The sequence below is a fragment of the Gastrolobium bilobum genome, unplaced genomic scaffold (genome assembly GCF_033153095.1).
Source record: "Gastrolobium bilobum isolate Gb01-03AN ecotype WA unplaced genomic scaffold, APGP_CSIRO_Gbil_v1 utg3866, whole genome shotgun sequence".
Taxonomy (NCBI): Eukaryota; Viridiplantae; Streptophyta; class Magnoliopsida; order Fabales; family Fabaceae; genus Gastrolobium; species Gastrolobium bilobum.
Genome location: NW_026895681.1, coordinates 15,094 through 87,182, shown reverse-complemented (window position 1 = coordinate 87,182; position 72,089 = coordinate 15,094). Strand labels below are relative to the sequence as shown.

General features: G+C 36.4%; 2 protein-coding genes across 3 annotated transcripts; one reads left to right on the top strand and one right to left on the bottom strand.

Moving 5' to 3' along the window:
• The first annotated feature begins 37,205 nt into the window (after positions 1-37,205).
• Positions 37,206-42,342, top strand: LOC133289398 (mitochondrial phosphate carrier protein 3, mitochondrial-like). The gene is made up of 6 exons (XM_061487320.1): positions 37,206-37,584; positions 39,766-40,127; positions 40,261-40,304; positions 41,396-41,610; positions 41,729-41,853; positions 41,953-42,342. The coding sequence occupies exons 1-6, from the start codon at positions 37,315-37,317 to the stop codon at positions 42,008-42,010; spliced, it is 1,074 nt and encodes a 357-aa protein (XP_061343304.1). The 5' UTR covers positions 37,206-37,314; the 3' UTR covers positions 42,011-42,342.
• Positions 42,343-50,087: 7,745 nt separating this feature from the next.
• On the bottom strand, positions 50,088-66,274 carry LOC133289330 (V-type proton ATPase subunit C-like). 2 transcript variants are annotated; one of them, XM_061487249.1, is made up of 12 exons: positions 66,259-66,274; positions 66,022-66,157; positions 65,846-65,914; positions 65,544-65,671; positions 65,348-65,447; positions 53,525-53,592; positions 53,289-53,430; positions 52,957-53,073; positions 52,630-52,755; positions 52,250-52,333; positions 52,069-52,148; positions 50,088-50,564 (listed from the first exon to the last, which is right to left on the bottom strand). In XM_061487249.1, exons 2-12 carry the CDS (start codon positions 66,133-66,135, stop codon positions 50,462-50,464), a joined length of 1,131 nt encoding a protein of 376 aa, XP_061343233.1. In that variant the 5' UTR covers positions 66,136-66,157; positions 66,259-66,274; the 3' UTR covers positions 50,088-50,461. The 2 variants fall into 2 exon arrangements, with proteins under 2 accessions (XP_061343233.1, XP_061343239.1); XM_061487255.1 differs by lacking the exon at positions 66,259-66,274 and having other exon boundaries at positions 66,022-66,170.
• Between the last annotated feature and the right edge of the window lie 5,815 nt (positions 66,275-72,089).

Genomic DNA, 72,089 nt, shown 5'->3' with positions numbered 1-72,089 from the left:
ACTTGTGTTTTGATTATGTGTCATGTACTTTTAGAGTCTTAGGATGTATGAAGTTGTGTTTATTGAGCCTTATCTCTCTAGATTGCATTTAGAAACATAAACTCATGTAAACAAGTCTCGTATACGTGGAACACAGTTATATTGATGCTAGAAATATGCATTCATTGATGAGTATCCAATTTACTATGTATTAAGGGTTAATATGAGCATGAAATAGATTTGAAAGTAATTAAAAGTTATGAGAATTATAATTAAATTGTTATTTTATTTTTAATAATATTCTCATAAGATTTCTTATATTTTGCAGTAAATTTGGACTCAATAATGAGATAAATTGGAGAGATCAAGTAGAGTTGCTTTAGATTTCTGAATCATTCAAGATCTTATCAAATCTTCTTTTAAATATTTTTAAGGAAAGTTTTCCATTAAATAAAAAAAAGGAAGATTTGAAGGATTGGATCAAGGATATGATTAGAGATTCTAGTGAAGATTCCATTGAAGATATTATGGAAAATTAAAAGATATGGTTTCATCCCTATAAAAGGCATATCTTGGAAACACAAAAGACAATTCGACAGAGACAAAGAGCAAGGAAGGTGCGCACAAAGACTAGGATTCAGAGGCTAGAGGCGGTGAAGAACTAAAGGAGGATCGAAGCGGAAACGTGGAGATTCATCAATCTTCATCCAGGAATTTAGTTTAATTTTATTTTAATTTTCTTTTAATATTTTGTTAAAGTCAGACATGAATATGTATGGCTAATTTTCTTAGTAGTTAGGGATATGGATCCAACGTGAATCCTTGTTTTGATTTAATTCTTTTCATTAATAAACTGTCTCAAATTATTTGTGTTTACCTTGAATTGCATGTTTAAATTCTTGTATGATCTGGCCAATTATATAGGGATAAAGAGGGTTAGGGTTCACAATAGACATATTGGGATGTTGATCTAGACAGGGGTAGAACACCGATTCTTGCATGATCTAGACATAGACTTGTAGGAATTGCAAACTTTTATAATTCATCGCGCTTAAGGCTTAATCTAAAAGGGATTTCTAAGACATTAGGATTCTAGTTGGGTTAAAGGGTTAAAGAACTAAGACATTAGGATTTAACCAATTAAATTTTAGATGATGAATTGTTTGAAATAATTGAGATAGGATATTATTGAATTGTAATTAAACCAATTAAGGGAGAGCGGAGGTGAAGTAAACCTAACTGCATTTTTATTCTTGATTTTAAAACTCAATTTTTATTTCAAATTAGCTTTTTAATTAATTTCTTTTACTGTCAACTTTATTTGATTTTTAATTAAATATTGGTTACCTGGTAAATTACTTTTAAATTGTCTAACTTAGATAAAAATGGCAAAACTATTGCTTGAATTTAGTGTTAGGAATGTGGCTTCCATACTCAAGATGGGGGATGAATTGAGTATTACAAAATTTTTGCAAAACCCCCTTCTAGTTTCTAAATAATCATTTTAAGTAAACTTTGATATGTGGAAAGCTAATCAATACATTCAGACAATCCATAATATATAATATATCACAATTATAGAATTTATACTAGCACATACAAGATATCAAAGAAGCAATTAAAGTGATAGAAATAAAGAGTTTAGAGTTTAGAGAATTGCTAACACAATATATCCTGGTTCGGTCATCACCACTTGTGACCTACGTCCAGACTGAAGCCGCTCGATCAACTCTTTCACTAATTGTCAAGCTTCACGGGTGCTTGACAAACCTTTACAATCTTTCAAGATTTCGGGTTCTTGGATACCTTTCAATCTCCAAGTTTACGGGTACTTGGTAACCTTACAATTCACTCCAAATTTACTTAGGTATTTGGCTACCTCTCAAATAATGGGTCTCACAATCCTTTCAACTCAAGAATACAAGGGAAACATTAGGAAATGAATATACACTCTCAAAGTGTGGATATACAACTTGAAGCACTATAGGTATATGGACTTTCAAGATATGAGCTTAAATATATTTAATCTTTGAAAGATATGAAAGAATATGCAAATGATAGTGTAGAGAATCTCAAATCATCCTTAAGATGTGTAGGAATAGTGATCAATACTTTTTTAGGGTCATAAGAAATGTATTAATAGTGTTTCCATTGAAAACTAGTCGTTTATAGCCGTTTTATGCATTCTGTCGAGTAAGTATTCGAATACTTCATTTATAGCCGTTTATAGCCGTTATAGGCCTTCTTCCAAGTAAGTATTCGAATACTTTTCGTGTGGCATTCGAATACTTAATCAGGTATTCGAATACTGCATCAGGTATTTGAATACTTTATTGACAACAAAAACAATATTTCGTATTTTGGGCATAACTTGAGTTATACTTGTCGGATTGATGTGATCTTGGTCTCGTTGGAAAGACAAAAAAAAGATATACAACTTTTATGAAGAACACAAGATCCAAATCCATCATCTTAGATACGAAAAATTGTATGGAAGGTAGAAGAAAAATTAAGCAACAAATTTTAAGTTCAATTGTGTTCTAGCTTGCTTCCAACCATTTTTTGTGAAAGATCTTGACTTGATAAATATGTTTTGAAGTTATAAAATATGTTAAGGATCTTTTCCATGGATTTTTCAAATTTCTTTCAAGTATATAAAGATTATGATTATGCAATTTGAAAAATACTTTTACTTTGAGAAAAACTTTGAGCTCATGCAATGCAATCTACCATATACCCTCACATATATTCTAAGTCCTAAAGATATATTCTATATATGATTTTAGACTTAGCTATATGTCTTGTGTCTTGGATCTTTTCTTGAACTTGATGCTTTGACTTGTTGGATATGACAATGTCTGACACGTTGTTGATTTTGATCATTTTTCACCATGGTTATGATATTGTGCTTCTCTTAGATGTTGTCCATGGTTAGTTGTCTTTGATCTTGGTGTTTCTCTTATAATTATTACTTGTTGCTCTTGATCCAATAATCTTGCCACTTTGATATGACATCACTCTTCTTGTGTCGCTACATCATACATCTTCAATATCCACATATGGTTGATATTTTTTCTCTTGATCAAAGCTCTTCTCTTTTTTGTTGTTGTCATTTTGTTATCATCAAAACATACCTTATATCTACATTTAGTCCTCGTGAGAACGATACTCTTACTTAGGGTACGCATGACAACCTTCCCGGAATCAATTTTTTTTTTAATTTCTGTTCCCGGGAACAGAATTGGATAGAAAACTCGTTTGGTAAAATCGGTTTATTTTTTTGTTCACGAGATGAACCTGATTAATTTTTGTGTTGGGGAACAGAAAAAAGAATCAGAAAATTTTTGCTTTTTTGTTCCCAGGCACAAAATGAGAAACATTTATCTCTCTTAATCACTCTACATCTCTACCATCATCACCACCACCACCACCATCATCCTAACATGTCCATCTCCACCATCGTCGTTACCGCTATCGTACCACTAGTGTTGTTGTGACCACCCCCATCACCATGATGTCACTGCCACCATCACCACCACCTCCACCCAGCACTACCACCATGCCCCCATCACCACCACAACTACCACCGCTGCAACTACCACCACTATCACTGTCATCGTCACCACCACCACCAGCCCCACCACCATCATCGCAACCACTGCCGCCACCGCCACATCGCCATCACCACGCCATTGCCACTGCCACTATTACCACCACCGCTACCGTCACCACTAATGTCACAACCACCACTATCTTTGCTACAGCCACCACCGACACCGTCACCGCTGATGTTCACCGGCAAGTGTACCGATCACACAAGTAATATAATGAATGAGTAGAGTATCGTCTCCACAGGGATTGTAAACCAAGTACCACAATAACCAGTCCCCTTAAGTTGGAAAATTCGGTTCTTAAAGATACATGTCTACATTGATTACCCCTCACAAAGATAAATAACATTCACTCAACACTCAGTGTTTTAGGGTATCGTGAGCACTCATTCCAACACAGCTATAACACCACCATAAGCTTGATCATATTCTCAAAATTCTCAAAAATGAAGAATCAAACACATGCACCAATTGATCAAAAGGTCTTCACAGGTTGTATCTTGGCCGGGTTAAAGGGTAGGAATATATGGATAGTAGCTCAAACAACAATGAGATTGAAAAACTGATACTTTTACAATTTAGCACATTCAACTCAATGGTCTTGCTCCACTAACATTCCCACAGAATTTCGGGAATTAATTCCTTTCAGCCACACCTTTTATGCATAAGTAAATAATTTTTTTAATTAATTAATTAATTTTTTTTGTTAAAATATACATCCCCTTATCACTTAACCTTTGTTAGCTTACCTCAATTTCTTTATTTATTTCCAACACATCAGTAATTCAATCTCAAACAGGTAAGTCACATGGATATAAGCTAAGCCATCAATTAGGCCAATAGGTCATTTATCAACAAAATATGCTCAGGCTCAAAGGGGTAGCAATTGAAATTTTTCATACCGGTGGGTTATTTTGGCCATAGGTTAACAAGAACAAAATGCCTTAATCATCTCAACCAATGCATGCATCACAGAGAAACAAATCAAGTTCTAGAGTGTTACAACAATGAAGTCTCTCAACAAGAAAATTCAGTGTTTAAGCTCAAACCTCACAGCTATGGTATCAATATAGACTCATGAAAATTAACCTTAAACATTATCAGAATTTCACAACATCAGTTCAGACAAACGATCAATCATGTAATCCAATTATACCTATGCAATGTCATGCCAGAATGTCATACAGACATACTTCCTAAGATTTAATCAAGCAAGTTAACTGGGTAAGCACATTTAAACCTGAGAATTGCTTCAGAAATATATTTCCAATTTTTTTTTTGTTTTTTTTTATAAGAGCAACACAAAATAGCTAACTAAAAAATAGACTGTAAAGAGTTTAGAATATCTCCCGTGATAGAAAGAATTTTCGTTCCAGAGTGCTTTACCAAAGCCTACCATTCCCAGATTTAAAGAATTGTTGTCCCCAGCAATATTTAAACCCAAAGATTAACGAAATATCTGCACCATGGAACAAATAGCAATATATAGAATAAACTATAATCCGAACAATAAAAACATCAGAGTGAATGGAACATAAACAAACCCACAAGATATTCTAAGTGACCTTAACATCAACCTAAAATTCACCAGTGAAAAACAACAAAAGACAAAAGTAAACTAAAAATATATACAATAAATCTCCGACAGCAAGGAGATATAATCAATCCTCCATGTCATCTCCCTCAGCAGCATGGGATGACTCAGCAAACGGAGGAACTGGTGGTTTCCTGGGCCTCCGCAGAAACAAACTGGAAATCATCAAAAGATGCAAAAGCAGAAGTCTTAGCCCTTTTTGGTATCACCAGTTTTTTTCTTAGACTTTCCAGCTTGTGAACCCTGAAAACTAGAAAAATTTCCCAATGCACAGAATATGACAATAGGGCAACTAGATCACAAGTAATCAAGCCAGAAGTATATAGTAAACCACCATTCCCAGATTTGATTCCAACTTTATCTCAAAAATGAAATAGAACAAAGCAACATTTGGAATCAAATTCAGAAAACAATATGTCAATGCATCTTAGCATACAACTCAGCATTTTAATCCAGATAGTCAACATAGCAAGATGTTCAAAGGAAACAAATAAATAACTAGAAAATAAAATAATAATAAAAAATATAAACTCTACATTGGGTTGCCTCCCAATGAGCGCTTGTTTAACGTCACGAGCCTGACGGTTACCTCTTTCAAGTATTGTTTTCTTTGAGAATTAGTTCATTTTTTCGAAGAAGAGAGGCGTCATTGCGGTCCACACACATCCTCCAAACAGTAATAATTCTTGTCGGAATTAGTTCATTTTTTTCGTTGTGGACCGCAGTGACGCCTCTCTTCTTCGAAACAATATTCACTGAACTTACCCAACCAGTATCTGAAATCGAGTAGATTATGCCAGCATCAAGAAGTTTCACCATTTCCTTTCTCACCACCTCCTTCAATATAGGATTAAGCCTCCTTTGAGGTTGCCTCACTGGTTTGACATCATCCTCCATGAGAATTTTGTGGGTACAAAAAAGAAGGATCTATACCCTTCAAATCAGAAATGGACCACGCTATGGCGGTCTTATGTTCCCTCAGCACTTTTATCAACCTCCCTTCCTGCTCAGATGACAACCCCTTATTAATGATAACAGGGTAAGTCTCCTCATCACCCAAGAAGATGTATTTAAGAGTTTCAGGCAACTCCTTTAACTCTACTTTTGGGGCATCATTTTCTTTGTCAGAATCCTTCTTCTCAAGAACCTCAAACAAAACACCCTTTTTTCCCTCAAAAGGAACAATTTCACGTGCCTCAAGTTCTTCATCAAGCTCCTGACTAGAAGATTTCTCTTCTTTTACCACTTCTTCTAAAACATCAAGTCTGAAACAATCACCTTTGTCAGAAGATTGTCCAATAGAATCAAAGACATTGATGGTGATGGTCTCATCATTCATCCTTAACTTGAGCTTCCCTTGTTCAACATCAATCATAGCCCGAGCAGTAGCCAAGTAAGGTATACCTAACAAAAGAGGCATTTCAGTTTCCTCTTCCATGTCCAACACCACAAAATCTGCTGGAAATATGAATTTGTACACTTTCACAAGGACATCTTCAATAATACCACTAGGCCTCCTCAAAGATCTATCAGCAAGTTGCAAGGAAACCTTAGTAGGCTTAAGCTTAGAGATCCCCAATGATTTACACACAGACAAGGGCATCAAATTTATACTCGCCCCAAGATCACACAAAGCTTTGCCAACATTAGTGTTACCAATAGCAATTAGAATATTGAAGCTCCCTGGATCATGACATTTAGGAGGAAACTTCTTCTGTATTATTGCACTACACTCTTAAGTGAGTTTCATAGTCTGGCATTCTTGCAGCTTATGTTTCCTAGACAATAGATCCTTCATGAACTTGGCATAATTTGGCATGCTAGCCAAGGCTTCAGCAAAAGGGATATTTATATGCAACTTTTTGAAATTATCAAGAAACCTTCCATACTGTTGCTTCTGAGCATCTTGCTTGAATCTTTCAGGATAAGGTGCCATAGCTCTCACATAACTAGGACTCATCTTATGCTTCTTCTTAACAATCACATCCTGTTCTTTCTCCTTTTCTTTTTCTTTTTCAACTGGCTTTACCACTTCAACAGGTTTTTCAATTTCTTTTTGAGGCTCACCTGCCTCATCAAGCTTCTCTTCAACCTCAGGAGATGGAAGCACTTTACCACTTCTGGTCATTATAGCCTTGCAATACTCCTTGGGATTCACAATAGTGTCACTAGGAAATGTTCCTGGAAGTCGCTCAGAAACTTGCTTGGACAATTGACCAATTTGGACCTCCAGGTTCTTGATAGAAGCATCTTGATTCTTGTTGTGTGCTCTAGCTTCATTGATAAAAGCATTTGTTGTCAGAATGTGGTCATTCGTTGTCTTAGAAAGCTGTATCATAGCTTTCTCTAGCTCAGAAGGCTCCTTTTGTGGAGTAGGAGGAGGTTGCAGATAGTTGTTGGAACTATAGTCAAGACCACCTCCTTGACCTCTCCTCTGAAAATTACTTTCAGAAGGAAAATTCTGATTTCTTGAAAAAATTTGTTGGGGCTTCTGTTCATACCAAACCCCATTCACTTGCAACTGCTGTGGATTATCACCCATTAGAATAGGGCACTCATTAGACTCATGAGCTTCCTTATAATATTCACAAACCACAGGAGTTGATTGAACCTTGGACACTTGAAGTTTCTCAAACTTTTCATTCAAGCTGTCAAACTTTTTGGACAACAACTTTTGTTCAGCAAGCATAGCATCATTGCTCTCCAGCTTTATCACTCCTCTTTTTATTTGAGCTGGTACGCTCTCATTCTCATTTCTGGCTAGTTTCTTTATCAAGTCAAGAGCTTGCTCAGATGTACTCTGCCGAATAGAACCTCCAGCTGCACTATTAATCACCAACCTTGTTTCAGGAGAGATGCCATTAAAGAATATTGCCACCTTTCTATCATCATCTTGATAACACATATTCTGTTACACTTGTTTATTACTCTTGGGTGGTACTTTTATGATTTATTTGAATTAAATAGAGGTCTTTTGGGTCAAATCAGAATTCTAGATTTTAATTGGGTTTAATTGATTTTCGTCATAATTTTTCAGATTTACACTACTTTCGTATTTTGACCATATCTCACTCTACAGATGTCTGATTGACTCCGTTCTTGTTGCGTTTTTCAGATAATAGATAGCTCTACAATCTCTATTTCTGCTACTGAAGCCCAGTTCAGACGAGAATATGGTAGAAACCTGAGCCCAAGATGGACGTGTTTTGGTGGAAATTTATTTCGAAAATCAATTAAACCCAATTAAAATCTAGAATTCTGATCTGACCCAAAAGACCTTTATTTAATTCAAATAAACCATAAAAATACCACCCAAGAGTAATAAACAAGTGTAACAAAATATGTGTTATCACATCTCCCTCATATCGCGGGCATTTTCTGATAAGTTCCTGGAATCTATTCTAGGTTGCACACAACGATTCTCCTTCAAGCTGGCGGAAGTTGGTGATCTCATTCACCAGCTGGTTGAACTTCTCCATAGAAAATAACTCGGAAAAGAACTTTGTTGACAAGTCTTCCCATGTCATGATACTATTAGCTGGCTGCCTTTCTATCCATCTGAGAGCCCTTCCCTTAACAACAAAAGGGAATAATCGAAGCCTGATAGCATCGGCAGACACTCCATTGTTCTTAGTAGTATCACAGATCATCAGAAATTGATCTATGAACTCATGAGGGTCTTCATCCTCAGCACCAGAAAACTGAGCCCTTTCCACCAAAGTAATTAAAGATGGCTTCAACTCAAAATTATTTGCCTCCATCGTCGGCCTAAGTATACTTGAATTTGGCCTATTGAACACCGGAGTCAGAATGGTGTCCAACAATCTTGGAGGTGGGTTATTTGCATTGTGGCCTCTGCCACCAGCATTGTTGTTTTTCGCCATCTCTTGTATTGGTTGTACAGGTATGCTCTTGAATTCTTCCTAAATTATCTGCTTGGCAACTTTCCTCAGTCTCCTCTCAGTCCTTGCAATTTCAGGATCAATCACAAAGTCTTTAGGAGCAATTCTACCTCGCATAAAACTCAAAAAAAAAAAAATTATTAGTAGCACCTGCACAACACAGAACAAGATAGAACAAGATAAGATAAGAAATAAAAATAAAAATAAAAATCCAATCTCAAAGATCAACGATTATTAATAATATTAGAATTAACAATCCCCGGCAACGGCGCCAAAAACTTGATGCTCACCGGCAAGTGTACCGATCGCACAAGTAATATAATGAATGAGTAGAGTATCGTCTCCACAGGGATTGTAAACCTAGTACCACAATAACCAGTCCCCTTAAGTTGGAAAATTTGGTTGTTTAGGAAAATAGTGAATTGATGGTAAAATAAAGACAAATATTTAAAATATAGAATTTTCAATTTAATAAGCAATGGTAAAAATAAATTGGATTTTTTAGAGAATAATAAAAAGCATTGCAGCTAAGGTACACGCACCATATGATCCCCACTTTAAACTTTGGATTGATTGTCAACGGTCATTCAATTTAATAACTCAGACAAATTATCATCTAAAAATAATTAGTTAAATCCCAATCCCTTGGCAATCTAACCCTTTAATCCAATTGGAACCCTAATTCCTTAGCAATCCCGCATGAAATTAAGCATTAATCACGATAAATCAAACGACTGCAACTCGCACAAGTCTATCCCTAGAGCATGCATAAATTGTTACCTTACCCTCTTTCAGAATAGAAAACCTCAATATTCCTATTGCGAGCCCTAATTCCCAAATTATTATCTCCTATTAGGTTGATCAAGTCTTCCAAAATAATAAACAATACGCACAGGGTAAAAATAAAATATATTAAAATAAACGAGCAAATATAATTCAATCCATCGCAAAAAGGGTTCACATAGGGTTTGTGACTGTAACTACAATAAAAGAAGTTAGCCAGCCATAGACATGGCTGACATAAAATTATAAAAGATAAAGATGAAAGAATGTAATTACAAAGAGAAGCTAAGAACAATCCTCTGCTCTTCTCCTCCTTCTGGAATTCTTGTTTTTCTCCGTTGTTAAAAAGTGTCCTCAATAAACCCTCACAACGTTCTTTTTATAATCCTGGTTCGCTTCTTCCAAAATTGTCCTTTCAGAACACGGTGATTTTTCTCGCAAACTGGCGCGGGATCGCGCCACTATGGCGTGGAATCGCGCCACTTCTCTGGAACGTAGGCCTGTAACCTAGCTAGCGCAGGATCGCGCCAGAATGCGCCACTTCTCTGGTAAGTGGCCCAGGTCTCCACGGTGCAGCTCAGAACCCACGCCCGTGTAGATTCGCGCCAACAGTCTTTTGAAATTTCATTTTCTCTTTCTTTCTCCTTATATAAACACAACAAATAGGTGAGAAATATCATTGAAATGGAAAAGTCTACATAATAAGCAAATATGTAACTAAACTGCTCTTTTATGACTCAATCCTTATCATTTTTAGCTTGGAAAACTACATATGCCAGATGCACATCAGCCGCCGCCACCAACCACCATCATGCCACCTCTACCATTGTTGCCCCCACAATGCCACCAACCACCATCCCCACCACCTTTGTCGCAGCTACTGCCGTCACCTCCACCACCACAACGCCACCGCTACCATCACTGCCACTATCACCAACCACCACTATCATTGCTGCAGCCACCACCGACACCGCCGTCGCCACCAACCACCACCACCACCATCGTCGCAGCAACTACCGTCACCACCACCACCATCGCCACCATTACACCACCACCGCCACCATCACCATCACAACCACTTTCACCTACCACCACCTCCACCGCCGCAACCACTGCCATTGCCACCTACCACCACCTCCACCTCCACCACCGCAGCCACTGCCACCACTACCACCATCTCCATGATGCCATCACAACCACCACCACCATGCCACTGCTACCATTGTCGCCGCCACCAATGCCACCAACCACTATCCCCATCACCATTATCGCAGCCACTGTCGTCACCTCCACCACCACCATCTCCACCACTATCGTCGCCGCCGCCACCATTACCACCACCGCAGCCACTGTCGTCACAACCACCACCACTATCATCACCACGTCACTGCCACCACCGCCGCTATACCGCCGTCGCCGCCACCACCACCACCATGCCACCCCCCGCCGCCACCACCACCACACCATATGGAAAGGAAAGTGATTATCCAAAAAAAAATTATATTTAATAGGAATTATTTTTTATTATATTATTTATTGTGTTATCAAATGCAATTCTCATTCTCAGAATAAAAATAGAACATGTTATCAAACCCATTTTTTTTTTCTCAAAAACTGTTCCAAGGAACAGAAATAGAAAAGAATTTAGAGTAAATACCCTTTTTGGTCCTTAACAAATTTCACGATGCCCGTTTTAGTCCCTAGCAAATAAAAAGGCCCATCGGGGTCCCTAAAAAATTCAAAATGGATCCATTTTAGTCCTTTTGAGGACTAATATGGATCTTTTTTGAATTTGTGAGGGACCACGTATCAACTAAATGGGTCCATTTTGAATTTCTTAGGGACCACGATGAGCCTTTTTATTTGTTAGAGACTAAAACGGACATGATGAAATTTGCTGAGGACCAAAAATAATATTTACTCAAAGAATTATTTCTTTTCAGAAACAGTGCTAAGGAATATAATGGTTGTCATGCACACCCTTAATCACTTTATTATTTGTACGATCGGTATACTTGCCGTGTTCGCAACATTCATATGTGAGAAGTGAGAAAGAATCAATTAGAAGTAATTTGGATCAAATTCGGAATAGTTTTTGGGTTGTTGTCATCAAATATCTGGATATGGATATTGTATTTCCGGATATAGCATATCCGGATATCAAAACCCAAAATATCCGGATACATAGTCTCACATATCCGGATATTTGTCGAGGGTCACATGATTATTTTTAAAATCCGAATCAAATCTTTTTGTATCTTCTATAAACCGACTTGGGTTGCTATGTAATCATGTTTTAGCGTTCAGAAACATAAGACAGTGTATTATTACATGCATTAGAGTTAGAATCACCCAACATCAAGGATTATGCTTAATTTTGATATCTAGAGAGAGAGAAAGCTCTTTATTCTTCTTCTTCTAATTTTATGTGTAATTCTAGACGTAGGGAGGCACTCTACATGTTCTAGTATAGATTGAGTGATTGGTTTTTGTTCAATTGGAGTGATCCTAGGGTTTAGGTTAAGAGGGATCAAAGGGTTGGTCATAGTTTTTGTAAAATTCCAATTGTGATTTGATTTTTGGTATAAGTGGAGTGATCCTAAGGGTTTAGGTTAAGCATGATCGAGGAGAACGTAGGTCTTGTAAAATTTCTCTTGTAAAATGATTTCTTCAAGTACCGGTTTAAAGCTTGATGATAGTGAAACGATTGGCCTCAGTCTAGATATAGCTCTCACTGGTTGGAGAATGAACCAGGATATATCTTAGTGTTATCTTCTCTTTTCCCTTACCTTTTATTTTTCGTTGCATATAACTCTCTCTGATTCATTGTTCATGATATTATGAATATGTTTTTAGGGTTTGAGAACTTTTGTTAATTGTTTTAAATCTCTCTTGTATGTGTTTTTGAAAAAGGGTTTTGATTTACTTTATGTAAAGCGAAAAAGTTAAAATACAATTCACCCTCTCTTGTGTTATTGTTTAGCCATTCTTTCTTTACATATTTGACACTTCTAGCCTTCAAGCACACTTGTACTTACAAAACAAATCAATTCAATGAACTTTTGGTACCCATATATTTTTGGGTCATTATTGTTTAGCCTTAGGCAACCTTGAAATGTGTGAAAAATGCAAGAATAATGTGCCTTTAACAACCTATATTTGCTTGTATTCTTTAATATTTCTACTAAATTTGCAATGATTTTCTTTGAGTTTTTTTCTTCCAAAATAGTTACATTTTACAAATGGAATTTTAGACATATAAGTATAGTATACATATGGGTTTTTTTTAACATAATCATGATGCATATACTTCCAATAGCCTATACCATAGGTGTTATGTGAAAGTCTTTATCTACCAAACATCACATTCAAATTTTCCATAGTACATATAAATTTTTCTAAGTCATTTTTCAACCTTTTAAATTCATCTTTTAACTTTGCACAATTAGTTACAAGATCTAGAAGAGGATGAAACACCATTATTTCTACATAAGCATACAACACAAGTAACATCAGCATAAATTAATTTCTAGGTCTCATTTTTATTCTTTATGTCAGCTACTTCATTGCTAAGAGATGCAATTTGCTTAACTAGATTTTCATTATGCTTCCTAATAGTCCTCATTTTCTTAGCACATTCCATGGCTTCATTATTTATCTCACTAAATGCCAATTTCAATTCATTATAAGAAGGACAATAAAATGAGGCAGTAGAATCTACCTTGGTTTCTTCACTTTCTTCATTGGCCATTAATCATAGGTTAATTTCTTCTTCACTAGATGAAGAGCTTCCACTTGAAGAATCTTTATCTCATGCCATGTACGCTCTTCCCCCTTTTTTCTTGTTTTTAACTTACTTATTGTCACATTTTAGCTTGCATTAAAGGTTAGAACGATCACTTATAGTGTCTTTGCTTGTCACATTCAAAACAAGTAATTAAAGTGTTAGAATTTGAATTTTTACCTTTGTTTTTACCTTGGGCAATAGTTATCTTTGTCTTTTGAAGGTTTTTCTTCTTGAAATATTTGTCATACTTCTTTATAAAAAAAAAGATATTTCATCCATATCCATATCCTCTTTATCGGATTCATCATTTTGTTGATCATTAGAGGTTGTGGTCTTAAGAGCTACTCCTTTCATCTTCTTTTTGGTTTGGTTTCTCATAGTATGTCTCTTTATTTCAAACTCATATTATGGAAGCTTTCCAAATAAGGTCGCAATTGACAAAGTGGATAGGTCTTTTGACTCATAGATGGTCGGAACCTTAGCATCCCACTCTTTTGTCATGCACCTCTAATTTTTGTTCCCAAGTTGCCCATAATTGTAGTGAATTCCAAGAGAATTCATCCTTGTTATTATCTGAGTGAACAATTTTTTTTGATCATATACGCTCTCTTCATCAAGCATCTCAAAAGTGTCAAACTCCCTTGTGAGAACACTTTGCTTTGACCTCTTGACTTTATTGGTTCCTTCATGTGTAATCTCTAAAACCTTCCATATTTACTTGGCGATTTTACATGATGCAATTCTGAAATATTCATCTTTTCTATGTGTATTGGTGATGAGGTTATTGATCTTAGCATTCCATTAAGCTTCCTTAAGCTCCAAGTCGTTGTAGTCTTTTTGAGCACAGTGTAATTATTGTCATCTATGATGGTGGGAAACCCATAGCCTTTCTCCACACTATTCCATATTCTCAAGTCAATACATTCCAAGAAGATTTGCATGTGAGACTTCCAATTTAGATAATCGGTTCCATTAAACAAAGATGAGTTATTGGTTAAGGCTCCTTCTTGAGACAATTCGTTGTTAAAAAAAATCATTGGTTTTAGGATCTTTCTCTAATTGTTTAAACCTACAAAATAGAGTAACTAGGCTATGAGGCCAATTGTTAAACAAAGAATGCATTAAACCTACAAGAGGGGGTGAATTATGGTAACTTGTTTCTCAAGAAACCTTTGTCCCTTAACCCAAATTACAACAAATCAATAGGATTTGAAAAATAACATATTCTAAATCTTATATACCCTTAAAACATAATTGAATCAGATTCTAAAATGGAACTATAACAAAATCAAAAACAAAAAAAATATAAAAGTTTAAGGGTTAGAAAATCAAACACCTCAATTTGTCATGGTTCACCCTTAAATCACCCAAAGGCTACATTCAAACTATCGTTGCACATTCACTAACCTCAAATCTTCCAATCGATGTCTGAAAAATGGAATCACAATGAACTTTTACAAGAATCTTAACAAATTGTAGTCACTCCCTCAACCTGTACACCTATAGGATCTCTCCAATCACTCAAGTCAACTTCTAGTGACAAGCCAATCCAAAATAGATATAAAAAAATAACTTTTTCTCAAACCAATAAAAACAAAAAATAAGAAAAAAATGAAGAGCGAAGAATTAAGGAGCCTTATCTCTCATGTATGCAAAATAGCCTATAAATTGGTTATCAATGTCAATTATGTGCAATTTGATGTAAACTATGTAATTCATGCTTAGAAACCCTCAATATAAGTTAATATAGGAGCCCAATGGTTATAATAGCCGTTTTATATTAGTTGTAGATCAAATTACCTCTCTTTTAGCTTTCTATTACATGTTACTTGAATAAATATCCGGCATATACTCAAGTAACTATTCTTGAGAATTTACTTGAGTAAATGACTTGAGTTACGTGAGTAAGTCTTGTACTCGGGTAACTGTTTCTGAGTTACTAAAGTAACACCAGAATAGAAGTTCCTATTTATACAATTTTTTATCCAACTCAACTCCTAATGGTTTCTAATGACTTCTCACACATGAATGAATATGTGTAGCCTCTATATAACATAGTTTCTTGTGTGTGTGTGAGTGTGTGATCAAGTATGCATGATTGGACAACTTAGATTCCTTGAATGCATGTATTAGTGAAGCAAGTATGTATTCCTTGTGAAAGAGCTCAATAAGTTTCATTCCCTTGGTTTTCATACCTACTATAACATTTCAAACTAGTTGAGGTTCTGACTTGGCTTCACTTCCTTGTAGTTAAAGCTTTAGCCTTATTAGGACTTGTAATCACTTGGAACTTTTACTTCAGGGTTGACTTTTCATTTTTGACTTCTTTCTTGCATTTTGCATGTTGCATTAGTCTTCTAACTTTATTTGAAACTTGTAGCCATGCTTTTCTCATTATTCTTGCATGTTGAGCTTGCTTGTGCTTTGTTATCATCAAAATTAAGATCTTTTATAAATTCAAGCCTTTAGGGTTGAACAATGTACATATGAACGACATGCGCAAGAATGAAGAGTCAAAAGGCACGGGTAATTTTGTACTTCCACGGAGGACAATTAAGTGACACAAAGCGTCTGCGCTACAAGATAGCAAGTGACATGAAATGTCTCTGCCATAGGTCATTATAACACCTCGCAATTCTAAATTATATATATATATATATATATTAAAATATTAAATGAGGATTAAAGGGAAGGATTAGTGAAAATCCTGAAAATTAGGCCAAAATACAAAGAAAAGGCAAAACGGTAAATTAGCCATGCACACAACCCTAGGAAGGAAATTGAGTAAGAGGTTTCAAATGATAAAAATAACCCTGGAAATAGATTCAGAACGAAAAATTAAGTGGATAGACAAGTTTCAAAAAATTCAGTGAATAGTAGTTTTACCGGATAAAAATATCGTGGTACGATTGCACCGTAAAACGTGCCGATTGAATTTTGAGCTCTAGGTTTAAAATACAAGTTATAAATGGTTTATAGAACTAGGAAAAATGAATTCTGATGAAATTTGACAAAAATTAGTAAGTTTTGAGAAGCGTGCCTACGGCGCGTGCAACAGCTTAAAACAGCATTTTCTCCGAACGACCGGAAAACTTCGGATTCATCTGAGCAAGGGTAATTAAAGGACAATGGTTAATGTTAAAAATTAAAGTTTCTAAATAGGTTATGAATTTATGGACGTCTAGTGGGATCGGAGGGAAATTCGAATTAATTTGAAATCGCGTGAGGTGGCGGTGGGGCCCACCTCACTTAAAATCACTTAAGCCACCTAAGCCTCCCTACTATTCATCATCTCCTTCCCTTCTCTCTCTTCACAAAAACTGTGCAGCCCCCCCCCCCCCCTTGGACCATTTGGGTTTCAATTTTCTTTTCTTGCTAACTTCAACGATTCTTAACCGAATCAGACGATTCTTGTCTTGAAATTCAATGGAAATCACCACCCCAACCCGTTCCACCGATTAGTTTCCCTTGAAACCCTCTCCATTGTGAGAAAAAGGGCATATACAGCCACGAAATTCTTGGAAGTTTTGTGATTTTGGGGTTGATTTCTTAAGCCATTGCTTGTGGAGTTCTAGGAGGAGTCTTGTGACGTAATTGTGGGTAAGTTTCAACACCTCTCATGGATTGATTTGAGGATTTATTTTCATGAACCCTAAAGGGGCTTTTGTTGATTTGTGTTGTTAGAGAGCTCAAATGGAAAATGTGTATTAGATGATAATGTCTTAGAATGATGTGAATGATGTGTTAGAGCTATAAATGCAATAAAAATTATTGATGAAAAATGTGATTTTAACTTAGGAATTTTTGGATGATGCCATGGCTTTGTGTTTTGGAATTGTGTTAGGATTGTGTTGGTGAGTTGTTGTATGATTGAATGATGTTATAATGGGATTGTATGAGGTGTGGAATAGTTAAAATTGATTGAAAATCCCTTGGAGTACACCTATGTGGAATTCGGCCATTAAGGGAAAAAGAGAGGAATTGATGTTGAAAAATTGGTTGGATGATGTGTTGTGTATTGTATGGTAATTAGATGGGTTGTGTGGTGGTTGGAAGGTTGTAAAACCAATGAAAAAATGATTGATAGTGTTGAGTGGTGTAATGGAACCTAGAGCAAAATATTACGCAAAATGATGTTTGAATGATTTAAAATGAAAAGTGGCGCTTTATATAACCTTTTGGTAACCTAAGGATGCTTAAGAAAACGAGAAAGAAAATTTAGAAAAATAAATTATAAAATAACACTAGAGAGGCCGAACCTACCTTGGGTGAGGGAGGATTTTTGACGTGTTGTATTTTGATAGAATTGTCGTGTATTGACGATTCGTACATGGTTGTTGTAGGTTGTCGTACGTAGATTTGAACCCCAAACCGTGAGCTCAATGGGTTGCCCTTGGTCCCGGACCAAGTGAGATTGAGGTGAGTGTTTGAAACCATGCTTGTAGCATTAGTAACTTGCATGTGTTGTATGAGTAGTAATTGATTGGGAATGTCCTCTGTGTAGGCATTTCTGTTGAGTAACGAGCTCAAAGAATATATTGCTTTGGAGCTAAGTGGAGAGGATTATCCAGGTAACCTCTTTGTACTGGGGCTTGATCCCCTAGTGTGTTCCACTATTCCCGTTGAGGGTGATGGTAGGAAGTGTATGTAAGTAATGTAGAATAACATGTTCATGCATTTAGTATGTGCGTTGGTACATAGGATGTACCGAGTCTCTGGCCAGTAGACAATTGCCTTCGGGCGTTACGGACTTCCACTGGATAGGTCTCTGAGAGGGAGTTCCAGTTGACCTAGGGTCGTGGTGTGTAATCCGGATAGGCGCACACTAGGAAGTCTCGGGTGTATATGGATGGAAGGGTGCCTTCGTTTGATGTTCTGGGAACACACCTTGGATGAGACCCATAGGCTTATATGCCGAGTCAATAGGCTCGACGTTGCGTGGTATTGGCATCGATCATTCCAGCTTCGTCGTATTTTGTATCCCTATGATCCCTGTTTTCTCTAAATCCCTTGCTTTATCCCGTTTTCAAGATGTTATTTTATGTTATTTATATGCATCGAAGTGAACTATTGGGCGGAGTATTCTCCAGAACCTCTGGGTTACTGAGATATATTCGTATATCTTACCCTGTCTTGGGGACTTTATTTCAGGAGGAAGCGGAGGTGCCGGAGCGGCGGGCAAGAAGCCCGTAGGATGATTGGACATAGGATTTGTCATTTTGTATTTTGTTGGCCATTGGGCCTAGGCTAGACTTAGCTCATGAACAATTCATGTGATTATGATTAATGTATCATTATGTTCATGATTTATTTTGCCTAAGTTTAGTCTTGATTTAACATGTCTATTTCGGAGTATGTATTATGTCATTTGAAGGTTATGAATTGTAAAGTGTAAGGTGTCACTTGAAAGAATTGTAATTGTACATGAATTGATGTAATATGGAAATATGTAATATGATGGAGGGGCCTTAGGCCTATTTTAGGATTATGATTATGTGTATGTTTAGAAAATGCATGTAAAGGGACATTGGTGATTGAAATATGTTAGGTGTTAATAAAGTAAGCAATATGGTATGAATTGTGTAATTTAATATAAACTGTGATGGGTTGTAAGAGCTCCAAGGCATTACTGGTCCTTGTGTGTGCCACCCTATGATTATTAGGTACAATTTGAGGTCTTAGATCACTTTGCAAATTTGGGGATTTTTGTAAAAACAAAGGAAATTATGGCAAAATTTCTAGAAATTGGCATAATTTAGGCGACTTCAGGAGAGCATATCTCCGTCCATAAAGGTTTGATAGGGATGTCCCATAAGCCTTTTTGAAGGCTGAGATGTCCTCTATCTTGTGGTAAAATTTGGTAAAATTCTGGGTTTGACGTCGTCCTGTAGAAGGCAGGGAACGCAGACTGCCCATTTGCTTACTGCATATGTGGCAGTTCTGGACTGGTTTTGGGAAAATTATTCCCGCTTCGTTTCTTGGAAAAATTAAGTGTATAATATATCAAATTGAAGATTGAGGTGTCTAGTTTTTTTTATAAAAATGTGAGAGCAATTGGTTGAGTGGATTTTCTGCATTAATTGATTTAGTGATGGATGTTTGGAGCTATTTTGGGGTTGGCTGGCAGCTTTGCTTGCCCAACTTCAAACGGCGATATCCGGAGCAAACGAGCTCTAAATAACTCGTGTGATAGCTTCCTAGAAATATAATTAAGTGTAGAATAATATATCAAAAGATGGGAGGTTCTCGGCATGCGGACTCTCTGCAGAAACTCTGAGACCGAACCACGTTCGGATAGGTAGAAAACGTAAAAGTGAGAAATTGGCTAAGTGGGTTTATGGGGACCCCTTAGTGACTTGAGAGATGTAAAATAAGTTATAAAAGTAGTTTAAATAATTATTCCGCAAAGAGTTTACAGTTACGATCACAACTTTTATTTATTACGCTTTTATTGTTTTAAACATTCGCGTAATAAAGGGAAAAAGTTTACTCGCATTTTTATAAATGAATTGCTGTGATTGTAACTGTGCTTAATATCATAATTAATGTTAACAATACTGGTGTACAATGGGCTGTTACAAACATCGCGTGAAAGGAGAAGGTAGTTGTGCAACGCTCAACGCACCACCAGACAGCAGGAAAGTGCCACGAAGACAACATAAACCCTGATGCAAACACTATCATCCCTAAAACACTAAAAGGTGAACCGCCTTCAATGATAGATTCACCAGAACGACCAGCAATTATGGCCGCTAGCTTATAGCCCCTATAGGCCAGCTAGTGACTGCCCTTGAAGTCGACCAATGCAAAATACTAGTAAGCAAATCACGTCAAGGACACATGACAACTAGTCCAACGGCAACTCGGCCACACGACCTAGAATGCCAACACTGACCCCTACTTGGAACCGAGAGTATGCGGGCCATATTACTTGAGAAACAGAAAAAGAAAACAGAAAGAGAAAAAAAATTCATCTTGTATTATTGAAGATACTCAAAACTTTACATGTATGTCATTTTATATATATACAACTACTCAAGACAGAAAGAAGGAGAAGGAGGGAAAGTTTGTTACAACTGAATCCTACGTGGCACCTATACAGGATTCTAGAATGAAAATATATGGTAATACTCCCCCTCAAGATGGAGAGTAGATATTGAGAACTCCTGTAAGAATTTGCACCGTAAATTAAGAAAATTAATTAAATAAATATAAGAATTAGGAAATAATTCCATAATTGACCCTAATAATTATGAGAGGGATTAAATAATTATGGTAAGTGATTAATAACGTTGAAAGTCGCTTTTTTGATGAAAAGTGCAGATACCGGTTTTTGCTACTCGGTATAAGTGCGTACCGATAAAGTATCCCGGAAAATTATAATAAGTGCATGAATATTCCTAGAATAATATGTAGGACTGTGATTTCAAGTTTCAAATTAAAATAATGAGAACTGGTGCCAGAACTGATACTGGCTTTGTAAAAGCGCGTACCGGAAAAGTGCTGCGAAAAATAAAATAAAAATAGTACAAATCCTAGAAAAATGGCTAGGTTCAAAATCCTAAGTTTGAGATTAAAATGATAAGCGTAGCTATTAGAGCTAATACAGTGTGATTAAAGTTAATGAGCCTATAAATACTAAAGGGCACAATGCCCTAGGTCAGAATACAACATTTCTACGTGAATTTTCTAGACCTCTTGGCTGTTGGTCAGTCCCTCCCCATTGCCACCTCCATTTTCCCTTCTTCTTGTGAGCCAAATGTGTCACTTTTCCTCTTGTTCCCTTCACCAAAATACCTTGTGTGAGTGAGGGCTTGTCTTGTGAGTGAGTAGGAGACTCCATTTCTAAGTTGAAGGTTCAGTTTTGTGGGAGTTGAGGGTTGAGTTCCTTGGTTTGGGGGTGAGGAAGCCATTGTCATGGCATATAAGGCTTCAAGAAGCCACCTTTTGGTGTAAAGGGCCAAGCTTGAAGTGCATTTTCGTAGCTCTGGAATGACTGAACCATGGTGCTGTATTGAGAGCTCAAAGTCAGTGTCTTTTTCTGAGTTGTTGAGCCTTGAGGTATACCATGATCACCTCCTTTGTATTTTCATGATTTTAGCTTGATTAAGCCACTAAATGAGGAAACTTGAACCATTTGAGTTAAAGGATGATATTCTATGCTCATAAGATGTTAATGAAGTTCTGTTTGTAGAGTTATTGGACTCCCAATCGCATTTGGACCCTTAAAATTGAGTTTATGCAGAAACTACATGAATTTCTGCATTCTGGCTAAAAAGTATTCGAATACTTTTCGTGAAGTATTGAGATACTTGCCTGGTATTCGAATACTTATCGATAAGTATTGTGATACTTTTCTGGGAATGGCAGTATCCGAATACTTTAGTAAAAGTATTGGGATACTTGCTGGTATTCGAATACCTTAGTAAAAGTATTGGGATACTTTTGGTATTCGAATACTTATCGGGGAGTATTGGGATACTTAGTGGTATTGGAATACTTCAGTGAAAGTATTAGGATACTTAGTGGTATTGGAATACTTCAATGAAAGTATTGGGATACTTAATGGTATTGGAATACTTTAGTGAAAGTATTGGGATACTTTAGTGAAAGTATTGGGATACTTTAGCGAAAGTATTGGGATACTTTTCTGGGAACAAAAGTATTCGAATACTTATCGAGAAGTATTCGAATACTTTTGGCAGAATGAGCCTAAAATAACTTAAAATGAGTTGGAAAGCCTCAAATCACTTAATGGAACCTTGGGAAATGATTATTGATGATTAATTATTGTATAAACAGAATGTGATTGTGCTGTTTGGTGACATTGAGCTTGTATGGACTTGGCTTAGGTTGATTGCTTAAGAGGTAAGCTTTTGTGTCCTCGGTTTAGCCATTGTTGGTTCCACCATACCCCATGGGGGAATGGTTTATATGCATGATGTGTTTTTATACTTTGATGATTGGAATGCTTTTGAACTGTTAAGTTTAAGGGCCTTATAATATGCATGTGTTGTTTCATCTAGACGAAAAACCTGAGTATGTGGCATCATACAATAGGGTGATTCTGTGGGTGGGTGCAAGTGGCGTCTTGCACTGATTGTATGAAATAGACGTATATCCTGCATTTCTCTGGCCAGTAGAATATCTTGACACACATGACATGGTTATCTGTTGCATTACACTGATTTTGGAACTTATATTGATAAACTGCTTTTAGAACTTATATTGCACATGTAAGTGAGCTTGGGATGAAAGATCCTTGAGGACCCCTTGTCTTACTGAGATTTCTGTTTAGAGATCTCACCCGACGTTTAGGGCACCTTTTTCAGGTTCAAGTAATGCGGGGGTTGAGTCCTCTAGCGGCAGGAGGCCGGAGCTTAGTTGACTGTTGCTTTTGATTATGCTGATATGATTGGTTGCTGCTTATGTTTCTAGTTTCTATCATGTTTTATGAGTTGAGACTTTGCGGGTCTTGTTGCCTTATTTGGTGAGCATGGGGATTGTCCATGCCACTTCGTGTTGACTTTACTGCTTTAGGGTTGAGTTGTAATAATGTATCAGGATTATTGTCCGGACTACGTGTTGCAGATCCGTGACTTAGATACTCACTGTTATTTATATATTGAGGTATTTCAGTTAGCTGTCTTTTGCAATTTACATACAGGCGATATTTTTATGAAAATTGTTAAGTAATCAACTTGGCTAAGTTAATGACGTCATAATTGAAAAGAAAAAGATATTTCGCAATTTTTATTAAGCGTGGCTTAATACGATGACATGTTATCAAACCGGGTACATATAGGGTGTTACATTTTATGGTATCAGAGCACATTCTAGGGAAAAGCCTGTATGTATTGCAATAACTTAGGATGTTTGTTGCGAGCCTGTCTTGTGTGTTCTCTCTGTTGGGTTTTGCTATGATAATGCATATGTGACCACATTGCGTGGGCCTGATCAACTCACTCTTTGGGTAACTTGTGCAGAGTCATGGTAATGCCTAGGAGGAACCGTGAGACCACTGAGGATCAGCCGGATCTTGTCCTGACAGCATTGACTGAGATGCAGGCGACTAGACTAGCCGATCAGGAGACCACTAGATTGGCCAACCAGGCGATGATGGACGCTGTTCGAGAGGCGAACCGGAAAGCCATTGAAGATGTATTGGAGGCGAATCGACTGGCGTATATGACCCTGGTACGGGTCGTATTGGAGGAGATGAGAATTGGTTGCCATGACGGCCAACATCCTCCGCTGCCACCACCTCCATCCCCATATCAGTGTGGGAGTGGAGTTAGAGGGATGTTAGTTGGGAGTGAATCCTCGCTGCGTAAGTGCATTCCGTGTGGAAAGACTCCTACGGGTACTTGCGGGCAAGGACAAAGAGTATGTTTCAGATGTGGCCAGCCGGGTCATCTTATCAAAAGACGCGCTTCCAAGAAGGAGCGAGCTGCAGGGATACAAAATGTTTCAGTATGTCGCATAGAGAGGATCGCTGGATCGACATCTAAGGACTTTGATACTTGCATTCAGCAGAGCAGTGACTTTGAGAAGATTTGTCTGGACCACGAGATAAAGAAGGTCAAAGAGTCTGAGGCTAAGGGGAACAACGGTTCCACTTCCTGGAAGGACAGGAAGTTTGCTGGTAAGGGAAAGGGAAAGTAGCTGGCTGCTAGGCAGGCGCCTAGTCAGTTCACGAGGACTTCCACTCAGGAGAGTTCAGCGAGACCTCCTTCTCCCAGATGCACGGGATGTGGGAAGTTTCATCTGGGGCCGTTTGCTACCGGTCAGACTATATGTTTCCAATTTGGAAAAAAGGGCCACTATGCTAGAGAGTGTATGTCGTTATGGCGAGGGCTGCAGCAGTTCAGACGGCTCCTATTCAGATGTTTCCTGCACCACCAGAGACTGACCGTGTTTATACACTGGATTGTCAGCAGTCGGACCGAGCTCCGAACCTTGTTAGAGGTACTGTTACCATTGATGGTGTTGTTTTGATGCTTGTTGATTCTGGGGCTACACATTCTTTATTGCAACCCCGATTGATGTGAGGCTTGAGTTGCCCATGTTTGTGCCTTCTCCACCGTTGCGGGTGACTACCGCCACCGGAGAAAAGTGTGATACTACCACTGTACATCGAGATGTCGTGTTTCAGTGGGTTGGTCGTGAGTTCTCGGTAGATCGGATGGGATTACCGATGGCTAATTTTTGAAATCATCCTTGGCAGGGATGGATTGTCCAATAGTTGTGTGATGACTGATTGATTGATTGATTGTTGTGCCTAGCGAGTGGTGATGTCTTCGTGTGATTCCACAGCCAGTTCCTCACCTTTTAGTTCAGTGCTGCAGGCTAGGAGAGCCTTGTGAGCAGGGACATTTGGTTATGTCTTGTTGGGAGGTTTGGTGAGTGGGACACAGGAGGATATCACTGGCATTCCTGTGGTGGGGAATTCCTCGAGATGTTTCTGAGGAGATTCCTGAGTTTCTGCCACAGCGGGAGATAGAGTTCTCCATTGAATTGTTGCCTGGTGTGGGGCCTATTTCATCAGCTCCATATCGGATGTCGCCACCGGAGTTGGCAGAGCTGAAGAAGCTCATTGAAGATCTTTCGGCGAAAGACTTCTTTCGACCGAGCGTGTCTCCCTGGGGAGAACCAGTCAATTTTGCTATAAGGTATGATGCCTTACGCCATTACTTAATCGTGATGGTGCTCTGTTTGAGAATGTGAAATTCTCTTCAGGGAAACTGAGCGTGTAACGCTTGGAATTTGTGGCAAGGTCGCGCGTGATCTTGTATATGCGAGGCAAGTACATGTATAATTAGTTTGTGGGTCGAGTGGTCTCCATGACTCTAGGTTCATATGTTATTAATGATTTGCTTCATAAGTAGTTGGCATGTTGATACATTGATAGTGCTAAACATGAAATAAGTATGATAAATCTTGGTAATGTATCGATGTTATTTCACCATTATTGACTTTCGATTTTGCAGAGGCCATGGAGATTGAGGTATACTGTTGTATAGAGTATTTATGCACTATGTTATTAGAATTGAAAAATTTTGCAGGTGTACGTGAACTAAGGTACGTTGCCATGTGAATCAGAATATTAATTAACATGTATTGATTGAAAGGAACATGATATGATTTCATACTGTGAAAAGGATATGATTTTTTTTTGAGAATGTTGATTTATAGAAATTTTAAGTTGAGCCGAGGCTAGAGTCATGGAATAGGACCTAAACTCACCCAAGTTACTGTGAGGAATAGAGTATGGGGAGTCAGGTCACCTCTATTGATAGAGTGACTGGCGATCCCAGTGAATCGAATGACGATTTCGATGTGATTACGAAGTTTCGAGAACTGTCGGTGACTTCTTTGTTTGGGGGTGCACTTCTCGAAATGGGAACCGTGCAAGTTGAGAACGAGCTTATGGAAAAGATCAAAGAGACGCAAGCGCAAAGAGTGTTCCTAGATTATGTGATGAACTAGGACGTTGTGTCTTGGAATGGGGATGGTTTGTGACCTTTTAGAAGAGGATTGTGGTTCCTCGAGGTCCTTTGACTGTTGAGGTGATGACAAAGGCTCATAATGGCCAGTTTATTGTCCACCCTGGTGCTATAAAGATGTACCAAGACTTAAAGCGAAATTATTGGTGACTGGGCATGAAGAAGGACATAGCTGTGTTTGTGTCTAAATGTCTGATTGCCAGAAGGTGAAAATTGAACACCAGAAGCCGTCAGGTAAGCTTCAACCTCTTGAGATTCTGGAATAGAAATGGGATAGCATCTCCATGGACTTCGTGGTGGGATTGCTGAAGACTCAGGCTGGTTGTGACTGTATCTGAGTCATTGTGGACAGATTGACCAAGTCTGTCCATTTTCTTCCAGTTAAGGTGAGCTTCACTACTGAGCAGTTGGCCAGACTTTATGTTCGAGAGAGTGTGAGGCTTCACAAGGTGCTCGAGTGTATCATCAGTGATAGGGGCCCGAAGTTCACATCTCGGTTCTCGGAGGCGCTGCAGGAAGCTTTTGGTACTCAGTTGAGATTGAGTACAACCTATCACCCTCAGACTGACGGACAGAGTGAGCGGACCATCCAGACATTGGAGGACATGTTAAGGGCTTGCACATTGGAGCAGGGTTCAGCATGGGATAGGTACCTGCCATTGGTGGAGTTTTCATACAACAACAGTTTCCATGCTAACCTGGGCATGGCACCCTACGAGGCGTTGTAGGGTAGGACGCGTCGGACTCCTACCTACCGGTCTGAGGTTGGAGATAAGGAGTTGTTTGGCTTGGACTTTGTCCAAGATACTACCCTGCAGATCTAGTTGATCGGGAAAAAGTCAAACCAAGCGCAGAATCGCCAGAAGAGCTACTACGATGTCAAGCATTATCCACTGGAGTTCAGTGAGAGTGAGCACGTGTTTGTGAGACTTTAACCTGTCACCAATATTGGTCGGGCCCTCGGAGTGAGGAAGCTGAGCCCCCGATTCATTGGGCCTTACCAGATCCTTGGTGGAATAAGACCTGTTGCCTACCGGCTTGCCTTGCCTTCGAACTTGGCCAGCATCCACGACGTGTTTCACGTGTCTCAGCTTCGAAAGTACATAGCAGATCATTTGCACGTGGTGCAACCGGATGATGTGGAAGTTCGGGAGAACTTGGAAACTCCCGTCGGACCGCTCAAGATTCTCGATCGTAGCGAGAAGAAGTTGAGGAGCAAGATCATTCCAATGGTCAAAGTGCAGTGGACAGGAAGAACTCCTGAAGAGTGTACTTGGGAGCGAGAGGATGAGCTTCTCCGGTAGTATCCCGACTTCCGAGACAGGTATGTTTCTGATTTTGAGGACAAAATCCTAAAAAAGTGGGGTGAATGTAAGAACCTGCACCGTTAATTAAGGAAATTAATAAAATAAATATGAGAATTAGGAAATAATTCTATAATTGACCCTAATAATTATGAGAAGGCTTAAATAATTATGGTAAGTGATTAATAACACTGAAATTCTCTTTTCTGACGAAAATGCAGATACCGGTTTTGCTACTCGGTATAAGTGCGTACCGATAAAGTATCCCGGAAAATTATAATAAGTGCATGAATATTCCTAGAATAATATGTAGGACTGTGATTTCAAGTTTCAAGTTAAAATAATAAGAACTGGTGCCAGAATTGATACTGGCTTCGTAAAAGCGCGTACCGGAAAGGTGCTGTAAAAAATAAAATAAAAATATGACAAATCCTAGAAAATAGCTAGGTTCAGAATCCCAAGTTTGAGATTAAAATGATAAGCGTAGCTATTAGAGCTAATACAGTGTGATTAAAGTTAATGAGCCTATAAATACTAAAGGGCACAATGCCCTAGGTCAGAATACAACATTTCTACGTGAAGTTTCTAGACCTATTGGCTGTTGGTCAGTCCCCCCCCATTTCCACCTCTATTTTTTCTTCCTCTTGTGAGCCAAAGATGTCACCTTTCCTCTTGTTCCCTTCACCAAAATACCTTGTGTGAGTGAGGGCTTGCCTTGTGAGTGAGTAGGAGACTCCATTTCTGAGTTGAAAGTTCAGTTTTATGGGAGTTGAGGGCTGAGTTCCTTGGTTTGGGGTGAGGAAGCCATTGTCATGGCATATAAGGCTCCAAGAAGCCACCTTTTGGTGTAAAGGGCCAAGCTTGAAATGCATTTTCGTAGCTTTGGAATGACTGAACCATGGTGCTGTATTGAGAGCTCAAAGTCAGTGTCTTTTTCTGAGTTGTTGAGCCTTGAGGTATACCATGATCACCTCCTTTGTATTTTCATGATTTTAGCTTGAATAAGCCACTAAATGAGAAACTTGAACCATTTGAGTTAAAGGATGATAATCTATGCTCATAAGATGTTAATGAAGTTCCGTTTGTGGAGTTGTTAGACTCCCAATCGCATTTGGACCCTTAAAATTGAGTTTATGCAGAAACTATACGAATTTCTGCATTCTGGCTAAAAAGTATTTGAATACTTTTCGTGAAGTATTGGGATACTTGCCTGGTATTCGAATACTTATCGAGAAGTATTGTGATACTTTTCTGGGAAAGGCAGTATTCGAATACTTTAGTAAAAGTATTGGGATACTTGCTGGTATTCGAATACTTTAGTAAAAGTATTGGGATACTTTTGGTATTCGAATACTTATCGGGGAGTATTGAGATACTTAGTGGTATTGGAATACTTCGGTGAAAGTATTGGGATACTTAGTGGTATTGGAATACTTCAGTGAAAGTATTAGGATACTTAATGGTATTGGAATACTTCAGTGGAAGTATTGGGATACTTTAGGGAAAGTATTGGGATACTTTAGCGAAAGTATTGGGATACTTTTTTGGGAACAAAAGTATTCGAATACTTATCGAGAAGTATTCGAATACTTTTGGCAGAATAAGCCTAAAATCACTTAAAATGAGTTGGAAAGCCTCAAATCACTTAATGGAACCTTGGGCAATGATTATTGATGATTAATTATTGTATAAACAGACTGTGATTGTGCTGTTTGGTGACATGAGCTTGTGTGGACTTGGCTTGGATTGATTGCTTAAGAGGTAAGCTTTCGTGTCCTCGGTTTAGCCATTGTTGGTTCCACCATACCCCATGGGAAAATGGTTTATATGCATGATGTGTTTTTATGCTTTGATGATTGGAATGTTTTTGAACTGTTAAGTGTAAGGGCCTTATAATATGCATGTGTTGTTCCATCTAGACGCAAAACCTGAGTATGTGGTGTCATACAATAGGGTGATTCTGTGGGTGGGTGCAAGTGGCGTCTTGCACTGATTGTAGGAAATAGACGTATATCCTGCATTTCTCTGGCCAGTAGAATATCTTAACACACATGACATGGTTATCTGTTGCATTACACTGATTTTGGAACTTATATTGATAAACTGCTCTTAGAACTTATATTGCACATGTAAGTGAGCTTGGGGTGGAAGATCCTTGAGGACCCCTTGTCTTACTGAGATTTCTGTTTAGAGATCTCACCCCACGTTTGGGGCACCAATTTCAGGTTCAGGTAATGCGGGGGATGAGTCCTCTAGCGGCAGGAGGCCGGAGCGTAGTTCACTGTTACTTTTGATTATGCTGATATGATTGTTTACTGCTTATGTTTCTAGTTTCTACCATGTTTTATGAGTTGAGACTTTTGGGCCTTGTTGCCTTATTTGGTGAGCATGGGGATTGTCCATGCCACTTCGTGTTGACTTTGTTGCTTTAGGGTTGAGTTGTAATAATGTATCAGGATTATTGTCCGGACTACGTGTTGCAGATCCGTGACTTAGATACTCAATGTTATTTATATATTGAGGTTTTTCAGTTAGCTGTATTTTGTAATTTACATACAGACGATATTTTTATGAAGATGGTTAAGTAATCAACTTGGCTAAGTTAATGACGTCATAATTGAAAAGAAAAAGATATTCCGCAATTTTTATTAAGCGTGGCTTAATACGATGACATGTTAACAAACCGGGTATACACAGGGTGTTACAACTCTCATCTTGGAAAGAAATGAATGAAATAGAGTAGAAAGCAATGCCTTTGTGAGCATGTCTGCAAGTTGGCTGGAAGAAGGTACATGAAATGTGCGTAGAGTTCCCTTATTAATGTTCTCACGTACGAGATGACAATCAATATCAATATGCTTCGTGCACTCATGAAAAACAGAGTTGGCAGCAATATGAAGTGCAGCCTTGCTGTCACAGAATAAATGTGTTGGACCAGTATGAAGAACATGTAAGTCACGCAACAAGGAGAGAAGCCACAACAATTCACAAGTTGTAAGAGCCGTGGATCTGTATTCTGCCTCAGCCGAGGACCTGGAAATGATATTTTGTTTCTTGGACTTCCATGATATTAAAGAATTACCAATCAGAATCACAAAAGGCATTCAATTGCAAAGTAGAAGAAGATGAGAAAAAAACACCTTGGCCAACAGTGGACTTGAGATAAGCCAAAACCCGATAAGCAGCATGTAAGTGAGGAACCCTTGGTGATGACATGAATTGACTTAAGTGATTCACCACATAAAATAGATCAGGCCGAGACACAGTGAGATAAAGTAGTTGTCCAATGAGCCTTTGGTATTGTTTGGGATCAGATAACAAGTCTTTTTCATGTAGAGAAAGTTTGAGATTAATATCCATAGGGGTGGATTGAGGCTTGCAGCCAAGTTGCCCTGAATTTGTTAGAATTTGTAAGGCATATTTTCGTTGACAAAGGAAAATGCCCTTTGGAGAACGAGCTATCTCCAATCCAAGAAAATATTTGAGAGCTCCTAGATTTTTGAGTTTACAATTGATGTCCAAAATAGCAGTTAAGTGCTGCAACTCAGAAGAATCATTAGAGACAACAAGGATATCATCAGCATAAACCAATATGACAACAAATAAAGTATCATGCTTCTTAACAAATAAAGAATTGTCAGCTTGAGACTGTGTGTAGCCAAGTGAAAGAATAGTATTGGAAAATTTGGCAAACCATTGCCTAGAGGCTTGCTTCAATCTATAAAGGGACTTGGTGAGGCGGCAAACAGCATTAGAAGGCAACTCCCCCTTACTAGAATACCCAGGAGGAATTTTCATATATACCTCTTCAAGCAAATCTCCATGCAAAAAAGCATTGTTGACATCCAATTGAAGGAGATGCCAACCATATATCAGGAAGAGCAAGGAGTAATCTGACAGTAGTGATCTTGGCTACAGGAGAGAATGTATCAAAAAAATCAATACCTTCTTGTTGATTAAAGCCTTGAGCAACAAGTCTAGCCTTGAAACGTTCAAGAGAGCCATCTAAATGGTATTTTACACGATAGATCCATTTACATCCTACAACAGGTTTACCAGGAGGCAGTGAGGTAATATGCCATGTGTTATTGGCTTCAAGGGCATGAATTTCAGCATTCATTGCAACATTCCACTCGGGTAATTGGGAGGCTTCAGAGTATGTGGTAGGTTCAAAATGTTGAGAAATGGCATTAACATAAGCTAGGTGTGGTGGATTGATGTTATCATAAGAAAGGTGATTGGAAATAGGATGAGCAGTGGATGATGAACAAATATAATCTTGAAGGTAGGGAGGTGGTTTAGATAGACGAGTTGGTCTTGATGGTAAAGGTGCAGGTGGTGTGACAGAAGAGTCTTTTGGAAAGGCAGGGAAAAATGAATCGGATGGTGCTGAATAGGCAAAGGGAAATATAGTTTCTGAAAATTGTACATCTCTGGAAATTATGATACGGTTGGAATGAAGATCCAAAATTTTGTAACCCTTATAACCAGTAGGATATCCAATGAACACAGCAGGTAAAGATCTTGGTGAAAATTTGAGACAGGTTCTGGACAAGGTGGAGTAATGGCATAGACACCCAAAAACTCTAAGGTGATCATATTTAGGAGGCTTGTGACAAAGAAGTTCAAAAGGGGTTTCATTGTTTAAAAGTGGGGATGGTGTTCGGTTGATAAGATAGATTGAAGTGAGGAAACACTCGGGCCAATACTGCAAAGGTATGTTTGATTGAAAATACAAAGCTCTAGCCACATTGAGGATATGCTGGTGTTTTCTTTCCACAACTGAATTCTGTTGTGGTCTATCCACACATGAATGAAAAACTTGAAGACCTTTGGAAGAGAAGACATCAGATAGATGAAATTCTGGGGCATTGTCACAACGGATAGATTTTATGGGAAGGTTGTATTGTGTAAGCATAAGTGTATAAAATTGAGGGAAAACAGTATGAAAATCAGACTTCTGTTTTAAAAAATAGCACCAAGTAAATCTGGTAGCATCATCTACTAAAGTCAAAAAATATTTATAACCATCAACCGAATGAACATGAAAAGGACCCCAGATATCACAATGGATCAAATCAAAAGCAGATTGAGACAATTTTGGATTCAGTATAAATGGTAATCTCCTTTGCTTTGCAATGGGACAGATCAAGTATGGAGAAGAGACACGATTGTTATCAGTAAAATGTAAATCATGTTTCATTGAATGTAAAATAGGATGAGACAAATGACCAAGAAGAAAATGCCAAACAACAGAACTTGGCATACTGGCAGAAGAACAAAGGGATGGGGGAGCATCAAATTGGGAAAAAGATAAAGCATCTAAAACATAAAGACCACCAATTCTTTTAGCAGTCCTAATCACTTTGGCCGATGAAAAGTCCTGAAGAGAACAAGAGGATGAAGAAAAATTAGCAACAATGGATGAGTTTTGAGTGAGTGCATTGATTGACAGTAGATTAAAGGAAAATGCAGGGACATATAAAACGTTATGAAGTATAATCGAAGGTGAGAGTTTAATGCTACCAATAGATTGAACAAAAACAGAAGTGTTATTTGGTAAAGACACAACAGAATCAGATGTGTGAGGTGTTGAAAGGAAAAATTGAGGTGTGCATGTAACATGATGTGTAGCACCCGTGTCCAGAACCCATGAGGTCAAAGGAAAAGAAGGAGGACACCTACCGCTGAAGCTGGCAACAGAAGCAGGAACCTCAGTGGCAGGTGGCAGTGGCGTGAAGGATGGCTGATTGTTAGGTGGAAGAAGACTTAAGAGTTGTTGGTATTGAGACTGAGTCAACGTGGGGTTATTTGATTCAACTGTAGTGGGAGTAGGTGTGTTAAAAACGGCATGGGCTGATGGAGGGAGTGGATTGGGCCGCGCAAATTTGGGCTTGTACCCAGGGGGAAATCCATGAAGCCTGAAGCATTTTTCCCTTATGTGACCAGAAACATGGCAGTAAGTGCATTGAGGACGAGCTCTGCGAAATGGAGCGGAAGAGATGGCTGCCATTGGAGTAGATCCAGAAATCGAAGAAGAAGCCATAGCTGAGGTAGAGTTCAGTGATGGTGAATCAGGCATCACCGGCAAAGGGCTCGTGATTTGACGTTGCCTCTCCTCCTGAAGCACTAGAGAGAAGATCCTGGATAATTGAGGGAGAGGCTCCATGAGCAAAATCTGAGCTCGAACAGAGGAAAAAGAATCGTTTAATCCCATCAAAAATTGGAGAGCATGATCATGTTTATGGAGATCTGAGATCAAACGCGAAGCACCATAGGTACAGGTAGGGATTGGAGAGTATTCCTGGAGTTCATCCCAAAGAATTTTAAGACGTGTGTAATATCCATTAACATCAAGACTACCCTGAGTAAGAGATGCAATCTGTTGCTTCAATTGAAATATTTTTGGACCATTGGCTTGAAGAAAACGAGTGCGAAGATTCGTCCAGATTTCAGATGCAGATGAGAAATAGAGAAGACTGTCAGAAATATCCTTTGAAACAGAGTTCAAGATCCAGGATGTTACCATGGAATTACAACGATTTCATGGTTGAAATAAGAGATCATCAGAAATAGGCCGTGGAAGAGATCCATCAATGAAAACCAATTTGTTCTTCGCTGATAATGCAATCATCATAGCGCGACTCCAAGAATGAAAATTAGATCCAAGAAGAACATGAGTGATGAGAGTGAGACCAGGATTATCACCACTACTTAAAAAATAAGAACTACTTGAATCCTCCATGGATGCAGAAGATGATAAAACTGAAGAAGTAGTAGCAGAACGAGAACTAGCAGCATTATTGGAACCACGAGCCATGAAGAGGGCTAAATTTCTACTGATACCATATTACTTGAGAAACAAAAAAAGAAAACAGAAAGAGAAAGAAAATTCATCTTGTATTATTGAAGATACTCAGAACTTTACATGTATGTCATTATATATATATAAAACTACTGAACACAGAAAGAAGGAGAAGGAGGAAAAGTTTGTTACAATTGAATCCTACGTGACACCTATACAGGATTCTAGAATGAAAATATATGGTAATAGGCCACACACTATAGCCCAGCAGCCCAAACTCTTTGACTATTAGACAGGGCAATTGTTATGAACCCGCATAATAGGCTTCATGCTGGGCGTGGGATTCAAACCAAAACCTACCACAATTAAGGAACCATCTATAAAATGGAGGTTTCACTTCACAGGTACACATCTAAAACCCTAGCTCCTTACTCACATCACCCTTCTTTTATTTCTCTTGGCCTTGATCATGTATAATGATACGAACTACCCACAATTGTCTCTTCCGTAGATACCGTCGGCCACTAAAATGCTACATCAATCTTTAATCCACCAAATCAAACAATAACCATAAATGATTAAAGTCATCTTTTCCTAAATAAATATTTAATGAGATTTTAATATTAAATATTCATACTAATATTTTCCTTCATGTGATTTTTTTTTTTTTTTTTTTTGTAAATACCTTAATGTGATTTTAATCTTGAATTGAATTAGTATATTATTTTAAAAATTAATAGTGAATTCGTAACAATTCTGATGGAAAGCACTCCTGAAATTGCAGGTCAGAAAAAGAAAAGGTGAAGGTTGATCTTTCAAAGATATGACCAGTCAACCGTATGGAGCTGGAAAAATGCCAATCACGTTAACATCTCCCAACATATGACGTATCTAGTTACGGATGCACAACAATTCAATGTTGACACGTAATCTGTTTGACCAACTTCACTTTTCTTCGATCTTGCTCTCCAAGAATAAGAGATCCACTTAAAAAAGGAACGGCTGTATTAATTATGTTAAATGTCAAGAATCTAATTTTAAAAACTATGAATTAACTAATAAAAGTTATATATTTAAAAAATAGATTAGTGTTTTTCATGTTGTATTATCTTCTACACATAAAAATATATGAGATATTTTTTTTTCTCTTTCTTCTTTTCTCATAGATCCACATAAGACTACACACTTTTATGTGTATGTAAGAGATAATTTTTTCTGAGAAATATAAATTCCTTAAAAAAATTGTTTTTATTATTCAGCATGTTATTTTCTTATTTAATGTGTACTTTTTTTTGTAAAAAAAGATTATCAAAAAATTCTCTTTTTTTACCAGGGAACATCAAAATATATTCCAAATCAATTTTGAAATTACATTCAAATTTAATCAAATGTTAAGGTAATAGAGCAGAGCCAAGACTAGAAGCCATAAAGTCGTTTAGAAATTACTTAGTTCTAAGATTGGATTTATTATTAACAGTTCTAAATTTTTTCAAAAATCGAATGTCCAAATATGTGACACCATATTGTAAGCATATGTTAGAAAGAATGTGGGATTCACGTTAATTCACTCTAAATGCATGCATGCCTTGGATTTTTTTCAACGTCTCATCCGTAACAATTTACAAATTCAGTTTCGCATTGATTAGCATTTTTCTTTCATTAAAATAGTTTTACCTTTATATTGGTCTATTCTTTTATTTTCCATGTGAGATGCTATGCCTCCTTTGTAAGTAAAAAAATAAGTAGAATTTAATTTATAATGGGTTTGATGTTTGTCATTTTAAATGACACAAATTATGTCATCTTAGGAGAGAGATGAAAATCATGGGAGAGAATTTGATTGGTTTTTTTTTTAAAAAAAACTTAAATAAAAAATTATTATGTGTCTATCTCTATCTTAAAATGACATAACTTTATGTTATTTAAAATGACAAATATTTTTCTAATTTATAATAGACAAAAAATGAACATAACGAATAAAGTACAAATAGAATATTTAAAAATTGAGAGAAACTGTTAAAAATGAGTAAAATGGTTCTTTCGATTAATGGAAATTGTATTTGGATTATTATTAATTTTAAAATTAAGTATAAATTGAGTAAAATTCTTTTTTTTTAAGTATCAGTGTTATTTTGATAAAAATTAATTGTATCTGAATTATTTGAAACGATCTCCAAACCGTGAATTCAGTACTACGGGTCGTTTCAGCTTAACCAGTGAAATTGAACAACATGTGGTTTTATCTCGTTTAATAAAATTAATTAATTAGTCACTTCAAGCGATGAAGATATAAAAAAAATGTGAGTTCAATTCTCACCAAATACAATTTTTCGAAAGGGACAAGTAATACTCAATTGGTGTATTTGAGTTGATAATACAAACTGAATAGGTAGGGAAAGAATTTAAATTTAATTTTAACCAAATACATTTTTATTGAAGAAACAAGTAATTTTAATTACCCAACTTGTGATTATTCTTGAAAAATTGAATAGGTAATTAAGTCAGTATAAAAAAAATATTATTATTTACCAAAACAAAAATATTATTAGAAACAGAAATTTCCAATAATTCTTTTCACTGTTTTAAAGAAATTGTCAAGCTACCAAATGGTGGTAGCTCAGTTGGCGCATGGGAGCTGAGCAGGTGGGGTGAGGGCATGTGTTCGAACCTCCCCAATACCACTTTTGGAATTCTGGACCCGCCCCAAATCGGACTAATCGCGAAGCGATGAACTATTTCCAAAAAAAAAAAGAAATTGTCAAGCTGCCGCGAAGACTCCCAAGACCGAGCATCTTTAATTGTATTGGTTAATGGACATTTTGTTTCATTCAAAATTGTCAAGCTCCAGAAACTTTCTGGTATAAAACCCGCGACGACTGAAAATTGTTTCATTCAAAAAACAGAACCATCATCAAAGAACCGTTTTGGCTCCAGTCCAAGGAATTGGGAGAAAGGAGAGACCCTTCCTCTTTCCTTGCTTTCTTCGAAACTTTCTCAGACTGTTGTTTCATTGTCATTTCCCCACTTCCATTTCCATTCCTTCATGGCCCTTTCAGACAATTCTCTGATCCCAAAGTTCCTCTACTCGTCCTCACAACAGAAGAAGATGGTGGCGAACTCTGCCATCCCCGTGGCGGCATCTTCGCCGCCACCTTCGAATTCAAACTTCATGATTCCAGCTCCGAGCGAGCCTGGCAAAATCCAGATGTTCTCGCCGGCCTACTATGCAGCTTGCACCGTTGGTGGAAGCCTCTGTTGTGGCCTCACTCACATGGGCATTACACCTCTTGACGTTCTCAAATGTAATATGCAGGTTCGACTCTTCCACCCTTAATAACATATTAATAATTTTATATTATATATACACACACAATTGTTTTTGGTTTTGAAGGGCTGAAAACTTATGTGTTTATTTGAGTTTAATTTCTGGAAGGAAAATAAAGTTATTTCCTATAAACATATGTAAGATGTGGGGTTCATCTTTTTTCTTTTTATTTTTTCTTTATATGACTTCACATGGACTTTATATATTTTTACATGTCTAAGAAATAAATTTATCTTCTATAATATAAATTTATTTATTGGGATTAATATTTTTCATTCATATAGCTTTATGAGGAGGATTATGTTGATAAATTTTCTTTTTCTACAAACTTACAAATTATATTATATCTTACGAGTAAAACTTTATTTAAGAATATCTTACCAATAAAATATAATAATTTATAAATAAAAAATTTATAAATATAATATCCCCTGACTTTAATTTCTTGTATTCCTATAAAAGTGTAGGTGTAACTCATTTTTGTTTCCTCTCTTGACGAGCCCCACTAACTTTTATCTTGGAGGAAAAATATTATTCCTTATTCATTTTATACTAATTAAACTTTGGGAAAAGTTTATCAATGTCTCTGTGGTTGGCTTCAGAATTATCTATGCTCCTGTGATTTTTTTATCACATATGCCCCTGTACTTTGTAAAAAATAAAAAATCACAGGGGCATATGTGATAAAGAACATACCCTTTTGCAAACCACAGGGGCATATGAGATAGAAAAAAAATCACAGGGGCATAGGTGATTCTGAAGCAAACCACAGGGGCATTGGTGAAGTTTTCCCTTAAACTTTTTATTAAAAGATGGTTAGTTACATAGTCTATGATACCGTGACATAAGTAGGGTCTCAGGGCATGTTTGGTGTGATGTATAAGGCCTGATAGTATAAGCTTGTACTATACATTATGACATATTCAGTTGTTTGGTGTGACCATCGTATAGTATAAGCTTATACAGCAGGATCCCTTTATACATCAAAGTGATGTATAACTTAATCCGGCCTAAGAGTGGTGGATTATGCCTGATAAGGGGTTGATGTATTAATATTGCTTACAAGTACAATTCTCAAGAACTAATATATCATTTCACTATTTATATATTAAAATAAATTTTTTAATATATTAATTTTTAAAATATTGAAGGATATTATCTTATACAATATCATACCAAACACTGGATAGTATTCAAATTTAATCAGGTCTTATACAATCAGATCTTATACTATCAAGTCTTATATTATCAAACTTTATCCTATACTATGCACCAAATATGCCCTAATGTCGTATTATGGCGTGATCATGCAATCTAAAAAAATCTTAGTTATTCATTTATAAATCAACTATTGACAATCAAAATGTACATTTGCTTTATTCTATTTTACAGATTTGGTCATCAAAAATCATAATCATTGATATTTTAATTAATGATGGAGATTTTTACCATAATATGTTTAAGTTAAAATAAAATATGAAACTCTTGCAAGTACCAACCCAAAACAGGGTCATTATAGCTATGAGCCATATTTTATGTGATGAGTAAGTCTTTTACATTAAATATCATTTTACACCCTTCATAAAAATTATTTTTCTTTTGCTATTGAATTCTAAAATACATATAATTTCGTCTGCTGCACAAAAAATCCTAGATCGCACTGCATCAAAGGATCCATTAAGTCATAAATAATTATGGCGACTAACGTAAACATATAGGAATGATTTTATATTACATTTTTAATAAAATTAAAGAGAAATATTAATCTCATAGGAAATTATTTCATATCATAAGCACAAAATATGTGAGATGCACTATTTTAAAAAAAATAAAAAATAAATAAATATGTAGACCTCACATACTTTGTGTATACGGCGTGAGATATTAGTCTCCTTATAACATAGTATTAGTATTTCCCAAAATTAAATTAATTGTTTTATGTCATGGGGTTTGCATTTGTTATTTAACATGACACAACAAATTTTTTTACACACATAATATTTTGTGGAGCCCACACTTAAAAAAAAAAAAATTACCCACACAGAACGAATCTATATAACATTACCGAATCACTTTTCATACGTTATAAAACGCTTAATGTTATTTGATTCAACTCCGTTGCTACTTGGTTTGTTATTTAACATTTTAGTTAGTTTTATCAAATTTCAGATTGACCCTGTGAAGTACAAGAACATATCCTCTGGATTTGGAGTTTTGCTTAAGGAGCAAGGACTTAGGGGCTTTTTCCGGGGATGGGCACCTACATATCTGGGTTACAGCGCACAAGGTGCCTTGAAATATGGATTCTATGAGTACTTTAAGAAATACTATTCTGATATTGCTGGCCCGGAATATGCAACCAAGTACAAGACCTTAATCTACCTTGCTGGTTCTGCATCTTCCGAGTTAATTGCTGATGTTGCTCTTTGCCCCTTTGAGGCCGTCAAGATCAGAGTTCAAACTCAACCTGGTTTTGCTAGAGGCCTTGCTGATGGGTTACCCAAATTGGTTAAATCTGAAGGAGTCTCAGGGTATGCTTATAATTTTATAAATATTGTTAATTTAACTGTTCCAATGTTTTGGTAGAAGGTGGTGTGGAATTGTACATGCTACTCATGCTATATACTAAGGATAAGCATTTAATTAAATGTTCTATGATTTCAGGCTGTACAAGGGAATTGTGCCTTTGTGGGGAAGACAGGTTCCATGTAAGTTGCCCATCTTAAACTTTTTTATTTGCACTATATTATTCCTTCTTGATGAATTGGCTGCTTATGTGTAATGTGTTGCTCAACATGTCTTACTTTGGTTGCCAACTGATGCTTTGTCACGAACTAAATCTTCAAAATATTTAAGTTGTTTGGTGAAGACAAATGAATAGTTTTATATTATATCTCTTTTGGCCATTGAGTACAGATAGTGCACATATAGTCTAGACCATTTGATTATTTAGTATCCGATCACGAATCATCTTCCCAAAAGTTTAAGTTATTAAGTAAAAGTACTTGAATGATTGTATATTACATCTCTAATTTGGAACTCAATTTTTCATTGGGTTTCACATTACTTGTCTTTTCCTGCTGCTCATTCAGCCAGTTGATCACTAACTTTAGCTTTTCCCTTTATTCCTATGGTTTCACAGGGGATAACATATGGGAAATGTTTTTCTTATCTTATTGGAGATGAGTTATCTTATGTTAGTGAAACAAAATTATAAGAGGGACCCACAAATAATTGAAGAAAAAAAAAATAGAGATCCACCCACCTTTGTTATGTGTGTGTAGGAATTTGGTTTAAATATAACCCATAACATATATATATATAAAACTTAATGGCTGGATATTGTATAAAACATGCTGCAGTTCCAAGTCCTAATTTGATAACTGTAGCTTCTGTTCTTTTATGTAATTAAAATCCTGCAGGCTTTTATTTTAGTGTTAGTCATTCTTCTATTTAGTTAGTAAAACAATAGAGTAACTTGTGAAATTTAAGAAATTCTGTTTATGAAGAGTCTGAAAGCTTGTCAAGAGTCTCTGTAGTTTCTTTTCTTTTTGCTATTAACTTGTCATTGTAGAAAATTTATCAATGACCCTTTGTGCTTTTCTTTATAACAACACGTTTGGAAAATTGCAAATCAGTTGTCATTTATTGTTGATTTCGGATGCATATATACTTAATATAATACTGATAAGAAGTTAGAAATTGTAAAGGGAATTGGAAGATGATTTTAACGGAAGCCAAAAGATTTGTTATATGATAATAAAACCAGAATAGAATGTGATAATGTTTTTCTTTGCAGATACAATGATGAAGTTTGCTTCTTATGAGAACATTGTTGAGATGATCTATAAGCATGCTATTCCCACACCAAAAGATGAATGCAGTAACACTTTGCAACTTGGTGTGAGTTTTGCTGGTGGATATATAGCTGGTATATTATGTGCAGTTGTGTCTCATCCTGCTGATAACATTGTCTCTTTCCTTAACAATTCCAAAGGGGCAACAATTGGTGATGTAAGTGCAAGATTTGATGTAAATTTTTAATGCTGTGTTTGGTATTTTATTTACATAGCTACATTTGACAAGATTTTATTTTTTATTTTATTTTTATGTTGTCTACTATGTAATGCAGGCTGTAAAGAATCTTGGATTGTGGGGTCTATTTACCCGTGGTCTCCCTCTACGTATTTTCATGATTGGAACTCTCACTGGAACTCAATGGGGAATTTATGATTCATTCAAAGTTTTTGTGGGGCTGTAAGTTTATACAATTGCTATATGCTTCTCTTATGTTGTTTGGTTTATATAAATGTTCTTCATTTGGATGTAATAATGAAATTCTTTTTTCCTTATTAGGCCAACCACTGGTGGTGTTGCTCCTGCTGCTGTTCCTGCTCACGCTTCAGCTACTTAAGCTTGCAAAGGTGTAAAATGTCCAAGGAAGCAAGATGAACACTTAATTGTTTGTTTCAGGAACTAAGAAAACCAGAAAATGAGGACCGTGATTAAACAGAGGAATGGTGAAGTTGCTTGAGTGAGAATTTTGAATAATCTAAATAGTTATTATTATTTTTTTCTATTTTTTTTTTTTGTTATAGGTAGGTTTTTTTCTCCTTTACATGGCTCCCAGAGCATGGGAGGGAAAACGAAAAAAAAAAAAAAAAAAAAACTAATTATTTTTTTGTAATAATATATACTGAAAATATAAAGTAATTGCCATAAAAAAATATTTATATATCAAAGTACTCACACTACTTTTGTAATTGTTTGTTTGTGAAAGTAAATATAGCGAGTGTTTTTTAAGGTATCTATAAAGAAAGTAGTGCAAAATTGGAATTACAAAATTTATGTACACTACCCGTTGTGATATATTTGTGTTGATCCATCTATTTTTTGTTTTTTTAACTTTTGTTTATTGTTGTTTTGCTTTCTTTCCATGTATTATTTAAAAAAGAAAAGAAAAAAAGACCTGATGTGTGAAGGAAAAAGGTAAGTTAAAGTGAAGCAAAACGACCTTTGTGAGCTTAGAATCATTATTTTCAAAAGAGATGATACCACTTTAACCAAGGTTTATGGTGTAACTAATTAATTAATTGTCACACCAGTAATAATTTTTGACAAAGAATGGCCCGCATTATATTTATATCCAAAGAGCTTTAGTGGTGACACCTTTTATCTTGTTACTCGTAATTTTATTTTATTTTTTCATTCATTCTGTCACATGTCTATTTGTTTTATATTCTCCACTAGCATAAGAATTACTTTCAAATTCCACATGCCGGTCCTTTTTCACTCACTCTCAGCATAGCTTCTTTTAAACTAGTTTGCAACTACACCTAGCGGTCTCTAATTAACCCATTGTTCAGAAAAGATTACAAGTGCTAATTATATATTTATGGTACTAGCGTACATTATATCATATTATTTATTAATATATATAAGGAATTTCCTTTATTATATTAGTTTTTATTGAATGAACATAATAAAATCCTTAAAATATTAAATTCAATTTCTTAAGAAATCAAGTGTATGACAATGTGAGATCGGATAAAATTATAATAGAGCAAATACTCTTTTGGGTCCCTAACAAAAAACACGGTTCCCACTTTAGTTTCTTATAAAAAAAAATTAGTCTTGACGTCCCTAACAAATTCAAAGTGGACCCATTTAGTTAAAATCGTGCTCCCTCACAAATTCAAAAAAGACCAATATTAGTCTCTCAAAAGGACTAAAATGGATCCACATTGAATTTTATAGGGAGCAAGTGACTATTTTTTTTTTCGTAAAGGACTAAAATGGGATCGTATTTTTTGTTAGGTACCCAAAATAGTATTTACTTATTATAATATTATGCCCATAATCAAATATTGTAAATTGTTACAACAATATGTGAACCATTTGCATTCAAAGAAAAAAATTTGATGACCTCATATCAATAAAGTTTGGATGACAATAAATCAACAAGATGAGTGAATTTCAACTACAATCACAAAGGAACAATCAAAAGAAAATCTAACAAGCATCAAATAAGGTTAGAAGTTGAAACTCTCTTCTTACACCAACACCAAAGTGGGTTTTCTTCCTATACAAAGTTTCTAGGTTGAAAAATGATAGGTGGGTTTTACTTTCTATAGATAGCTTAACAACTTTCATGAAGGGGAAATAGCCATTTTTATGGCTGAATCAAAAGTGGGTATTCAAGCATTAAGAGAAGGCAAGGTTTGGCCATGAAGAAAGAGACTTTACGATGGAGATGAAATTTGAAGAGATTGGAAAAGTTTGGCCATGGAGAAGGCAAGGTTTGGCCATTGAGAAAGAGACTTTACGGTGGAGATGAAATTTGAAGAGATTGGAAATGCTTTTGTGACTATTTGATGACTTTTGACTTTTAGTCAAAATATCTAATTAGCAAATATCAGTTTGCCTTGAAAAGTGACTTGACTTAAAAAAAATTGAATTCTTCGTCTAATCAACTTCTTTTGACCATTAAATAATTTCTAATATTTAATTTAATTATTTTGGTTATTATAGTTGACATTGAATTTATAACAAGTTGATACTTCTTGGTCCACTTTGTGTAAGGTTTTAAGGCCATGCATATAAGGTACTATCTAATCGTCATGTTTATAAGGTTGATTGAGAGCATACATTGAGCATTGCATACATTTTGGTCCACTTTGTTGGTTGTGTTTTGAAAATCATTTTGATCTACATATCATCTAGAATAATCAGTGACCAAAGAGCGCATACTTTGAAAGCTATCTGATTTCAATTTGTTTCAAAAAAAAATACAATTGTCATTGTTGTAACAACCCAAAAAATTTAAATTTCAAAATGTTGGAGTTACCACAAATTTTATTTGAGTAGGGAAAAAGTAGAACACCCTTTTATTTAACAAAACTAGCTTTTTAAAATTTTAAATCAAGGTTAGGGAATATGATTGTGTAGAGAAAAAAGATGAAAACTTAATCTTAATGCGCCTCTAGTACATGCATTTAAAAATGATCACCTTAAGTTAATTGTCCAAATTGTTAATAAATTTTAAAATATATTTAATTTTCTCTTATAATAAATGGGAGATATAGAACGAAATGAAATTTGTAAAATATTAAGTTATTATCTTTTTTAAAGAGATGAATAAAAAATTCAAATAATTGAATCTTAAATTTTTTATTTTTTATATAATTTAAATGGAACAACACATGAAACAAAGTAAATTGATTTTTTTATTATTTTATTTCAAAATAAAACGAAAATTATTGACTAATGATTTTAAAACAAAAAAAGAATTGTAAGAAAAAAATATCAGATGGAGTCTAAGGTAGCACTGCTAGGAAAAATAATTAAGTGATCCAGACCCATTTTATTATTTGGTGGTCCTTCTCACATGAGTAAATTTTTTCTTCCATTTTTACCCCTCTCATTTTTTTTCTTTTCCCATTTTGCCCCCCTGTTTTGTGAGAAGGAGCACCCCAAATTTTATGGGCCAGGAGCACTACATTTCTTCTCCACTGCTAGGTGAAGACCCTAGCGAAGGAGCGCATCTTGAGTATGGTAGCACTGAAAATTGGGTGTGACATCAATTTTACACTATGTACTACACGTAGTACATAGTGTAAAGTATAAAAGTTATTTTTTTTGTTTCTCTCTCCAATATAATTGTAGCTTATGTGGCACACTCCTATTTTCTAGATATATTTACTCCCATAGTGTATTAGATTTTTCGCCAGCGAAGATACAACACTTAAGATGACAAGCACACATTAATGTTGTATATCACTATATTGATTGAAAATTCGAAAAAATTATGTAGCACTTGTAACGTCCGGCCACATGCAGGGTCAATGAATCTCCCCACAAACCAACTCAAGACTTTTCAACTTCGCTTTATCGTCATTCACACACTTCTTGAGAAACTTCTTAATAAGTCATCCATCTTAGAATTACTGGAGTTCTTAAGTTATGGGCTACCAAAAAGTATATGCATCTTGTTAATATAGATATATATTTAATCTTTTAAGTCATCCTCAACTGTACAGTTCCATACTTGCATAGCCTATGGATCTCTCTCATTGGTGTTGATTCGATTCATTCATGTACATTTCTCACTGGAAGCCTGTCAGAAGCATATTGTCACAGTCCTCTTACCTTAGCGGGTGTGGACTCTAGGCAATGTGATTTTGAGTGGTAATACAGTTCAACCCACGTGCTAAAAGACTATCTACTCTCGGCCCTCATTCACGTCCAGAATATTACATTTTACATTTTCAGTCTTTAGAATTTTCATAAAAAGAATTAAGCCCATATCACATAAGGTTTAGGACAGGGTGCCTATACGAAAACCCTCATAACATATACTATTTGAGGTTGGAAAACCGTACAACATGGTAAGTCATTGCATGAGTTTAAAAGCAATTTGTGTTTTCATTTTTTGTTTATCAAGATAGAATGATGTCAAAGAGCGAACAAATAATAGTAATAAAAAAATCAAAAGAAAGCCTCAACACAAATTACTTTTCTTATATGCATTAAATATTTTGGTTTTTTAATTAGGGGAATGATCCGTTTATAAACTTTTTTTATAAAATTTTGCAAATTACACTGTGTACTTCTGAAATATATAGTATAACCTAGTGTACTTTCGAGAGTACATAGTGTAGTTTGTAAATAAAAAGTTTGTAAATATAACCATCCCCAAAAATTTGGAGATAGTTATATTATATAATTTATATTTATAAATTTTTTGTTTATAAACTCTTACAAACTACACATTTTTTGGAACAGTTATATTTACAAACTTTTTGTTTACAAACTAGATTATGTACTCTCTGAAATACACTAGGTTACACTATGTACTTCCGGAAGTACATAGTGTAATTTGTAAAAATTTGTAAAAAAAAATTTGTAAATGAATTCTTCTCCTTATTTGCAATAATTGCGTTTCTAAATAAAACCATAAACGGAGATCACAAAAATCACCCCAAATGATTTATGAAAGTATGAGCATCCATATCAAAATACACCTTGTTGAAAGCAACAAAAATTCAAACCAGATCCACATTCTAAATCAAAATTGTGCATAGGGTGAATGCTATCAAGACCCAAGAAACAATCTTGGACTACAAATGCTTCAATGTGTTATCAAAGCAACAACACAACGACACAGAATATGCAACATACCCACAGGCCACAAATTATCTATGCATTTACAACCGGAAATAAGATTTGTGGAAGGTCCTTCACCCTACCCGCAAGTGAAGCTAATTATTCAACAATTTAACATACTCATGAAGTGGATTTATATAGGATCCGAGTTGCTCACTCCAATTTAAACCCAAAACAAGAAAATTAGTTACAAACTAACCGAATTAGTTCTATAAGGGTGTAAATGAGTTGAGCCGAGCCAAGCTTTAGTTTAAACGAGTTAAGCCTACAAAAAAATATTTTGAACTTGGCTTGACTCATTAATTTGGCACGAGCTAAATTCTAGGCTTGGCTCGACTTGTTTATAAAAAAATTTAAAGGCTTAGTTTGAGCTTGGTTTGGCTCATTTATAATTATAAAATGTATTTTTTCCAAACTCGCATATATCCAAATGTTGAGACTATAAATGCATCAAATTCTCTATTTCTTTGACAGAGAAAAAACAATCATAAAACACATTCAGTCCACATATATTTTAAGATCGAATAATAAGTTCCGCAATTTTTTCTTAAACATTGATCCATCTCATCATGACTTAATAAACCAAGAGAATATGCGAGCGACACCACTTGCAATGCAGATAAGAACACACACACACACACACACACAAAACCTGCGACGACTTCACTGCTAATATAATAAACTGTCCAAACTCCAAAGCTTATTATATTATAATCTTCAAAGAAGAATAGAGAAAGAGTACCTGAGTTTGGTCAGTTGCTTATGGAGTTAAAGACAACAGTAAAAAAAATTGGGTTAAAAAAATAAGGTTAATGATTTAATGATATAAAAATATTATTTATTGTAATAATATATCAGCCAGCTCACGAGCTTCCAAGCCAAGCCTCGTTAAATTAGGCTTGGGCTTGTTTGCTAAATAAGCTTTTTTTAAAGCTTGAGCTCGTTCTATTTATTAAACAAGTCAGGTCAAACCAAACTTAAAGCAAGCTAAGCCTTGAGCCCTTGACAAGCCGCTCGGCCCATTTACCCCCCTAGTTTTATGTACAATCAAACCGATTTCCATTTCACATGAACAAGTTTTATAATGTTTTATACAAAATAGGTGGTGCATAACATTCAACACTACGTATTCTAGTATTTAGTGGTGTAAATAGGTTGGGTTGAGCTGGACTTTGACTTAAATAGCTAATACCTTTGTAAAATACTTTATAACTTGTCTGATCTGTTAGCCTTGTGTAAGCACAAAGTATAAGTCTAGTCTGACTTATATTTAAAAATAAAAGTCTTGACCTAGGCTTGTTAACATGTTTATATGCTTTGCAAGCAATTTTCAAGATAAATGGAAAATATTTAAAAGCATGCCCTAATCTCATGTAGTGGTTGCAAACTCTCATATACACACACTCTCGCTCCATATAGTATAATCATAAGGTTTTTTTTTTGGATATTTGTATAATCATAAGGTTTAACTAACTACAAGCAAATGAACATAAACATGTATTTGAAGAGAAGACACAAGGACAAGTAAGACTCCAAATTTTTTTATTTAAAACCGAGGCAAGAAACGAAAGACGATGGGGGTATTTAAAAGATATAATCGTTATTTGATATATTCATCAATTTTATCCAATAAACATGAACTTTAATCTCTAACAGGCGATTGATTATGTCATCCCCTACATGTCAGCATTCCATTTTGTTATACAATATGAAAAATAATTGTCTTATGTTACATAAGATAACTATTTTATGTTGTATACTCATAAAATCTTGTGCCCATTTTTTCTTTTTCTTTTTTCTTTTTTTTAAAATTGTGGACCCCACAACTTTATTTCATCCACATAAAATATATATTTTATGTAACATAAGATTAATAACTCCCTATAGATATATGCTTTCAACACCATGATTTCAAGGAGGAATTCACACTTAAGAACTCGTATTTGTCGGTAAGAATTCTTTAAAGAGAATTGGTGACTAAAACCTCCTTTCAAACATTTTTTGAGCATGTTCAAAAATAAAAAATAATAATACTTCAGATCAGGAAAATGAACTAACAATCTATATTTACCTGACAACATTGCTCAAAATTCACTCAAATAGAAAAATATGCAAGGAAGAAGCATCCCCTTACAACAAATTAGTATGAACAGTATTTATAGATCAACGAGAAATAATTGTATTACTCACTGTTTTTCTCTCTAAAAGAGAATAGAAGAACGATTGAAGCCCTTACAAAATAAATTTGTTTTGCTTTTTTGTAAACAGCTAACACTCTACGTTGGTATCCCTTTAGCTTGCCTCTAGCAGTAGAAGCCAAATTTTGTTTTTAGACCCGATATATATATATATATATATATATATGGGCTTAACATTTCTGCAGCAGCCGTAGATAGTGTTGTTATCTACAGCTGAGACAGAAAAGTGAGCCCCACGGCTTTTTAAAAAAAAAAAAAACTCAGGATCCGTTGCCGTATCCTAGGATTCGGACGTGTATCCTTGCTTGCTGTAGGTACAGCAGCTGCAGAAATCATTTTGCATATATATATATATATATATATATATATATATATATATATATATATATATATATATATATATAGGTAGGATCCTTTGACACCGGTGTCAAATTTTAAATTTGACACCTCATCTTATAGCCGTTAGATCAAAAAAGATCAACGACTCTAACTTGTAAGCATGTGACTCCATTGATCTTTTTTGATCTAACGGCTATAAGATGAGGTGTCAAATTTAAAATTTGACACCGGTGTCAAAGGATATATATATATATATATATATATATATATATATATATATATATATATATATATATATATATATATATATATATATATATTTGCTATTGATATCACAAATCAGCCCTTAAATTCATCATAACTTTTAGGAACCTTAAATGCCCCGAAAAGAAGTAACTTCTAAAATTACTTTCTTCTCGAGGGATATAATTTTCAAGAGGACTCAGCGGTCACCCACTAAAATTAGTAAAGCATGACTCATCTAAATACATTTACCCCATCACATTTTTTATTTTTAATATCACATTAATTTTCACTTATTTTTATTTTAACAAGGAGTAGTAGGTATTACAAAAGTAATACAAATTTACTCATTGATATAGATGACTAATTCATTCCATAATATATTTTAAAAATCATCCAAGATATTTTATAAAGTATTTAAAGATACAATAAACATATTTAAAATATGGAAATTGTTTATCTCATTTAACATGAGATAAACTCATTTTTCTATACTCACATGTATATGAGAGATGAAAGAGAATAGAGAAGAGAGAAAAGTATAAATGGATCCCACCACTCAATATGTGAGTGTAGGAAAATGAATTTATCTCGTGTTAAATGAGAAAACAATTCCTTTTAAAATATATAGTAGATATTCTATCAAAATACACAAGTATAAATTTCTCACGTCCCGTAATGACAGACGAGAAAACTTTATGAAATTCATACAAGTTGCTAATGATCAACCTTGAACCACAACTGCCCTCAAATTTACCAGATCCTTCTAGAACCTTGAATGCTTCAATTATGTATGATAGATTAAAATAATGAAACATGAGCCTAATATACAATATCTTCGATCGCTTCCTAGCATTATTACTGCCCAAAGGAATCCTTAGCGGACTTTGAAACGAGACAGGACTTGTTTCAAGGAGCGCTCAGATGAGATTGATAGTGAAGGAAACATAAGGGTGGGTATCAGCATCACCTGCTAGGCCAGCCATCCCACTTCCTACTTCATCCTCGGTCTTCCAGTATGCACTGCGGGCAAAATATGACAGGGCCAATATGAGCATGTATGACACTAAAGAGAGAACAGTAAAAAGGCTACGAATAAAAAAGATAAAATAGATTAATGATAAAAACAAAAAATATGGTCTATATGTATCAAAATATTAGAAGAAAGCAAGTTCTGCTACAGTATGTTACAATAGCTGAATTGAGTTTCTGAGCTAACATAAATCAGAATAATTGGAAAGGAGTAAGAATCCAAGATACTAAGAAATTCTTGAGTGCCAACGAAAAACTAAAAGGGAGTATGCTTCGGGTATGTGTTTTGAATAACTCTACACATTTACAGTTTTATAATTATTCATGATGAAAGAAGAATACCATCACTCTCTCTCTCTCTCTCTCTCTCTCTATATATATATATATATAGAGAGAGAGAGAGAGAGAGATCAATTTTCAATAACAATCTACTATCTACAACTTCCTAATTATTAAGGCTAAGATTTTTGTATATTAGAGGCACAAAAGAGACCAGTCCCATGTTTTTCCATATTACAGTATATTGCCCTCACATTGCAGGGCAAGGATTAAATTTATTTAAAAATCACTCCCTATTAAACCCCGACTAGAGATGATATGGATGAAAGCAATTCTTGTACACAATCTTACTCATATATTAACAGAGAGGCTGTTTCCCAAAATCAAATCATGACCTTTCAATTACAAAAGGAGCAGTTTTATCATTACTTCAAGTTCACCCTCTTTAAGGATTAAATTTATTATCAAATAAAAATACAAAAAGAAAGTATAAAGGAAAAATCAACTAATTAGGGCAGCAATAGAGTAGAAGTAAAAGTAAAAGCAAAAGATAAAAAGTGATAATGGGTTAACGATGCCTAAAAAATTCGAAGATGGCAATAAAGATAGGATATGTGGCAATATGATGCAAGGACGTGGACATATTTTACATTGATGCTTCCTTAAAAAAGGAGAGATTCAAGAGTGAGATTGTTGGAGAGAAATCACAGGAATTTGGCAAGGCATGGACTGTGTTATATAGAAGTACAGATTAGGCGAAGCAGCAATAAATTTCTCTAGTTTACTTTTGCTCCTCTTTATCTGGATCTTAAGGGTGTCAAGTGTCGACTTCTCTAATAGGTTGTTAGTCAAGGATTGTGACGATTAATCAAAAAATACACCAAATATGGTTATACTCTCTTCTTTAACGTGAAAACATAAAACCTGTTGAGTTTCTAATGCATTTACCGAATTTTATGAAGAGGGTGCGTGCATGAAACTGTCAAATAATTTACTGTTCAACCCATGTACCTTGACAAGCTACCCAAAATTATAAATCCAAAGGTTTTCTCAAACATTGCATGTTCTCTATATATCTAAATGAAATAACAAAGGGAAAGAAAAAAGATCTTGAACCCAATCATGTCTGTCTTTGCACAAATAAATCTTCGTACTGCGTAAATTTAATAAGTACATCTATTTTAAACCACTCCATAAACAGAAATAAGGCACTTGCCTGTTTGTGCTATCACTCAACCCTTCAAGGATAGACCTTACTTTCTTCTCAGCTTTCACTGATGGAGCTAAAACACATGCCTGGAATGACCACAAGAACCAAAGCACAGTGATAAATCTTTGAAGGGGGGAAAAGGAAAACTAAGATGAAAAGATTTGTGCATAGAAGAAAATATCTCTACCAAGAAAGATGGTGGTAGACCATATCTTAGAATGCTCTCAGTAAAAACACGTACAGCACAAAAGTGCATCCAGGAGCTGAAAACCTTCATGACAAAAAAAAGGTAAAAGTAATGAGTTAGAAGTCACAGTATTTTTTATAACAGCGCAAGCACAAGCGATAAGAGAACTTATTATAGTTTTATGACAGTGAGAACAACAAAATTTCAAGGTCAACAAACACAAGAAATTTAAGCTGAGAAACTAAGAACCACACCATAACGCCAACAGTAGCTAGTCCAAAAATATACATTATTGTTATCAGAAACCCGTATGCAGATAGTCATGTAATTCTGGGGATATTTCTACAAATTAAATGAAATGATAAATAAACAAATAATACCTCTCCATAACTGGTATAACACCATTGCAATAGAGAACCCCTCAAACTTTCCAGATCTCCCATCAATTTCTCTAACTCCTGCTTCCGACTCTCATGTGATTCTGGACTGTGTTCGAAATCACGAATCTGAACACAAGACATATAAAATTCCATTAGATACCTCTCACCAACTCATGAATTGATATAGCACACTTGGCATAACGTGTCTCACGCATTCCCACATATTTCCATAAACCACTTACAGGATGAAAATCTAAAAACAAATATGGATTTAACTTATATTAACAAATTGTAGTCCATATATGCAACTTAAAGAAAAGTACTTACTTGGAACCCTTTTTCCCGTGCGCTAGTTCTAAAATTGTCTGCAACACGACTGAAGAGTGTAACAGTATAAAGAGCATATTCATTATCCTCATACAACTTCTTGGAAGACCTGGGGACCTAAAATACTTTCTTAATCAGAATAACAAAAACATCAAGGAAAAAAATCATGTTCGGAAATGTTCAAGAGTTAGAAAACATTGTTTGACTATTTATATAAATTACAGGAAATTTTTTATTAATCAAGTGGGAAATATTCCAAATCACCGTTTACAATAATTTCAGGGTAGTAGCAGCAGAAATATGAATATGTGAGCAAATATGGTCACACTTACCACATAACTTGTCAATGTTTCATAGCTTGAGAGCCAATCCTTCTGTGAATACTTGGACACAATTGCTAGAAGGGTAGTTAAATGTTCTGAAGTTATAATATCCTCAGGTTTAACCAAGTTGGAAAGGTCACGGACAGCTAAGCTAAAACAGGCAAATATGTCATTTAAGTCAACTAAGAAATATAATACAATAATATAGTTAAAAGCCATGATCAGCCAATAAACAACATTCACACCTTCCACTTTGCTTTCTGTTGATGGCATTAAGCTGGCTGCGGATATTGTTAAACTCAGAAACACGAACCTGACATGAAAGACAAAATTTTAAGGGCAAAACAGAAAATTCAATCTACACCATGCAAATTAAAGATTTTGTACTTTACTTTCTTTATTGACAAAGAACAATGTTCATTTTTGTTTTATTTTTTAATTTTTGAAAAGGGATGGGGGGACAATTTTAGCAGGTAATAGGCCATGCATGTGAAAAGACATGAATTTGACCATATCGAATTCTGAGTATTAAACTTTAATTCATTCAGTAATGGAACAACTTATACTCATATAATCTCCAAATAAAAATTGTCTTTGTTTTTTAAACAAATTGACAGCTTTTGTGTTGTGAGTTTAGGTAATGAATAGGGCAGGGAGAAAAAGATGGCTAACAACAGTATTGATAATGAAGTCAAGTACTAGTACCACTGATACAAGCCCAAACCCAATAACAATAAGACTAATATGTTAAACTTAGAGAAATTGGGATAAAAACTGTGTCTTCTCCTTTGGAAAATTCTCATTTAAATAATATGATACAATCTGATTTCTAGCCTTGAAGTTTGCTAAAAAGCTATAAAATGGTAACCTACAGCTGGCTAACTAATTAAGGATATAATTACACAGTAACCTACAGCTAGCTAACTAATTAAGGATATAATTACACAATAACCTACATCTGGCTAATTAATTAAGGATATAATTACACAATTACAGCTATACAATCATACAAGATATAATTACAAATCTGCACAAATAATGACAAATATTCTGCCTATCAATTCTATTGACATCCCCCCTCAAATTGATGCTGGTGAATCTACAAGCATCAATTTGCTCACCAGGAAATTATGTCGTTGACGTGTCAAAGACTAGGTGAGGATGTCAGCGAGTTGAACAGATGTTGAGGCATGAGGTAGAGTGATAATTCTACGGTCATAGGCTTCCCTGATTGAATGGCAATCGACCTCTATGTGCTTTGTTCTTTCATGGTATACAGGATTTGCTGCAATCTGTATGGCACTTGTATTATCAGCATACAACAGAGTTGGTGTTGCTTGTGAACAACCAAGTTCTGAAAGAAGGCCCCATAACCAAATAATCCCAGAGCATGTTGCAGACATGGACCGATATTCTACTTCAGTTGAGGATTTAGAGACAGATTCTTGTTTCTTGCATTTCCAGGAGATAAGGGCATCTCCGAAAAATATACACCATCCAGTAGTAGACTTCCTTGTGTCGGGACATCCAGCCCAATCATCATCGTTGTATGCTTGAAGTTGTATTGTTGCACTTGTCGGAAAGAAGAGACCATGACTGGGAGTGGCCAACAAATATTTAATGATTTGTTGTACTGTTGTAAGATGCAAGTGTCTAGGATTTTGCATGAATTTGCTGACTGTGTGGACCGCAAAAGAGATATCAGGTCTTGTGATGGTTAGGTAGATGAGACTTCCTACCAACTTTCGATATAAATTTGGGTCTTGTACGAGTTCACCTTCATCCCGTCTTAACTTGACATTAACTTCCATGGGAGTGTCAACTATAGTTGCAGTGTTGAGACCAGCTAGCTGAATTAGATCCTGAGTATATTTGTGCTGAGTGACAAAGATGCCTTTTTGTTGGAATTGTACTTCTAATCCCAAGAAATAAGTGAGTTGTCCAAGATCTTTCATGTGGAAAATTTTATGCATCAATTGTTTGATTGTAGTTATAGCCTCTTGATCTGAGCCGGTGACAATAATGTCATCCACATAAACAAGGAGAATCACAATTCCTTCGGAGGTCCTTTGAAGAAAAAGAGATGGATCATAGCTTCTTTGAATGAAGGAGAAACCAAGTAGTGTTGTGCTAAACTTTTCAAACCACACTCTTGGTGCCTGTTTTAATCCATACAAAGAACGTTTTAGCTTACAAATAGTATTAGGTAATAGTGAGGGCATACCCGTAGGAAGTTTGATATAAACTTCTTCTTTGAGGTCACCATGAAGGAAGGCATTTTTGACATCTAACTGGTGAATTAGCCAAGATTCAGATGCAGCAATGGCAATAATAGTCCGCACAATAGTCATCTTGGCCACCGGTGCAAAGGTCTCTTCATAGTCTAGGCCAAACTCTTGCTTATTTCCAAGAACAACCAATCTAGCCTTGTATCGATCTATGGATCCATCTGAACGCAACTTTATAGTGAATACAAATTTACTACCAAGAAGTTTAACCGATGGAGGACATGGAACAATGTCCCATGTCTGATTTTCCTCTAGTGCAAGAAGTTCAATTTATATAGCATCCTGCCAACATTTATGCTCCATTTCCTGTTTATATGAAGAAGGAATAGAAACAGATCCTAAAGTTATTGTCAAAGATAAAGATTCAGAAAAACCATACTTTTTCGATGGTTTACGAATGCGAGTACTGCGACGTAAAGGGGTTGGTTCTAGTGGATGCGCTAGATCAGCAGCCAGAGAATGATCAGAATGGGACCTTGAAGGGGTTGAAGGCTGAATTAGTGGAAGAGTCGGACGTCTTTGGTAGACAATGACAGGAGGACAACCTTGTTCTTCTGCAAAACTGTAAGGAAACAATGGAAAAACAGATTTGGATGTAGAAGATTGAGTGTCTTCGTTAGTAGCAAAAAAAATATTTATCTTCTTGAAAGATGACATTTCTAAAAACCTAAATCCTATATAAGTGAGGATCACAGCATATAAAACCCTTTTGATGGGCTGAGTAACCAAGAAAAACATATTTAACAGATTGAGCTGTGAGTTTGGTGCGTTCTAGTGGCTGAAGATGAACATATCAGACACAACCAAAGGTGCGAAGAGTAGAATAATTGGGTTGCTTACCAAATAACCTTAAGAAAGGGGAATCATTGTGTAAGATTGGAGAAGGCATTCGATTAATAAGGTGGATAGCAGTTGAGAGAGCTTCACACCAAAAACGGACAACATTAAGAAGATGGCGGTTTTTTCTTTTATGATGTGACCTTTTTTGCAGTAATTAAATAACTTTGTAGAACATTTGGAAGCAAAATGTTTGTGGCCTTTGCAGCAGAAACATTGGACAGTACTCATGTCTCGACCTCGAGGTTTGCCTTGTACTGCATACGCTACAGGAAAGGAGGCAGATTTCTGGTGTTCCATGTTTGTCTGAGTGAGGAGACGTTGTTCTTCACGAAGCAATGCATTGAGGCGTTCATCCAAGGAGGGAACAGGAGCCCTGTTAATTAGGTTGGTCCAAATGCCCTCAAAATTAGATCTCAATTTCATAAGAAATTGATCTCGTTTTATGTTGTCATGAACGTTTTGGACTGCAGTTTGTCCTTCAGTCGACAAATCTTTATAGACAATGTCAGTATATTCAGCCCAAAGATTCATGAAAATGAAAATAAAACTCAAAAATTGAGATACTATCCTGTTGAAAAAGAGCAATTTCATGCTCAAGCTGGAACCTGCGAGCAGTGTTCGTTTGGTTATAAATTTTCTTCAGATAGTCCCACATCTTTGCTGCCGTTGTGAAGGGTTTGAGATTGAGGACGATATTAGGCTCAACAGAGCCTATGATCCAAGTCATTACCTGTGCATCTTTGGCCTCCCATTGGGCATGTGCTGCCTGGTGCGTAGTTTTGTCAGGAGCAGAATCAGTTTGTCAACATGACCCCAAAGCTCCTTTCCTTTGACAAACATCTGGAACTGGAATGCCCAGGTGGAGTAGATTTTTCCATTAAGACTGATGTAATGTCCCACATCGGTTGGAGAGGGGAACGAAGCATGCCTTATAAGGGTGTGGATACCTCTTCTAGTGTGAGGCCTTTTATGGGGTGTCTCAAGAAACAAAACCGTGAGCCCAAGGGCAAAGCGGACAATATCATGCTACAGGGTTTGGGGCTGTTACATTTGGTATCAGAGCCTGGCCCTGGACCGATGTGTACAGCGGGGACGCTGTATTCCCAGTGGGGGAGGATGTAATGTCCCACATCGGTTGGAGAGGGGAACGAAGCATGCCTTATAAGGGTGTGGATACCTCTTCTAGTGTGAGGCCTTTTATGGGGTGTCCCAAGAAACAAAACCGTGAGCCCGAGGGCAAAGCGGACAATATCATGCTACAGGGTTTGGGGCTGTTACATTCAGTTAAATGTAAAAGAATACGTTGTGTATTGATCTGTGTCAGGGAGTTACAATATATAGAGACCCTAATGGGCTTAAGTGTAAGGCCCAAACCTAATCCAAACCTAATCCTAATACAGTCAGAATACAGTCAGACTATTTACGGATAAGACAGAATCCAATCATATCTAATCAAATCTAATCATATCATATCTAATATTCTAACACTCCCCCTCAAGTTGGTGCGTATATATTATGAGCACCAAGCTTGTTACAAATGTATTCAACCCGAGGACCTCTAAGAGCTTTAGTGAAAACATCTGCTAGTTGATTAGAGAGGTTGACAAAAGCTGTCTTGATTTCTCCTGACTGAATCTTTTCCCGAATGAAGTGACAATCAATCTCTATATGTTTAGTCCTCTCATGAAAAACAGGATTAGAGGATATATGTAGCGCAGCTTGATTATCACAGATGAGTGTCATGGGTTGTTTCTGTTCACAAAGATGAAGCTCCTGAATCAACTGCTTTAACCAGATCAACTCACAGGTAGTATTTGTCATTGCACGATACTCAGCTTCTGCACTAGATCGGGAAACAACAGGTTGTTTCTTACTTTTCCATGAGATTAAGTTTCCTCCGAAGAAGACACAATAACCAGAAGTAGAGCGTCTGTCCGAGGGTGATCCTGCCCAATCGGCATCTGAGTAACCACAAATTTCTGTATTTCCCTGATCCGAATACAACAAACCTTTTCCTGGTGCTCCTTTGATGTATCGGAGGATCCTCACAGCAGCATCCCAATGTGAATCACAAGGGGAATCAAGGAACTGACTGGCCGTACTGACAGCGAAAGAAATATCTGGCCTAGTCACAGTAAGATAATTGAGCTTCCCAATTAGCCTCCGATAACGTCCAGGATCAGATAACGGCTCCCTCTGTCCGGGTAATAACTTGACATTAGGATCCATAGGTGTATCAACTGGTTTACTCCCCAACATACCAGTTTCTTCTAGGATATCCAAGGCATATTTCCTTTGACAGATAGAAATGCCCTGTCTTGATTGGGTCACCTCAATTCCCAAGAAGTAACGCAGCTTCCCAAGGTCCTTTGTTTGAAATGTACTAAACAAATGCTGTTTTAACTGACGAATTCCGTCTTGATCACTTCCGGTGAGAATGATGTCGTCAACATAGACTAACAAATAGATACACTTATCAGGAGATGTAATCCTATAAAACACAGAATGGTCAACTCTACTGCGGATTAAGCCAAACGCCTGAACAGCAGAACTGAAGCGACTGAACCATACTCGAGGAGACTGCTTGAGACCATATAAGGATTTCCGAAGACGACACACCTTTCCAGACTCCCCCTGAGCAACAAAACCAGGTGGTTGCTCCATGTAAACTTCTTCTTGTAAATCACCATGAAGAAAGGCATTTTTGATGTCAAGTTGAAGGAGTGGCCAGTGACGAACAGCAGCAAGGGCAAGAAAGAGGCGGGCTGACGCCATCTTAGCGACCGGAGAAAATGTATCGCTATAATCAAGGCCAAAGATTTGAGTAAAACCCTTGGCAACTAAACGTGCCTTGAGACGATCAATATGGCCATCAGGTCCAACTTTCACAGTAAAAACCCAGCGACAACCAACTATAGACTTCTCTGGAGGAGCAGAAACAAGGTCCCAAGTGCCATTGGAATGAAGTGCAGTCATCTCATCAAGCATTGCTTGGCGCCACCCTGGATGGGAAAGTGCTTCACCTGTGGTCTTAGGAATAGAAATAGAAGAAAGACTAGAAACAAAGGTGAAATGAGGTGAAGAAAGACGGTCATAACTCAAAAAGGTATAAAGAGGATAAGGGTTACGAGTAGTACGTGTACCTTTTCTTTGAGCAATGGGAAGAGTCTCTGATGAAGGATCCGGAGGGGAAGAAGCAACAGCAGTGGGCGATGAGTTAGCAAGAGTCGAGTCGACAGGAGGCACAGTTTTGCGACGCTGATAGGTGAGAAGTGGACGGTCCTCAGGTATAGAAGCAATAGGTTGCTCATCTGGAATAGAAGCACCTGCAGCTGGCAAAGACAAGTCAAGAAAAGGGACAGGAAGTACATGATCAACCTGTGACATCTGAGATGGGATAGAATTAAAGGGTTGTTGATCAAGAAAAGTGACATCAGCGGAAACTAAGTAACGCTTAAGGTCGGGAGAATAACAACGATAACCCTTTTGAAGACAAGAATAACCAAGAAAGATACACTGAAAGGCTTTGGATGTTAACTTATCCTTACCAGGAGTGAGATCATGAACAAAACAAGTACAACCAAAGACATGTGGAGTTAGAGGATAAAGAGGAACATCTGGAAGCAATAGATTATGAGGAATGTCATTGTGGAGCACAGATGAAGGCATATTGATGAGAAAACAAGAGATGAGTACAGCATCTGCCCAGAAGTGAAGAGGAACCTGCATATGAATAAGAAGGGTACGGGCAGTTTCAATGAGATGTCTGTTTTTACGTTCAGCCACCCCATTTTGTTGTGGAGTGTGAGGACAAGTAGTTTGATGTAAAGTACCTTGTGTGGCCAAGAAATTAGAAAAATCAATAGAAACATATTCCTTAGCATTATCACTACGTAGAATACGAATAGAAACACCAAATTGAGTATGGATCTCAGTAGAAAACTTTTTATAAATGGAAAATAACTCAGAACGATTTTTCATTAAATAGGTCCAAGTGCAACGGGAAAAATCATCAATAAAGGTAACGAAATACCGAAAACCTAAGACAGACAAGGTACGACTTGGACCCCAGATATCTGAATGAACAAGAGAGAAAGGGGCATCAGCTCGTTTATTGACTCGACTGGCAAAAGAGGAGCGTGTATGCTTCCCTTGTTGACATGACACACAATCTAAAGACTGAAGACCGGACAAAAGAGGAACCATTTTCTGCAACTCTGAAAGACTTGGATGACCAAGGCGACTGTGGATAAGTTGTGGAGATTCTGTGAGAGAGCATGCTACTGAAGGACGAGGCACATCCAGATAATAAAGCCCTCGTGACTCACGACCCACTCCAATCATTTTCCCCGTACCCGGATCCTGCACAGAAACAGAATGGTTAGAGAAAGTAATGGTGCAAGTGAGGGAGTGGATCAACTTACTAATAGAAATTAAGTTATAAGGGATGCCAGGAATGTAATAGACAGATGTCAGGGCCAAGGTAGAGGTCGGACGAGCTTGTCCAATCCCACGAACTGGGGCTTTGGTTCCATCCGCAAGGGTAAAAGACGGTAAATGATCAGAATAAGTAAGAGATGTAAAGAGTTCCTTATTACCACAGAGATGATCGGTAGCACCGGAGTCAAATATCCAAGTGCCAAGTGATGTAGAATGAGAAACACAAGCAACGGGATTACCAGTATAAGGCTGAGACTGAGGAGAAGCCTTCCTGAGAGGGGTTTGGAGTGCAGCACAGTCCGAACCTGAACCAAATGATGCTTTGTCTGACTGAGCTATATTTGCAACAATAGAAGGAGAGTTAACCTCCGAGAGATCAGGAGATGCTGCTGCCATTTAAAGATAAAATATAAAAGCCGTAAACGAAGGCAAACGATATCCAATCAAGAAGAACCACGCGTCTAAGGTCAGACCCACAGAGAAACAATCACAGATCCAGAAAGGGGAGGAGAAGGCGAGCTTCTTTGTCCAAGACCGGCCGGAAAAAGCCGCCGGAATAGTGCTCACGCGCCGGCAGAAGGTGGCGCGTGAAGCCCACGCGCAGTGAAGACAGGTGGCGCGTGACGGTGCGTGGGAGATGCGTTGCTGACCGGACCACCACAGACCTGGTCGCCGGGAAGAGAGGGTCCTGATCGTGTGAAGTTTGGTCGGAAAAGTCGCCGGAAAAAGTCTCCGGTTGCCTGAACAGTGATTCTGACGGCGGGCGGTGGTTCCGGTGGCCGTCGGAGGTGCTGACGCGTTTGGAAAAATCACTCAGAGGCTGTTTACAGCCCTAGAAGGCTTGCCGGAAGGACGCACGGCAAGAAAGAGGACTCCTAAGCAGTGGGCTTAGGTTTTTAAAGCAAAAAACAAGGTTTCTGAGCGGAAGCGAGGGTTCTTAGAACGAAAGAGCTCTGATACCAAGTTAAATGTAAAAGAATACGTTGTGTATTGATCTGTGTCAGGGAGTTACAATATATAGAGACCCTAATGGGCTTAAGTGTAAGGCCCAAACCTAATCCAAACCTAATCCTAATACAGTCAGACTATTTACGGATAAGACAGAATCCAATCATATCTAATCAAATCTAATCATATCATATCTAATATTCTAACAAAGACGAACAAAAAGAACATCATATTTTTCGGTAGACATGAGGCTAAGAAAAATCGCAGGGGAAAAAAAAAACCGCAAAGTGTACAGTAGCGCAAAAAGACTAGAACTGGGAACTCAGAGACTGCGAGCGTAGCTAAAAATTTGGTAATGAAACCTAGTCTGATACCATGTTAAACTTAGATAAATTGGAATAAAAACTGTGTCTTCTCCTTTGGAGAATTCTCATTTAAATAGTATGATACAATCTGATTTCTAGTCTTGGAGTTTGCTAAAAAGCTATAAAATGGTAACCTACAGCTGGCTAACTAATTAAGGATATAATTACACAGTAACCTACAGCTGGCTAACTAATTAAGGATATAAATACACAGTAACCTACAACTGGCTAATTAATTAAGGATATAATTACACAATTACAGTTATACAATCATACAAGATATAATTACAAATCTGCACAAATAATGCCAAATATTCTGCCTATCAATTCTATTGACATAATAACCCAAATATTCTAACACTCCTCATCAGGCTTTAAGCTTGTCACAAATAGCAAAACCATAAACATAAGACAAATTTCACAACCAATCTCAATCGAAGAACTTATGGAACTAGTACTCTCCCTCAATAACAGAACTTTCGAAACATCATTGGTCTATAACTCCGAGATGTCTTCAACCTTACTGCTTAGTAGCCTCCTTCACCTGCTTCTAGCTTATCCCCAACACACATCCCAAGCAAATGAGACTTCGACCTTTTTCCTTAGTGGTCCCCTCGATATCCAAACATTGGGTTGGTCTCATGCCACCCAGCAATCAAAGAGGGCCTCTACTAGCATCCAAATTCTTCAATCGACAAACCTAAACAACAAACAGTAATCTCTAAATAAAATAGACCACAGAAAATTACTCCCCAGACTAAAACTGCACTAGAATATGAGGCCAAACAGGCCATGCAAAGGTGGAACAGCAGGGGATAGACAAACCCAAAAAGGGAAAAAGCAAGGCCAATCTGACAGAAAATCATCTCCCTGCCTGAAAAACCCTTGGTTACACTCATTACTCATTAGACTTTTCTGAAACCACTAGATACCATGGTCAAATTGTTACCAGCCATAGGAACATCTGAAATCACTTAAATAATGCAAATACTCCAATAACCAGAAGACAAAATGAATCTAAAATAGAAAACTAGAACAAAACTAAATTTAAAACAGAGCTTGCTGAAATAATTCATTGGAAACATCACCAGAGCACCAGTCTCCATCGACCGCTTTTAGCTTCCTTCCAACCTGATCTGCACCGGAAAAAGACATACCCAGGCATGAACAGCCGCTGGGATGTGTGGTGCATGAACAAAACCACATCTAGCTCATCATTAACAGAATTAGTACTAGTGATTATTAAATTTATTCTAATCCAGCAGCAACTAACTTAAGTTTATCGTGATCTCTTATCTACTCTCTCTCAGCAACTAACTATATCACTTATCTATTTTTTGGTCAGCAACTGATTTCATCTCTTATCCCAGAATTGATTCAGTTTCTTCAGCTGCAACTAATTCAGTTTTTTCAGCCATTCTTGCTTCTCCTTGCGTCAGATATGATCCCATGTTCTTGTACCTAGTGTACACTTTATCAATTGGTGTTCTAACAGATTGATACGTAAATTCCACAATACCCTAAAAGAAAAGTGATAAACACAAACCAAATGTTCGAACACGAGTTAAAAGAAGATTGAATTTCATGAAAAGCAAATGTGTTACTGTAAAGTGATGTTTTAATTATGATATTTTGATTTTGATTTCAACCATCTATATCTGATAGTTGCAATTTCAAATAACCAAGATAGTCCCCCTAATAATTTCCAATATCATTGTCCATTGAAAGTTGATGACATAGCTTTAAGATAGCAGCATGCAAAGACACCATCACATCAACAGTGTGGCTCATTCATGGCTACAGGTGGACCACAATAATTTGTCACGCAATTTAAGGAACTAAATGAAGTGAGCAAGCTGAAACCAATATTACAGATGAGTCCACCAGACAAAGTGGCCTACGTGCGATCATTAATTTGAAAGGGTGGTCCATCCACCTTATATTCTTCTGCATTAATTTCTCACTGGTCCTTCTAAATGATGTCTGATAAATTGAGGTCCTCTATCTAGATTAAATAACATGAAATAAGAAAAGGGTCTATGAGTAACAAATACAGAACGTCAAGGAGAATGTTACAAGCGTGAGAACAAGGTCCAAAGGTAGATGACTCTACAACAAAAAGCAGAGAGAAAAAAGTGATCCTCTGGGGTTTATATGATATATGAATTGTCATTGCAAGCGCTGAAGGAGATTACTACCAAACTATGCTTAGACTGAGTTACACTAGTACCAAAACAATATAAGTTGACAATTTAATGGTTAATGGATCAGACACCAATTTTTGACTTTCATTATAAATCCAGATGCACCTTAAGCATATGGATCAGAGTTGAAAAAGCTTTAGCATACTTATCCAATTGAAATAGAATACAACATCAACTAAATGAAAAGTTAAAACCCATAACTAGTTTGCTCCGTTCTGCATCAATTCAGAGGTTAAGCATGTCGCACTCCCCCCCCCCCCCCCCCAACCACCCCACACACACACAATGCTCAATAAACTGAGTTGTCAGCTCTACATCACTTCTGTCTTATATCAATTATAAGCTTCCAGAAATGTGGGTAATTTTGTGCATGACGACAAACAGCCCATGCTAAATGATAACGCACATGCAATATGGATAAGATTTTTCTAACAAATTCTGTTGAGCAGATAAAAGACCACTACATTGAGTTGCATAGAACTCTAATATATAGTGTGTAAAGACCAAGTCAAAACAGAACTGACCCACTTGGCATGATAAGCATTAACAACAAACTGTTGAGCGTGAGCACGTGAAGGATAAGAACTGCCACGAAAGCAACCATTATTTATTGTCTACATAAGCCACACGGTCAGAGATAAAGCCTTGAGAAAAAGCCTATCCAAGGTTCAGCTACACTATTTCAATGCCGACAAAATTAACATGTTATTAATCTGTTACTTCAGGTAGCAATCAAGAAAAATAAATAAATCAAAAGCTTATAAAAATGCAAGGACATAGCATTCCTCAGTAGCAATAGCAGTTAGCCATAATGTAAGCAAGACCACTATATTACAACAGGATATATCACTGTAAAGAAATGATTTAGGCATTTGGCACCAGAGATAACAGGAATCACACTAGCTAATTATGAACTACAACCGCCCATCTACGAATTCTAACAGATAGCTGCAACAACAGAGGAGGAAGAAAATATGAATAACCTTGAGATCATCCTCAATCTTTGCCACTTGACCATGAATACCATCCACGATCTCCTTCAAAGGCGACATAGTCGGGTACTTTGCTTCATCCCAAACAAACCTGGATCCACCGGAAAAAACACCAAATTTTCACACACAACAAGAGCATGACCGCACACAACAAGAACTGATTACAGATTCTCAACGAACAACAAACCTCGTCAAGTACGAATCAATAGGCACTCCATCCACTGTCAGCCCACTGCTCTCCACGCCCGACACTCTCTCCAGTTCCTCAATCTGCCGCCTAATCTTGTGCGACACTCCTTCCATGAAACTATTTGACTGCAATGCAAGCACGCACAAATTCCCAACAGATCAAGCAAATTCGCACAATCCAAAATAAGCAGCACACAATAAACACGCCATTTCGACATTCGAAATCATAGATCTTCAAAATTCGACAACAACAAAAAAAAAAGCATTAAACAGTTTTCGCATAATTGAGAATTCACGCACCTTGACGAGATCGTCGCTTAGAGAGAGGAGAGAATCTAAGGTTCCGACACGGAGATTAGGAATATTGAACTGCGAATTGCAAGAAAAAAATGATTAAAAAAAAAAAAGAGTTGGTTATTATTCAAATCTCTAAGAGGGGGGAGAGAGAGAGAGAGAGAGAGAGAGAGAGAGAGTACTCTGTAAAGAGGAGTATCGAAGGAATGCTTGGAGATTTGTTCTTGCAATTGATTCCAGAGAGTGGATGCGGAATTTTGGACGGGAAGAGAAACTACCCAGTATCTGGTCGCCATTGGAGCTCTGAGCTGTACCTCTCTGATCACACACCCCGAAAAATATATAAATAAAAATAAATAAAAAATGGCGAGAAAGACACTGTTAACTGTTTGTTTTGTAGCAAGCTAATGGTAATTTACCCGTGGGTGGAGGGGAAAAAAAATCCATTTGTTTACCTTGTACAAATTAACACAAATCCTGAAAATATATATTTGTATTTTATTTAAATCAACAATCTTTGGTATCTAATTTTAGGGGTGTGCATAAACTGATTTATAATTGATTTTGATAAAAATCGAACTAAACTGATTTTAAACGATTTGGTTTTCAAATAGAACTGGATTTTTTTTTTTAAATCGATTTTTAATTTTTCAAATCGGTTTATAGTTCAAAACCGATTTTAATTCAAAACCGATTATGAACCATAAATCGGTTATCAAGTTCAAAATAAGTTTTATAACAAATTCAAATTTGGATTTTGATGAATTGTGCTATTTTAATAAGTACTCGTTTCTCTCGGTTATAGGTAGTTGGTCAACTATTTCTTACAAGAATCTTCATTGTTTTGGAACTCTTTAGACGAAATGATTATTATAGAAATTATTTCACGTTATTTTGAAAATGATTGGTAGAAGAACAATTAATTATTTTAAATTATAAAAACAAATTGTTCTTCATTCTCTCAAAATTTATATTACTAAGAGTTTCATTTCAACGAAAGATTTAGGAGCTGCCTATGGCACGCAAAGAGTGGCATGGGTGTGGTTATGGATAATCTGACAAAGCCCATCTAGCTGAGATCGATGGAAAAAAATATATTATTAGCTTATTTTGCTCACAAATATCAATTCACAAAATGAGGAACAAAAAGCTATGGCTATTCAGGAAGGAATGAATAACAACAAAATAAGATCACTAACATCAATATATCCACTCAAGAACTTTGTCTACATAAAAACAAAAAAACAAAAAACAAATATACATTCTGAAGTGCTACAAAAAACCATAGTTCAAATCCCTTTTTACTGTAAGCATCATATTTATAGATCAAAATCTACTCGAAAAAAAAATTGGCATGAGGCTTCGAAAAAGAAAAGGAAAATCTACCCTAAAATTGAGTGCGTTAATAATACACCATAAAATTCAGCATTAGGCAAGTGCTACCACTACAAAAAAAAAAAAAAAAAAAAAAAAAAAAAAAAAAAAAGTCACAAGAAAATTGGAGTTTGGAGAAAGTAGATCAGTTTGGCTATGGATAACCAATTATTTTTATGGTTTGGTAAATAACTAATTTATAAAATAAAATGTAGTTTCGTATGAAACCGGTTTTAAAAAAAATCGATTTTTTAAATGTGAAGCAGTTTACTTATAGATTGGTTTAGTTCTTTTGGACATTTTGAACACTCCTACCTAATTCCAATTTTTTTGTACATATAAAGTTAGCAAATATTTGACTTGTTATGTTTAATATTTTAACAAATACTTCATAATTGAAGTTGAATGTGGAAATTTAAAAGACTACTCATTAGCTTAATTGCATAAGTATTAATTGAGTAATTGATAAGAATTAATTTTTTTTGTTAGTTCAAACGAAACTCTATACCCCACGTATAAAGTTCTATATTTGTGGGCTTAGTGATTATTTGTGGTCCACCAAACTTTGCAAAGGCATCTTGCTTGATCATTTGATATAAAATGCAAATATCATTGTATTAACTTGTTCCGTAGTTATTCAAAAATTACGTAGTTTGATTCGGCTTCTTTTAGTATTTCTTAGAGATGGACTTTCATTTATCATAGTATAATTGTTCTTTTTTCTTAGATGCTTGTTTCTGAAATATTTGCGACAGTAAATTCAATGATCTTAGACACACAAAGACGAGTTTGTTAGACAATAAATATAAGAAGAAGAAAAAAGTGTTGGCGGACGAGGTGGGTCGGTCCTTCGGGCCGAGTCTATTTTGTCATCTCTAACTATCAACATTTTATATCAATATGGTTTGTTAGATAGTAAATATAAGGGAAAAAAGTGTTGGCGGACGAGGTGGGTCAACCCTCTTGCCGAGCCATTTTTCCATCTCTAACTGTCAGTATTCTATATCAGCATGTAATAATTTTTATATTTATCAACAGAAAAGGTTCTTATAGTTGCATCTATATTGTTATCTATCATGTTTTCTATAGATGTCTCTAAATTGACTTTCTAAAGTGTGTGTATTTGTGACATATATATTAGATAAAGAGTTGACAAATATTTGAGTTATTAAGTTTAATATTCTAATAAACACTTATTAAAGACTCCTGTAACAGCCCGTTACGTACCAGTGTTATTAACATTGATTATGATATTAAGCACAGTTACAATCACAACAGTTCATTTAAAAAAATGCGAGTAAACTTTTTCCTTTTCATTACGTAAGCATTTAAAAATAATAATAAGACGTAATGATAAAAGTTGTGATCGTAACTAAAATCTAAACGCGAAATAATTAAAATAATTGCCTAACTATCATACCTTGCTTTTCTTGGGTCACAAAGGGGTTCCCATAAACCCACTTAGCATAAATCTCACTTTTATGATTTTTACATAACTGAACATGGTTCAGTCATCTGGACATTGTGAGATATTTACTGGTTACAAGCCCCTCATATTTTAGTATATTAATCTAGACTTAATTACCTTTCTAACAAGGTATCACACGCCCCATAAAGTTCTCATTTGCTCCGGTTATCGCCGTTTGAAGTTGGACAAGAAAAGCTGCCAGCCAACCCAAACAAAACACCAAACATACCTCACCATTTTTGCGATTCCGAACAAACCATTCCACTAATTTCCGTCATATTTTTATAAAATAAACTAGAAACCTTAAGCTTCAATTTTACCTATCATAGGCCTAATTTGACCAAGAATTGAAGGAGAACTAATTTTCCCAAAACTGCCGCCCGACAACCCCCAAGTGCAAGGCATTCTGGACAGTCCACACTCAGACGCGTCTCTAGGTTGCGCACAGCTCCAATTTCTACCAAATTTTGACACAACATAATTGACATCTCAACCTTCAAAATTATGTATGGCACGTTCCTATTGGACCTCTATGGAGGGAGATATGCTCTCCCAAAGTTAGCCTAAAATCTGCCATTTTATTATAAATTTCGGCGGCACCTCCTTGTTTATTCAACCTATTCCACTTTATCAAAAGTGTGTTATTATGTCTCAATGATACCTAATAGAAAAGGGTGGCACTCAAGGACCAACAATGCCTTGGTGCTCTTACAACCCACAACAATTTAATATATTCTCATCCATTTATGATTCATTACTTACTTTATCAAAACTTAGATTTATTACAATCACATTGTCCCATTTGCACGCATTCTTACAATAAACACATAATCATAACCTAAAATAGCCTATGGCCCTTTCATCACATACATGCTTCAAATATTACACAAGGTTCATAAATTACAAATCACAATTCTTCCAAATGATAACATAATACAACAATAAATCCTCAACTACAACATAATGAAACAGCAACTAGACTTAGGCAAATATGGAATGAACAAATATGACAATATGTAAAATCCTAAAGCAATATACAATGTTCATGCCCTAAGTCTAGCATTTGCCAAGAGTGGCCTCAAAATGCAAAAAGTCTTATAATCTCCAAGTGCTCATCATGTAGGCCTCTTGCCCACAGCTCCAGCCCCACTGCAACTACCTGAAATAATGCCCCAAACACGGGGTGAGATATACGAATATATCTCAGTAACCCAGAGATTCTGGAGATTACTCCTTCCAATGGCTCACTCAGATATAAATCAACAATGAATTATAACAACCAAAGAGGGATAAAACAAGGGATTTAGTGAAGTATGGATGAAAAGGGAGTAAACATATGATGAAGCTGAAATGGTTAATGCCAAAATCACTCAACATCCGGCCTATTGGCCTTGACATATAGCTTACAGGCTCTCATCTAAGGATGTGTTCCCAGAACATCAACCAAGGCACCCACCACCAATTAGGGTTGGCAAAAATGAGCCAACTCGTCGGGTTAGCTCGTAACCCGCTAAAAATAAGCCGGGTTGGGTTGGCAAAAATGAGCTGCCAACCCGAGCCAGCTCATGAAAAAACGAGCCAACCCGCGGGTCAAACGAGCCAGCTGGCGGGTTGATTTTTTTTTTTTTATATAAATATACAAAATATAATATACAAAAATGGACAAAACCTACACATGTTGTCATCATTTTTCTTCTTTCTCTAATCCTAAGTCCTTAATCTTCTCACATCCCTGCCATTTTTATATTGTTAGGTTGTACTGGCTCTGTTTGGTTCAAATATCTTACCCACTTGGTAGCAACTGGTTCTGATTGTTTCTTGATGTTAATGCAAATTTGTTGTAAAGAAAATTTGAAACTAAAATATTTTGTTTTTATTTCTCATTCTGTAACCCTTTGTTTAAGCTAATGGAAGCCACATAGCTGGTGCATTAATACTACAAGGTCATTTAAATAGGCTGAAAATGAGCCAACCCGCAAGCAATTTTCGAGCCAACCCGCGAGCCAATTTTCGAGCCAACTCGCGAGCTATTTTTTCAAGCCAACCCACGAGCCATATTTTTTAGCCAACCCTAACCCTAACCCTAACCCAACTCGGGTTGGGTTGGATTTTCTGGCTCTTTATTTTTTCAAGCCAACCCTAACCGGCTCGTTTTTTCAGGTTCAATGCGGGTTGGGTCGAGCCGGGCCAGGTTGGCCTGTTTTGCCAGCCCTACCACCAATACACCCGAGACATTCCTAGAGTGCTCCTCAACGGATAACAACTTCATGACCCCAGGTCAACTGGAACTCCTTCATGGAGACCCATACATTGGAAGTCCATAACGCCTGAAGGCAACTATCTACTGGCCAGAGACACAGTATATCCTATGTACCCCATATATATACTTATGCATGAGCATATTATAATTACACTATTAACATACAACCTCCAACCACTACCCCCAAGGGGCATGGTGCAACACACACGGGGATTAACCCCAGTACTAAAGGATTATCTTATTGAAGCTCCCAAGCTAGGTAGCTCAAATGCAAGTTGCACAATACTTAGTCCACCCTGAAATGCCACAATCCTTTTGGTCCAAGACCAAAGGCAATCCACCAAACTCACTGCTCTAAGATTACGTCCGTAGGAGGCAACCTACAATGACCACACAAGGACCATCAATCCAATTGTAAGCCAAGTTGAAATGCAAAGCATTACACTTCCCTAACCCACATATAGATTCGGCCATTAGGCCAATAATACGTAGCCATGTTGTTAATTTTATTACAAGGTTCCAATAGCTTCCTAAGCTCACCACAACACCAATTCAAGTCATAAATTCCATTCAATTACCAATCAACACCATTTTCCTTAAATTTCCTCCTCTAGGCTGAGTTCAAACACCACACACATCCAATGATTTTTCTTCCAATTCCAATGCATCACACCATAACATAACCCATTTAAACTTAGTTTAAATCCTCACAATATTAATTACATGAATTTCACATCATCTTTTTCTTATTTTCTCTAATAGGCGAAATTGTTCATGCATGCATACCCAAGGATTTTCAATTCAATTCCATACTTTCACACATCATACAATCATATAATTAACTCATATAATTACTCCACAACTCAATTATACAATCCTACAACAATTCCAATTCACAAAGTCAAGCATATCCACCATCAAAATTGCGAAGTTATGATATTTTTCCTCAATAAACTTTATGAGCTCAATCATCATAAAACATCATTCTAAGACACTTTTATCTAATACACATTTTCAATTTGAGATCCCCAACCACTTCAATCTATACAAGCATGCTCTAGGTTCATGAAAATCAATCAAACAATTTATCCAATGAAATGTGTTGAAACTTACCAAGGATTAAGGCCTAAGCCACACAATACCCAAGC

What these genes read in the sequence shown, in the direction of transcription:
- LOC133289398 (XM_061487320.1), top strand. Translation starts at nt 37,315, where the DNA reads ATGGCCCTTTCAGACAATTCTCTGATCCCAAAGTTCCTCTACTCGTCC. An exon ending in TTCTCAAATGTAATATGCAG is followed by an intron (nt 37,585 to 39,765) that starts GTTCGACTCTTC and finishes ATCAAATTTCAG; the next exon opens with ATTGACCCTGTGAAGTACAA. An exon ending in AAATCTGAAGGAGTCTCAGG is followed by an intron (nt 40,128 to 40,260) that starts GTATGCTTATAA and finishes CTATGATTTCAG; the next exon opens with GCTGTACAAGGGAATTGTGC.
- LOC133289330 (XM_061487249.1), bottom strand. Translation starts at nt 66,135, where the DNA reads ATGGCGACCAGATACTGGGTAGTTTCTCTTCCCGTCCAAAATTCCGCA. An exon ending in TCGATACTCCTCTTTACAGA is followed by an intron (nt 65,915 to 66,021) that starts GTACTCTCTCTC and finishes TGCAATTCGCAG; the next exon opens with TTCAATATTCCTAATCTCCG. An exon ending in AACAGAAAGCAAAGTGGAAG is followed by an intron (nt 53,431 to 53,524) that starts GTGTGAATGTTG and finishes TGCCTGTTTTAG; the next exon opens with CTTAGCTGTCCGTGACCTTT.